The sequence below is a fragment of the Hevea brasiliensis genome, chromosome 11, assembly GCF_030052815.1.
Source record: "Hevea brasiliensis isolate MT/VB/25A 57/8 chromosome 11, ASM3005281v1, whole genome shotgun sequence".
Classification (NCBI taxonomy): Eukaryota; Viridiplantae; Streptophyta; class Magnoliopsida; order Malpighiales; family Euphorbiaceae; genus Hevea; species Hevea brasiliensis.
The window spans coordinates 14,986,000-15,058,088 of NC_079503.1; the positions used below are offsets into that span (position 1 = coordinate 14,986,000).

A 72,089-nucleotide genomic window follows, 5' to 3' on the forward strand; every position below is an offset into this window, starting at 1 on the left:
AGGAAGTATGTATCAGATCCATTTCATATTTTACAACCTTAGACCATACAATTTAGGGATGATATGTCATATGAGGAGCAATTAGTAAAGATTTTAGATCGACAAATTAGGAAACTCTAGCCTAAGGAAGTGGCTTTGGTCAAAGTCTTGTGGCATAATCATTCAAATAGTGAGGCCACATGGGAGGTAAAATCTGAAATGCAAGCCAAATATCCTCACTTATTTGATTCTTCAGGTTAGAATTTTGTTTACTTAAATTCAGAGACCGAATTTCTTTTAAGGGGGGAAGTATGTGGAAACCCAATATTTTATTTATTTATTATTTATTTATTTTAATTAGCTAACAATAATTTAATATATTTATCTAAAAAAAAGAGAAATATTAACCTGCTTATATATATATATATATATATATATATATATATATATATATATATATATATATATTTAAAATTAAATATATATCTGTAATCTGAACAACCCAGTTCAATAATAACTCTTATCCCATTTTATACCTAATAGAACTCTTGAAATATATATACCATAATCATCTCTTTCTGTTAAACTTTGCTCTCAAAGTCTATTTATCACCTCATTTTCCTACCAAATATTCTCAACAGGTATTTTCATTATCTTTCATTATTGTTATATGTGTGTGTATGTATATATATATATATATATATATATATATATTTACGATTTATACTCTGATGTGCGCAGAGAATCCATAAATTCTTACTTCTCTATTCATCACCTTGGATTTTATTTTTAAGGAGATTCGAATATTCAATCTATCAGCTAAAATTGTCTCTCTTTCATTGAATATAAATATTATCTTGGAGGTTTCAGGTGACTGGTAATTATAGTACATGGCACATTTTTAGTCCCTTTTAAAATTTTTAGCATTAAATTTATTATTAAATGAAATTTTAAATCAGTATTTTAACAATTATTTTATATGTGATTTTCTAGAGTTTTATTTTATTATTGAATTTTATTCCGATTTTGATTAAATAATTAATTTTGTCAATTATTTCTGCATTAGAGCCATCAGGATTCTGGGAACAGGCTCTTAGTGTCTTTATATTGATTAATATCTGACTATAAAATTTACTGATATGTTACACTAAATTTATTTTAGATTGATTTGATCTTATTGATTCTCTGAAATTATTGAAATAAACTATTGGAATTGCACTATCAGTTATTATTTGCTATCTGAAATTTTTTATTGATTCTGATTGATTCGTATAAATTAATTTTCTGTTTTGAATTGGTACCTGTGCACTCTCTTTCTGTTATCTGGCCCTACCGTGTGGACTATCACGTTATTAGGTTGCATTTTTGAGTTATGCATTATTGCAATTTATGGTTTGCATTAGTATCATATGCATTGATATCTGTGAAGGAGGAGAAATGTATCTAATATCTGGTAGTGTGCTTACCATCTGGCCTTTGGTGATATGGGGTATCATCATCCTGGTGCACTGTACTATAAAATTTTTATTGAATGAATTTCTTTTATATATATGTTTTATGAAATTATTTTATTAATGATTTTGACAGTATGAGCATGATTTTATTGAATATAAAATTTATTGTGAAATTAATCGAGCGTCTGTCTATTCCTATTCCGTTGTGTGCTATAATTATCATTCACTGAGCATTTAGCTTAAACCACGTTTTTTCTATCTGTTATCTGTTTCAGATAATTCTGCAGCTGATCCAAATATTCAGTCTATTTTCTGGAGAGGGACAATCTTTGATTTGTTCTCATGGTATGCCCGAATTCATGTTTCCTTGGGCTAATAATTAGTTTAGTTTATTGAATAGTTTAAATTTTTATTTGAAATTTGTAGAGACTCCGTAGTTTACTTATTTGATATTTATGATGTTTATTCAGTATTTTGTTTATTTAGATTTTGTCTATTTTTTGGGATTAGTAAGTGACAATATATTCATTCAAGATACTCTGATAAGGCTTGCATGATTTAAGAATACTTAAATTATGCGCCGGTCACGGTTCAGAATTTTGAGTCGTGACAGCTGTATTCAACAATTAAACTAAACAGGCCCTCAATTTCTTTTTGATTTGTTCTTCCCTCAATCTTTTTCCTCTCTTCTTTGATTACAGCGTCTTAGTCAAAGATTATTTGTATATTTTAGTTTTTTTTTTGTTAATAATCCAAATTTCTCATGTTAATTTTCAATTTCTTTGATGTCAATACTCTTTTAGCTTAAGCGATTTCTAGTTTTCTAATAGTTGTATAATCTAAATTCTTCCTATTTCAATGGCCATTTAGCAAGTCTACTAAGACTAAGAGGGTGATTGGAGTTGAGTTGAATATGAAAGCCAAAATCAAAGAGCAAAGAAAAAAAAAAAAGGAAGTAGAAGCCAATAAGAAAGAAGAGCTTTAGAAAGAAATTGATTTATAAGATGGCGATAGTTGTTCAAGTAAGATTTATTTGAGCAAAGAATGTGTTATTACTGTTGTATGTTTCTCCCTCCTTGATGTAGCTTGCCAAATATCATTAAGGAGGTAGTTAAAGGAGATGAGGAGAAGCATAAAGACATATCAGGCATTTAATAGCTAAAGCAATAAAGACTTAAAACATGTCCACCATGCTTAGGAAAAGCTTAAAGCATGCACACAAATGCAGATTTATATTTTGTGTCATGCAAATTGAATATAAAAGGCCAAACATTTATGGTGATTTATAATTATAGCCAAATGTATAGCCCATATTTATGATTAAAAATTATTTTTAATTAGATATTAAATGATACATCAGCTATAGTTAACAATGTTAATAGAAAAATCTTATTTTACTAATGGCATTGAATTACACATCTCGTCTTGTCACAAACTTGTATCTTAGACCTAATTTGAGAATACGCAAAATTAGTGGATTTTTTTTATATAATTTCCTTAATTAATAAACAAAATTGAACTAGAAAAATCAAATAAAACGATATAGTTTTTCAGTTATAACCGAAGTTTACTTATTCTTATCAAAATCTAAAAAAAATAAGGATTAAATAATATATTTTTAAAAAATATGACCAAATAATTAGTTTTGTTAAAATATAAGAATTAAATAATAAAATTTTCTTAATAATATATAAAATTTAGCATAAATGTATATAGCATATAAAAATATATCTTTTAATTATTACAAAGATTTAAAAATTAAAATAGCAAATCCTCTTTTTTTTTTCTTTCCCATTCATTTCCTCTCAGGATTTCGCGAGCATGCTCTTTGGTGGGCTTCCCTTATTTGGGACAGGAGGAAGATGGTGTATCTAGCTTGATTGTGGTTTCCCCTTTCCACCTTGGGTTGGTTGTGCATAGTTTTGGGTTTGTTTTATAGGTTGCAGACCTTGGATTTTCATGATGTTAGTTGTCTACCGAAGCTATGTTTGTAGTTATGTTTGCATGTGTCAATTCCTCTTAGGTCTAGTTGTTGTACTCTATTTAAAGGGAGGAGTTAATCTTGGTCGGGACATTTGCATCTTCGAGGTTTAATGCCTCTTTATCTCAGTTGGAATCTCACCCTTAAGGCTAAATGAGACTAAGAGGCTCTAGAGCTCTATTGCCCAAAGATGTAGAGTTATGCTTTGGGTTGAGCTCCCGTAATTCTATAGGTGCCTTTTGGTATATCTTTTGGAACCTCAGTTATGGTTGTTGACATTTTTCTTTCCATCTTCCCAATCGTTGATCAAGCTAGGAGATATGTAGGATTTTTAAGTGTTTTTTAAGTTTTTTGGGATGAGGGTATATAGGAGATATGTAGGAGAGATGTTTTTTGGTGGTTATTTTGGGGCTTGAAAATCCCCAAATCCTTCCATTTTTCAACCTGATTTGGTAGGTTGAGGGGTTAAGGTTTTTATATTCCTATATTATCCTTATTTAATTTCTAAAAACTCAAAATTTATTATTTTATAAAAAGGGTATATTTATAATATTTATATTTAGTTTTACTTTTCAATATTTTTCTTTTAAACAAAACAATGCTATTAAATTTCATTTATCTTATTTTACTTTATCTTTCTCTTAAATATAAAATAAATTATTATTTTACTTTATCTTACCCTACTTTATTTTACTAAATCTTACTTCACCCTATCTAAACAAAGTGTAAGGTTTCTAGATTAGGGGTGGGTTGATATTTTGTGTACCGTACATGTCTTGTTACGGGGCTTGATCTATGAGTTGCAAAGTTTTCTTCCTTATGTAATTCTAGGCCCAAGTTTATGTTGGAATGTAATAGTTACTATAGGCAAATTAGAAAAAAAAAAGGTGGGATTGGAAATGTAAAATCCATTCATATTCGTATTAAGATTTATTGAAAATAAATAAATTAATTAAAATGTATGTAAAGTTAGCAAATCAAAATTTTAAAAAAAATTCTTTATGAATTGCAATACGTCGCCGTTCAACAAAGCGGTTACAAATAACCGCATTGCTAAGCCGAAGGTCATTGGTTCCAAGTTCCAACCTCCATGTAAAAGGGAGAGTCTTCTTTCTTTTTTTTTTTGTTATATTAATTAATCCATCAATAATTAGCTCTCAATTCCATTATCTTTCTTTTTTTTCTTTCTCAATCATTCTCTTTCCTTCGATCTCTAGGAAAGGATAAAGGAATTTAGGGTTTCATATCTTCATAGAAATTTCCCATTTAGCCTGTCATTATCCTTGCACCAGGTACTTCTTGATTTACATATAGATTCTATGTATTCGTCTCTGTAACTATGTTCTTCAATTGTTGTCTTTGCTTTGATTATTTCGATGAAATGAAGATCGACATTGATATTGATATTACTTGAATTTAGTATGATCTAGGTTTTTCTTTTCTTTTTTTTTTTTTTTTTTTTGACTGTTGATCGTCTCTTATAAGCATCAATTCCGCGTTTATGGCCCATCATGATTATTGTTTTGGGTCATTTTACCGGATTATTTTTTTATTTTAGTAGACTTTTGGAAATTCGTTGATGAGAGAAAGATTTGAGAATGCTGCGCTTTTGGAGGAGGTACCAAAGGAAGAATAACTCGTTGTTAATTGAAACTGGAAATACTCTTATTTCGATTATGATCTTTGTTTATTGTTATATTCCTTTCCTGAGGAAATGTTCAAAAGTACAAAGGAAGAAAAGGTTGAAAGCTTTTTTGCTTTTTTACCTCTTCTGAAATTCGGTTCTTTTGTTTCATTGTGTTGATGGATCTAATAAGGTCTTAACCTATTGAATTTTCTTTTTTTTTTTTTTGGCTTTTAGTTTAAATTTCAAAGCTGGTGATTATGAGTATTTAATGATTTTCCGATGTGCTTATTGAAGCAGTCAAGTGATTGGCCTGGACCAACAGTAACTTATCTTAATATGCTTTTACTATGTATATTTTGCCTTGTTTTGTTTTGCTCCCTATACAGCTCAATTTAGGAAACCTTAGGCTTTAAAAGTATAAATTGGACGTTTCTAAAGATTTTTTTGGAACACGTTTCTAATAATTGTTTCATGATGTGAATAATAGTATTTCCTTTTTTTTTTTTTGAGTCAAACAGTGATCTGATTTCTTAATTAAGATTTAAGGCAATGAAGCCAGGAGTTTCTACATTGAACCCTAATGCAGCATCATACATACCATTGTCTAAAAGAGAAGCAGCTAAAAATATTGAAGTTCCTGGAGTGACCACCAAAGTTAGTCAGAGTGGCAATGAAACTGTCTGGAATGGGCCTGCAGAGCATACTACACAGGGCAGGCAGCACAAACAAGCTTCTTCCACTCCTCAAACATCTGCACTGAAAAGTCACTATGCCCATGGCTTCTATGGTTCGTCATCACAAAGTTTATATGACTTGACAGACAAGCAGATGATGGATGAGGAATTTGACATGGATTTGGAATATCTTCAGATGACATTTCCTGGCATATCTGATGAGTCTCTTAATGATGTCTATATGGCAAACAAGGGCGACTTGGAGGCCACTATTGATATGTTAAACCAACTTGAGGTAAATTATGTATTTTCTTTTTTTTTTTTTCCTTTTTCTTTTTCCTTGTTTTGAATTTTAATTTTTAAATTAGGAGGCATGTAAATGAGTCCTTGGCCCCTCCCCTTATTTTTTTTTTTAAATTAGATATACAGATTTAATGATTTATTTATTTATTTAATAATTAAAAATCTTAATTTTAATGATTAATTCCATTTTTTTAAACAAATGATTAATTTCATTAATTTGTCCATAAAAATTTTCCTTCAAATTAGGAAATAATAAATTTTATCAAATTTAATATTTAAAATAAATGCTACCACCAATTATGAAAATATATTAAATATTGAAGCCAAAAAATTTTATTTTTTATGGCCAAAAAAATGATCTCTATTTATTTTGTCACTATAAAGTCAAAATATTTAATTACTATATATTATAATAATTATAAATTATTATTTTAAAATATTAATTAATTTAAAAATATTGCTACACTCTTAAACTCTTACAACCTAAATTTAGTTTTTATATGACACTTTCAACCATAAACTCTAAACCTAAATCAAATTCTCTAAAAGTTTATCTCCAACTGACTAGTCTACTAAACTGCTAAAAGAAGCAGAAAAAACCATAGAAAGCAAAGAGGTGAAAAAATCAAGCAGCTCTCACTCATCTCATATCCTATAAAAAAAAATAATAATAATAGCTATGTTTAGGTTTTTTTAAATTTATTTTTTTATTATTATGAAAATCCTTAAGAAACAATATTAGTTTCTACTTTTTAGTCCTAATATTTAATGTATTTTGCAAGATTTGCTGCAGCTTAATGGACTTTGTTATGGTTCTATTACTCTGTCCGTCCCTATTCATGTATCTCTTTTTTTAATTTTTATGATTTTAATAGTTGTTGTCTTTTATGGTTCTAGAAGATGTTTCCCACAAGACTAATTCACTTTATATAATTTACATATGAGAAGGCAACCCACTACTACTTTATATATATATATATATACACACACACACACACACATATAACACTTACATGTATGATTTATCAAAAAACTATGAATATTGATTATTGTTTGATAAAAGTGTAATTTATAATTTTTTTATTAATTATATTAATTATTTTACTATTTAAATTTCAGCCTCCCTTGGGGGGTTGGGAGGGTATGTTTGGGTGGTGGTGATGGCTTAGTGATAATTCCCAATTTTGGCTACAAATGATGACACAAAATTATGTATACTGCCGAATAGTGAAATGATTAACTCGTTACTATGGTAATCCATGCAAATATGTTTTGAATTTTGATTAGTGGGATTAAACCAATGCATAGCAAGTCCAATTTGAAATGTTAATTCTGTATATGTCCATTTCTCTTTTTTGTCCCCATTCTTTCACCTATTCTTCTTATTTACTCAAATTGCATATGCTTTGCTCACACCATCAATGCTTTTCTTGCTTCTTCAATGTCTTGGTTGATTCTCGCGGAACTGTTTGGTCTGTTACAATTATTTTTTGTTCAATATGCTAGATTGCTTTATTTTCTATTCCCTTTCCATTTCCTAAAATATCAGAGTTGACACAAGTGAAATGTCCATTTAGTACAGTGAAAAATTCCAATCGACAATTATATGAAAAGCTCCTTGCTTGGAGTTATGTTGTTTGCTATCCTCTTCTGGCCAAAAGCTAATATGCCTGTGTTCCCACACATATGCACATAAACATATCTCTTCTAAATCGATATTTTGTTTTGGTCAGATCTGTTGTTATGATGTTCAGATAATTGCTAGGTTCGACTGCTTTTAACCATACCATGCTACTGGCAAACTGATGTCTTGAAAACCCTGCATCATGGGACTTAGATTTATTGTGGAATTGCAATTTAAAATTGCATCGACTTTGATTTATTGTAGAATTACATTTTAAAATCGCATTCTCATTAACTTAATTTTGTAAATCTGAGCCTGATGTTATTTCTACGTTTTGGATCATACTAATGGGTTGTTTTTCATCTATAGTTTGACTCTTTCGAGTCTACTGAAAATCTTCCTGACACCTTGGACATTGGGGATGTCTCTGAATCTGGATCTTCAGCTGAGTGTTCATCTGTTAAACTAAAGAATGTTGTGGGTGAAGCCAGCGCCTCTTCATCCAGTTCCGCCCCCTCAGAGTCAGTCACTGTCACCTGATAGACTTGGTGATTGTTCAGTTCTTCTTCTTTGGTTTTCTTAAATTTGTGGATAACAAGTATATAAGTAGGAAATATTTCATTTGAGATGGGAGAGATTTGCATATATTGCTTGGATATGGTTGTATAGTTCTGAGGTGCTTGTTCCCACTATACCCTTTTACTTCTTCTGGGTTCTGTCTACTATGGGTGAAAAGCCCCTTTGAGCGATAACCATGTAGGTTATAAATATAATTCTGAAATGGAGGTGATATTTGGCTTCATGACAATGTTTTTGATTTTGACACGCTTTGCTTTGTTTTAGATAAAATTTGACGTCAAAATGGTTCGCTAGGTTGAAGGCTTTTGCTCCAAAGCTTTTTCTGGAGCCTATATTTTTCCAATATCTGAATGAAATTATGCAACGAGGGCCCATCATCTTCTGTGGTCATTATTAGCATTCATATTGAGGCCCATAAAAAATTTGAACAAATAGAATTCCATTATTAAAAATCCGGGTATGAGTATGAGGTCTCTGTTTGAAATAGTATGAGGTCTCTGAAGTGGAGATGAAATGTAGGCTAGATATATATATATATATGGCTTCCTCAATAGTTGTCGCGTAATCTAATTTTAGTGCTTAAAAAAAATTACCACGTATCATATAATTTTAAAGATATTTATTAATCAAATTCTTTTAAAATTTAAAATAAATAATTTTTATCTTTTTAAAAAATATATGTCTAACCCTTAAATTAAAGAACAAACATTTAACTTTTTATCACATTGAATAAATTCAGCTCAATAATAAGCGCGCTTATCAATATAAAAAATTAATTTGATTTTTAAAAAGTTAAATATATTTTTTTTATAAAATAATTTAATTATTTATCCTTAAATTGATATGTAGCAAGATTATAGCATTGTCAAAACTAAAAATCAATAAATTGACAAAGATAAAAATTTTTTGACAATACCCAAATTGGGTGATAATATGTTTGATGTCAATCTATATAAAACTTTAAGAAAAATAAATAAAATTCACCATTATTTTTCTAGAATATTGCTTTACGAATTATACAAGGAATTATAATGTGCAAATATATGTATCACACTCTCAAAAAATAATTAAACATAGATAAATTTCAAATAAAAGTTTGTATATTTTATATGAAATATAAACAAACAACAATATTTAATGAGAAATTAAACAAAATAAAAAAATTACTAAAAATAAAACTATCATCTCTCAATTTTAAGAAATAATAGAAGAGAAAAAAAGAAGCGCCTCTCTAATTTCTCTTTCTCCTTCTCCTCTCTCCTTTTTTTTTCCTTGTGAGCTCCTTAGAATGGCCACCGGTGAGTATTGTGGTTGGTGGTTACCTTTTCCTCTTTTCTTTTTTGTGTTTTTTATATTTATTTTGTGATTTTCTCAATAATCTTTAGATTTATATCCTTTTGAAATATATATATTTTGCTTACAGGTCTATTTCTGTCGATAAATCTAATTTTGTCTCCTCCTTTGAAAGAATTTGTTATCTCCTATTCTATGAGGATTTCGTATTTTCTCCATTGCAAGGATTTATTGTTTCGTCCATCATGAGGATTTTTTTTTCCTCTTTTTTTTTTTTATCATGAAGTTATTGGGTGTCATGACCCAATGCTATAGGCCAGACCGATACTAAGACTTGTGCTAGCATAAAGACTCTAAAATCTATAATAAGCTTTACTGCTTCCAAATTCATGACCAGATCCAATTTCAAAGCCCCACAAGAAAAACAAAATGAAATAAAGTATTATAAAATAATTTGGGCTAACTCAACCCAAAACTATCAAAAATCTACAACTAGGGGAGCCCAGCTTCAATCCTGAAACCCAGTATGCATGAATCATTTAATTCCATTAATTTTCATTAATTAATATAATATATTTATACACAGTTGTCACAACAAAGTCCTAATAATTAAACAAATAAATAAATAAATATATATATATATATATATATATATATATATATATATATATATATATATATATATATATATATATATATATATATATATATATATATAACTACTAACTAAGAAGTACCACAACCTGCAGAGAAAAATGCAAGTTAGACCCTAAAAAAAATAAACTTGCTCCTTCTGTAACGTGAAAAAAAAATATTTGAATAGGAATGAGCGTTTGACTCAGAGAGTTTAGATATTAATTATAGATATAATTTCTATAAAATACCTAAAACTAGTACAAACCTATCATGAAATGCACATCCATCACATGTGACAAATAATCCATTCAATAATCGCATAAGAAAATAATTTAGAGCTACTCATGAACTATTGTATCACATTAATGCATAAAATATGAGAGCTCCTCACTTATATAACTCTCTCAATCCAAATCCCGCTAGCGAGCTCAAATCAAGCCGGATTTTCACTTAAATTCAAGAACGAGGGCCAGCGAGATTAAATCAAAGTCGTACCTCACCCCAACTTTCCATATCCATAAGGATCGGGATCCAGCGAGACTAGCTCAAGCAGCAACTACCCGTTCAATCCATATATATATATATATATATATATATATATATATATAACACAACTCCAAATTATCCCTAGGGTGGCAAATACAAGTAATTATCAATAAATAAATATACAACAATAAGAGTGCTCCTAATTTAATTAACTAAACATGTAAATATATTTATAAAATATATGAAAATATAAAAAATATATAAATAACATTGAAGTTACAAAATATAATCAATATCCAACTTACACATTAGTTAACTTGATTGCAGTTGGTCTGGCTATAAAGAAAAGATGGTGGGCCTGATCACCTATTCAGACACACTGTCCTCTATCAATTTATTAACAGAATTAATCAATTAATTTAATTTATAGAAGCAAAAATAAATCTTAAAATTTTACCCAAATTTTGGTGGAATCTCCTTTATAGTTAGACCTAACCCTCTGCAAAAAAATCCAGCAAAAAGTAACACACAGGGCCTCAGGCCTACAACAACAATATCACATGCCCATCCAGCGCCTACAAGAACCTAATTTAAGTCCAATCATCTAAATTTTAGCTCAGGTCCCTAACTTCTTTACAATCCAAATAATTATTTTCAGCACTTTAAAAATTTTAAAAATATTCCTAGAGGTCCTTTACATCATTCTTGTATTAATTAAATTCATTTTACTTACTTTTTCAAAGTAAGGAATATTTTACATACTAAACAACTAGCTCAAAGTAAGGCATAAACTACACAACTTGAACTACTTTTACAAATTCTGCCATGTGAAATGCATTCGGAATACTTGAAAACCTTAAGATTAACTGTAAGCATGCCCCTTTCTGGGACAGCTCGTGGGGCACTTGCACTAGGCTAAAAAATCAGTCCTGAGTCTGGTGAGCCATTACAGATCCGATCGCACCTAAAAGAAGCCCATAAATAGTTAATAATTATCATATAGTTATATTTAATTTACGGATATTGAAAAAGCTCAAAAATCTCACCAAGCAATTTAGACTATCCAACAATTACCTTTTTCAAACGATGTCCAATCGGAGTGGGTTTGTCCCATTTTGAAGGTTTCATCTCTTTGAGTTCAACGATGGTTTCAGATCGTTGATCCAATGGTTTGATCCTCCGGAATCTCATTGGAAAGCTCGCTGCCATAACTTTCTCTCTCCTCTTTCTCTCTCTTCATTTGTCGTCGAAAACTTTATAGATTATGGTGCTTCTGGTTTATAAAGCTTCCTTGGCACGAGGGGAGTCAATATGAACCAATGGGGTGGCCAGCCATTGGTTGGAACAGCCGGAATTGTTGCCCTCTCTCTCTCTCCCACTTCTCTTGTTCTTTCTTTTTCTCCCTCTCTTCTCATAGCATTCTACCACCCTTTGCTATTGACAGTCACCTGGAGGTGATCTGGAGGTATAGGAAGCTCATTGGTCTGTCGCCAACACTAGAGATGGCTGGTCGGAAGAGAAAACTTGAAGGGAAAGTGGGGGAGAGGATAGAGAATCGAGGTGGGGGGGAGAGGAAAGGGACGTTGTCAAGTTTTCAAAAATTTGATTTTTTATTTTTTTTTTTAAAAGTCAAATCCTGCCACTGCCACTACCATGCTATTTCCACAGTAGCAATGATCTTGTCATTTCATCTACCTTTATCAAACCTCTAATCAATATAATATAAGAAAATTACTAGTTTTTTAAAATAACTTCTTACTTAATAAATTAATTAAACATAATAATATTACTAATAATAATAGTAATTATATAAAATTTAAAAAAGGTCAAAACATAAAATTATAATCAAAATTTAATATTCCAAAAGATTAAATCCAAGACTTTAAAATAATCTTATAAAATATATTAAAATAAATAAATAATATTAAAGCAATCAAATGCATAAATTATTTACTCCTTAGCTAATAATAAGATTAAGTACAACTTAATATTATGCAATATAATTTATTTAACTATAAACTAAATAAACTTATTAATAAATCATCTTACTTGTAATGAAGTGTTTAAATGAATTATACAATATTAAAATAATATCAATATTTATAAAAAAAATGTAAGGTATTACAATCTTTCCCCCTTAAGAAGATTCATTCTCGAATGTTTGAACAAATAGGGATATTAAAAAGAATATGATTGGAACAAGTGTGAGTACTTGTTCCTCAAACTCTACTTTGTGTTATAACTGAGGTTCCTGTACCAGCTCCTATCCATAATAGGTAGCCAATTGTGTAAAGCTCCATTATTTCTGGAATTTTTAACTTGACGATTAACTCTTACTGGCACATCCTTCATATTATATAATTAACTTGCTATTCACATTATGCAACACCTGTCATTCACCACGGAAGATTCTTCTTATGCCTCCTTCCCTAACTTGACCATCATAACATTATCGTTCTCTATTACTCCCCGTAGAAATTAATCATCATGGTTAGGTAGGGGCCTTTGAAACCATAAGTTCCACTCAAACTAACCATGGTAGAGGTAAAGGTGCATTTTGCCACCATCCCTAATAAGATACTTTACGCATTCATTCTCGTTGATATAGCCACATCTACTATCCATAGCTTTCTAATCTTTAGCCTCAAATTTTCCCATATCTCTTGATTATCTCCTTCAAATTTCATCATCTTTATGCTAATATGGTGCAATTTTTATACGATATCAGCTGCACCAACCCTCGATTGTATCACTGTCATGCTTGACATTTCATTTTATAATTTATTATCTCTACTTATACTCTATTTGTCTTCCATACCTATCATCAATGTTCTCATGTCACTATTTTTTATTGTACTTTGGAAAATACCTCTCACTAACATATTCTTTTACAACAAGCTCTAATCCTACCTATCATCATTTCTCTGATCCTTGTACTTCCCAGTGAATTGTAACTACCACCCATACATATCTTTTCCTGTTCTATCCCTATTGTTATCCTGTCATTGATGCTTCTGTACAAGTGAATCTATTAGTCACAGTGAAGTCATCCGCCTAACACTCATCATAGACCCTTAGCTGCCTTCTCACTATCTCTGTAGCCTAACCTAAAGCCTTAATGTCATTATCCCTCATTCTTTTCTCTCATCATGCCTATATGATCCATTAGATTGACTTTTTATTTAGCTTACTACTTATTAACTTCATTTCTTTGTTTGATGAGATAGTTTAAAATACTATTGTATACCCTTTAACTGCTATTCGCTTTAGTTGCATTCCTTGCTTAAGCTTCATCATACTAACAATGGATAAAGGGATTGTGTCCTTGTACCACCTGCTCTACCTCAAAAATAGGGAATAGATAGAGTTAGATCTAATTCCTGTAACTTATGACTTTTTGTTTTAACTCCTGACACTAACCAAACTATAACTTGCTCTGAGTTTTACACTTCTGGGTTCTATACCTTGACAAATATTCTCACTAATGTGGTCATGTTCCAAGCTCTCTATCCTTACTTTTAAGTTTGTTATTTAACCAACTCCTTTTATCTTACCCCAAAATCGAACTGTGACTATTTTATTCTTTAGCTCTATTTTCCTTATTAACTTGATTGCTATGCTAGATAAATGTACTTTGTAATGTCTCTGTCAAGTCATCTACAACTTTGTACTTCCCTCCTACTGCCACTTGGGCTATCCCTCCTACTGCCTCTGAACCAATTGTCTTAACTTTCCTTTCTACACTTCTTCTATCGACTAATAGTCGGTGATTTATCTCCACTGACTTAATGTCCTTATCCTTTTCTTTGCTTAGAATATTCTCTTATCTTGGGCAATAAGAAGTGAAGAAAGAATTCAAGGAATAGTAGCCATGCATTCACTGTGTGATCTCAGTTCCTATCCTTTAGACTAGATACCACCCCTACTACCTTCAGGAGGGGATCTGCAGAGATTTTATTTTCCCATTTTCACTCAATTAGCTAAAACTTAAGATACTGGGTACCCAAACACATTATTCAATTTAAAGGCTTTACATCTATCATGATCTAATCACTTATGATTCCTACAGTGAAACTTATACTCCCTCTAGGGCATCTATGCTAATAAATCTCTATCACACACTACACTCCCATTTGGGATGTTGCTCCATAGGTTATCGTCACTAGTAATAACCTTCTATCTTACCTAAAGGATAAGACCATAACTCTGTAACACAACTGACTATAAGAGAGGTACTACATTTACCACATTACCATAACATTTAAGGCTATCCATTATCTTATCATACTGCAAACTTTCTTAAATTGAATTCATAGCCTCTAGTCTCCTTTAGGGAGCAAAGTTGTACTCTGCATCTCGCTGCCACATAAAAGAGATATTATACTCATTAAAATTTATGTAAAATGTCCATCGTAAAGCCAAAATTGTCCAAGATCCCATGTTGAAGACCAAAAGATCTCACTTAGCAAGTGTTATCCTTACACTGCAACCATACTAAACCCCTAATCCCATGATAACTCATGGTATAACTTTAGCTCATGTGAGGGTGATTGAGTCACTAACTCTAGTTACTACCCAATTATGGTATTTAATACTCTAGCTCAAAGGTTTAGACCCTTAACTAAGAGTTCCAAACTCCTTCATGGAAATAAAACTATGTTCTAACATAACTGTACCAAAATAAAAGCTGGCTGTAAATATTTGCGTAAAAACACATAAAGGATGCACATAGTTTTGCATAATAATCCTATGTTGGTACTGTAATCTACAGCTTACAACACAAACAATGAGAGCATTACATAGATTACTGCAATACATCCAAACAACCTATGTTTCCCAACCTCTTATCTCTCTTTAACCCACTGATACCATAAATTTGCCCTGGCTTGTCCACTGATAACTGCCAGTAGTGGTACCCTTACCCACATTTAAGGCAGCTACTGTCATAACTCATCTTTATGTACTCATGCCTTGCACTAGATAGGCATGCCACTTAGCCCTATTCTGATAGAAACATAATATTTCTTAGAGTACATATCCCTATGGCAGACCTCAAAACGTTTGCTAGCTCAAGTTCACACCACCATGTATTCTACGAAAATCGAGACACTAAACTGAAGCACTCTTACACTACTTAATGAATAATGCAGAATCTAGAAATAAGGGATTACAGAAGAACACGAAACAAGATCCTATACTCTGCATGTGATAACTCTAGATACACACTTTCTTATGAATCTAGAACCAAAGCTCTGAGACCAACTTTGTCATGATCCAACTCTATGGGCTGAACTAGCACTAGGACTTGGGCTAGCATAAAGCCCTCGAAGCTCCTAGTAAGTCTTACTGCTCTCGAACCCATGACTAGATCCAATTTCAAAGCCCCAAAAGAAAAACAAATTGAAATAAAGTATTATAAAATAATTTGGGCTAACTCAACCTAAAACTATTAGAAATCCACAACTAGGGAGCCCAGCTCAACCTTGAAACCCAGCATGTGTGAATCATTTAATACCATTAATTTTCATTATTTAATATAGTATATTTATACACTGATGTCACAGTGGAGTCCTAATAATTAAACAAATAAATAAATAAATAAATAAAACTATAAAAAAATTACTAACTAAGAAGCACCACAACCTACAGAGAAAAATACAGGTTAGACTAAAAAAAAAAAAAGAAACTTGCTCCTCCTATAACCTAGGAAAAAAATATTTGAACAAGAATAAGCATTCAACTCAAAGAATTTAGATATTGATTATAGATGTAATTTCTATAACTATCTAAAACTAGTGCAAACCCACCATGAAATGCACATCCATCACATATAACAAATAATCCATCTAATATTTGCATGAGAAAATAATTTGAAACTACTCACACACCCAGTGTATCACATTAATGCATAAAATATGAGAGTTGATCATTTGTACAACTCTCTCAATCCAAATCTTGCCAACGAGCTCAACTCAAGTAGGACTTTCACTTAAATCCAAGAGCGGGAGCCATCGAGATTAACTCAAAGTTATATCTCATCCCGACTTTCTACATCCATAAGGACCGGGATCCAGCGAGACTAGCTCAAGCTGTAACTACCCATCCTAATTTAATTAACTAAGCATGTAAATATATTTATAAAATGCATGAGTATACCAAAAATATATAAATTGTCACGACCCAACTTATGGGCCGGACCGGCACTAGGATCTGGGCCAGCATAAAGGCCTCGAAGCCCGTAGTAAGCCTTACTGTTCTCAAACCTATGACCAGATCTATAATTTAGGCTCAATATGCATATAAAATAATTTAAATTAAACTGTTATAATTTTATTTCGAGCCAACTTCACCTAGTAATTATCAGAAACTAAAATTAGGGGAGCCTAGCTCAACCCTGTTACATCATTTACAAACCATTTAAAACTCATAAAAAATTTTCATTTGTTAATACAAAAACTTAAATGCATGCAGTCCTTGACAGGATTAATGCTACTACTAGTACAAGCGGAGTTCTAAATTACAAATTTAGATAATAATAATACAGTTAAGTAATTTTTTTTTTCATAACCTGCAAGGAAAGGAACAAGTTATTCTGAAAAAGGTCTCCTCCTGTAGCCTAGAAAAATATGATGAACAGGAGTGAGCGTTCGACTCATAGAGTAAAATATCAAACCATAAAACTATAATTTAAATTCAATAATCCAAAAGATTAAATCTAACTTCATAATAATCTTATATTATTTATTAAAATAAATAAATAATGTTAGGATAATATTTAAATATCATATAAAAATATAAAATTTATATTTTTTTAAAAAATTCTGGTTATTACAATCTTCCCCCCTTAAGAAAAATTCGTCTTCGAATTTTTGAATAAATAGGGAATAAGAAAAGAAGAATATTGGGATAGAAGCGGGCATTTACTCCTTCAGCTATGCAAAGATGGTTGAAACATTTTATTCTTCAAACTCTTCGTATATTATATATGACATTCTACTGCTTTCTGATTCTACTATAGTGTCCTATTTGTCATCATCTCTTTCTAGAGAGCTCTTATCTTATAACTATTCATTGACCATTTTTCTGACATTTCAAGTATTCACTATACCTCACAGCTCTTGACTTGATGTCTCATAACTTCAATCAACTTGGTGGTTATCTCTCTTATGTTGCATCCTAACACGCCTCTTAGCGATTTTTGTCTTTATTCTTCCTTTTTCAATAATTCTGTTTCCTAAGGACATGACTTATGTTCCTTATCCTAAAACATCCTACGAGAAACTTTCCTGTAGCACCTAACTTACGCATTTTGTTTGAGATCTCTCCTCATCCTATGACCTTAATGGTTAACAGCTATACATATTCTCACTCCCATGATACCTTGAATTTCCAAATTACATTTGTCATTACTAAGGTCCTTAGATCAACTTCTGTGCATCTTATGTAACTAGTTATGTAGAGCTTCATCCAAGTGTCAAACGTATCCTACACTATTTATCAATATTGGAAAGTGAACTGGGTCTTTTCTTTTATAGGATAAATGTATTTGTATTCCCTGACAACCCAGTTAATGCAACTTTATCGTTTCTCACTCCTTCTCTGGAATGAAAATATCTAGACTTCTTCCTAAAGTTTCTTAGTATGTGGCCTACTTCTGACACATTGGCCCTTAGATCGAGGCTCCACTACTCCTTTAATCTATCATCTCATAATAACTTATTTCAAACATCTCTTAGTGTGTTCCTAACATACCTATTCCTTCTTATCCTCATCATTATAACTAGCTCTACCGAGCTTTCTTCCTGTCCTTCGGATCTTATCCACTTCCTTTTCCTATTTCTGCTATTGTTGATATCTTTTCAACCTGCTGTACTTATTCCTTAATCTTAGTCCTGTCTCACCCTTACACCTTTTCCTTCAAGAATGTCCATCCCATCATCAACTTTAACTTTCTTTTTATTTCTTAGTCATATCTTTATTACTGGTTCCATTACTTCGAAAATTTTAACCTAACGATTGACTCCTATCAGCACATTCTTCACATTATGTAACACTTGCAATTAGCCATAGAAAATTCTTTTTGTATCCCCTTTCTCAACTTAATTATCAGAATATTATCATTCCCTAACAGCCTTAGTAGGAAATTGCTCATCCTAGATGGATAGGAGCCCCAGAAACTATAAGTTCCATTTGAACTAACACAGCTATGGAAAATGTGTGCCATGCCTTAATTCCAAACAAGATACTTCACGTGTTCATTCTCCTTAATATAATCACATATACTGCCCATAGTTTTCCAAACTTAAGCCTCAACTTTTCCCATTAGCAATAATTCCATTCACTGTAACTCATTAGTAAATAGCACTTCCTCCAGCCTATAGTTCAAAAGGGTTGTAAGCCCTAGTAACTTGCTTGATTTAACTCCTATCACCTCTCTGATCATTCTTTCATATTTAACATTAGGTATACCATTATCGTCATTTTCACCTCAAAAGATTGGATATGTGCTAAAGCCCATCAAATTTCAATTAATTGGGTCACTTTGACATGACCTCTCTTCTTAACATAATCTCCTAAAATCGAAACATGAGCTAATTTGGAAAGAAGGACAAATGTTCTCCCACCATTTATGGTATACCATTGTTTGATAAACAAGATTAGCTCATACCCATTAGTCTCCCTTTTTAGTTTCATTATTTCTTTGTAGTTATTGTGATTTATTACAATATATCAGTTGTATCTACCATTTGTTATACTGTAGTCTTGCCTGACATATTATCTTAGAATTTACTATTTCCTTTTTACTCTCTTTTTATCTTCCATACTTATAATTATTTGTCCAATACTCCTTATACTTGGTTATATTCTAGAAGATAAAAGCACTCATAGATTCTTTCAGATCTACTCCAATCTTACCAACAATCACTCTTCTAATCCATGTACTTCTCAATATCTTATAATTACACCTATACCTATCTTATCCTATTTTGACCTTTACTAGCGTTCTGCTACATATTATCATACTATTATTTATTTATTTTTTTTTATTACTCTTTATTTTATTTTTATTTTTTTACATACTTATCCTATCGATCGCACCGAAAAATATCTGTCTAACTCCAATTTTAGACTCTAGGTCTCACCATTCTAAATTTTAACATCAAGCCTCTATGACATTATCCCTCATCTTGCATATTTATATCCCTTATGTTGACTTTTGTCCAACTTACTCCTACTGATCTTGCTTCTTTATCTGCCAATATAATTCAAGTTACCATAGCACGCTCAACAGCTACTACCTACTTTGGTCGCACACCTCACCTAATTTCCATTATACTGTTAACAACCAAAAGGGTTCTTATGTCATTGCCCCATTATTCTACCTTGGGGGTAGAAAACAGATAAGTTCTAATCCATATCCTATAACTCTAAGCTTTAGGTTCAGGCTCCTAACACTACATCAATTATGACCTGCTCTAAGTCCTGTACTTCTGGGTTCCATAACTTGACAATATCCTTCCTAATGCCATCCTTTTCTATACTCTCTATCCTTACTTTTTTGTTTATCTCGTTTACCCTTCCTAGAACAGCATTCACCTCCTCGGTATCTTGGCTATATTCTTTCTAATCTTATCCTAATCTGTTTTTCTAGTTTATTCTTTAGCTAACTCTTTTTTTTTTTTTACCCAAATCCAAACTTTCATCCTCCATTCTCTAGCTCTATTTTCTTTTTGAACCTGATTGTCATGTCAGAAATTTATACCTTTACACTATCCCTACCATGTCATATATACCTCAATGTTACTCAGAATTGATCCTCTAACTACCCTAGCTAAACTTCTACTGGCATTCAGGCTATCTCTCCTACTGCATTTGAACCGCACTCCATATATATATATATATATATATATATATATATATATATTCTATGATTTATCGATGCTAACTTTTGTCCTTTTTCTTTTACTTTATTTGGAGTGTACTTTTGTCTTAAGCATTAAGAAGCTAAGGATGAACTTAGGGAATAGCAGTCATACTTCTCCTTCGTGATCTCAGTTCTTACCCTTTTTGGATCACATACTACCCCCTACTACCTTAGGGAGGGTATCTGTAACAACTCTAATTTTTTTCATATCCATTTTATTAGCTGAAACTTAAAATACTAGGTATCCAAACCCATCATTCAATTTAAAGGCTTACATACATCTTGATCTTACATCTTATGATTCCTACATGGAACTTGTACCCTCTCCAGAACACCTGAGCTAACAACTCTCTATCTCACACTACAGTCCCATCTGGGACACTATTCTATAAGTCATCATTATCAGTAATAACCTTCTATCCCTTCTGAAAAGATAGGACTATACCTTAACTTACTATAACAAAGGTACTACATTTACCACCTTACCAAAACCATGTCAAATTAATGACTCTCTTATCATGTCATAGCTCTGTAAATAATCAATTCACGATTTCGACCTTCTCTAGGTAGTAGGGTTGTACCTTACACCTTGTTGATACATACCGGGTATACTATTCTCACTAAGCTCTAAGCAAAACGTCTGTCATATTGCAAAAACCATCCAAAATTCCATGACGAAGACCAGATGGTCTCACTCTATAGATGTCACCTTTACTTTGCAACTAATCCGCAACCTCTGGTCTGATGGCAACTCTTGATGTAACTCTAGCTCATGCTAGGGTAACCAAGTCACTAACTCTAGTTATCACCCAACTGTGACCTTTCAATATTCTAACTCTAAACCCCTAACCAAGAGTTCTCAACTCCTCTGGAGATATAGAACTCTGTTCTGGCATAACTGCACCAAAATAGAGGCCATCCACAAACACCCTCATTATGAAGCACCACGGGGATGCACGTAGCTCTACACAATAATCTCTTGTTAGTACTGTAATTTGTAGCTTACAGAGCAGACATCGAGAACATTGTATAGTTACTATAGTACGTCCCACATACTAGATTTCCTGAATATCATATCTCTCTTGAACTCACTAATACTATACACTTACTTTGACGAGGTTATCCACTAATGACTACTAGCAGTGGTATCCTCGCTCTCATCTGAAGCAACTATATTTCCAAAAATCACCTTTATGTGCTCGTGTCTTACACCATATAGGCACGACACTTAAACCCATACTGACAGAAACATAGCATTTCTTAGAGTACGTATCCTCATGACAAACCACAACATGTCTGCTAACTCTATTTCACATTTCTATGTACTCCACGAAAATCAAGACACAAACTGAGGCACTTTTATATTTCCCGAGGTATAATGCAGAATCTAGAAATAAAGAATTATAGAAAAAGACAAAACAGAATCTTATACTTCGTATTTAACATCCTAACAAGGCTCCTTTTACACTCCAAAGTATATTCTTCCCCATGAATCTGGAGCCTAAGCTCTGATATCACATTTGTCATGACCCAACCTATGGGCTGGACCGGTACTAGGACCTGAGCCGGCATAAAGCCCCCCAGGCCCGTAGTAAGCCTTACTGTTCTCAAACCCATGACCAAGCCCACAATTTAGGCCCAATATGCATCTAAAATAATTTAAATTAAACTGTTATAATTTTATTTTGGGCCAACTTCACCCAGTAATTATCAGAAACTAAAATTAGGGGAGCCCAGCTCAACCCTTTTACATCATTTACAAACTATTTAAAACTCATAAAAATTTTTCATTTGTTGATACAAAAACTTAAATGCATGCAGTCTCTGACAGGATTAATGCTGCTACTAGTACATGCGGAGTTCTAAATTACAAATTTAGATAATAATAATACAGTTAAGTAATTTTTTTTTCATAACCTGCAAGGAAAGGAACAAGTTATTCTGAAAAAGGTCTCCTCCTGTAGCCTAAAAAAATATGGTGAACAAGAGTGAGGGTTCGACTTAGAGAGTAAAATATCAAAACATAAAACTATAATTTAAATTCAATAATCCAAAAGATTAAATCTAACTTCATAATAATCTTATATTATTTATTAAAATAACAAAATAATGTTAGGATAATATTTAAATATCATATAAAAATATAAAATTTATATTTTTTAAAAATTCGGGTTATTTCATAAATAATATTGAAGTTACAAAATATAATCAATATCCAACCCACAGACTGGTTGACTCAATTGCAGTTGGTCTGACTAGAAGGAGAAGATGATCTGCCTAATCACCTATACAGAAACACTATTCTCTATCAATTTATTGACAAAATCAATCAATTAATTTAATTTACAGAAATAAGAACAAATCCTAAAATTTTGCCAAAAGTTTGGCAGAATCTCCCCTATAACTGGACTTAACCTCCTCCAAAAAATTCAGCAAAAAGCAACGTACAGGGCCTCAGGCCCACAATAATAACATCACATGCCCATTCGGGGCCTACAAGAACCTAATTTAAGTCTAATAATCCAAATTTCAGCTCAGGTTTCTAACTCTTTTACAGTCCAAATAATTATTTTTAACACTTCAAAAATTTTAAAAATATTCCTAGAGGTCCTTTACATCGTCTTTGTATTAATTAAATTCATTTTACTTAATTTTTCAAAGCCAAGAATATTATACAGACTAAACAACTAGCTCAAAACAAGGCAAAAACTGCACAATTTGAGTTAGGGATTACCTTTGCAAATTTTGCTACCTATAATACATTTGAAATATTTGAAAACCTTAAGATTGACTGTAAGCATGACCCATTTATGGGATAGCTCGCCGAACACCTGGACCGAGCTGAAAACTCAGTCTCGAGTCTAGTGAGCCATTACCAATCCAATCGCACCTAAAAGAAGCCCATAAATAGTTAATAATTATCATATAATTATATTTAATTTATGGACATAAAAAAACTCGAAAATTTCACTGAGCGATTTAGACCATTTGATGATCGTCTTTTCCAAATGATGTCGGATCAGAGCTTCTAGTCGAAAAAAGCTTCCTTAGTAAAAGGGGAGTTGATCTGAACCGGTAGGATGGCTGGCCATTGGCCTGAACAACTGGAATCGCTGCCCTCTCTCTCTCTCTCTCTCTCTCTTCTCTTTTTCTTACTCTCTCTCTCTCTCTCTCTCTCTCTCTCTCCTTATTGCGTTGTACTACCCTTTGCCGCTGCTGGCCGCCGCTTAAAGGTCCTTTGGAGGTGGAGGAAGCTCGTCGGTGCGTCACCGATGCTAGAGATGGCTGGTCGAAGGAGAAACTTGAAGGGAAAGTGGGGGAGAGGAGAGAGAATTAGAAGGAAGGGAGGGGGGGGGGGAGAAGGGGAGAAGGGAGGTGGCTGTCACGTTTTCAAAATTTTGATTTTTAATTTTTTTTTTAAATGTCAAATCTCGTCACTGACACTGCCATGCTACTTTCACAATAGTCATATTATATATATATATATATATATATATATATATATATATATATATATATATATATATATAAATTTTAAATTTTAAATACATACTATTTTATTAAAAATACCTTTATCAAATCTCTAATCAATATAATACAAGAATATTCTTAATATTTTAAAATAAATTCTTACTAAAAAAATTAATTAAACATAATAATATTACTAATAATAATAGTAATTATATTAAATTTAAAAATGTGAAAACATAAAATTAAAATCAAAATTCAATATTATAAAAGATTAAATCTGAGACTTCAAAATAATCTTATAAAATATATTAAAATAAATAAATAATATTAAAGTAATCAAATATATAAATCATTTAATCGTTAGCTAATAATAAGATTAAGTACAACTTAATATTATGTAATATAATTTATTTAACTATAAACTAAATAAATTTATTAATAAATCATCTTACTTGTAATGAAGTGTTTAAATGAATTATACAATATTAAAAAATATATCAATATTTATAAAAGAAAACAGGGTATTACATTGGGTGTTTTATTTTGTTATTTAGGTTAGGAAGTAAATATTTTTATATTTATGATGATATTAAAATTTGATAATTTACAAATGAGATTTGTAGAAAAATTACGGAGTTGAATAATGATAGATTACTATCGAGTGGAGTGTGCTTTCCGTCGAATGGCCTACTCAAATGTTTTATTAATGCGATCAGGTTCTTCAAATCAAAATAATTACTATTATATTTTATATAAGTGATTTATCTTAAATTTTCTTATATAAATTATAGTAGTATGAAATTTTATATTTTAAAATTTTAATATATATGTTTAATGAAAATTTCATCTTTTATTTTTTAAAAAAATATAATAAAAAAGGGAAAAATATATATTATCTATGAAAGAATGGAATATTGTTGAAACTCTTTGGAGCTGTCCATATAGGATAGAATTAATGGATGTTGAGGTTGCCGATGAATTGATTTGAAGAACAATAGTTGATGCCACATCTCATCCACTCATCCATATAATTTCTGATATTAATAATAATAAAAAATAAATAAAATTTACCTTTTAGAGAATTTGTGATAAAAAAATGCGATTTCATAAAATTTATATTAAAAGAGGCATGTCATTATAACTATTCAATAAGTTATATTTAATGTTGTTTTAAAAAATTATTAAATATTATATAAAAAATAATAAAAATTTATAATTGTTGAGAAGTATAAAAAATTTAATTTTAAAAGAATAAATTGAAGATTAAAAAAAGAATAGGAGAAAAAATAAAAATCACAAATCAAGAAATTATTTTGACTTTTAATTTTATTATTATTATTATTATTATTATTATTATTATTATTATTATTATTATTATTATTATTATTTCTTCAATACTAACATAATATTTAAGGTTTTATCTTTAAGCATATTTATTATTATATTTTCTATTATGGACAAAATTCTTTGTATTTTTTAAATGCAATATGATTGTTATATGCTTATAAATAAATATTTAAACAAAAATAATTAATAAATTTTTAAAAAATAAAAATTTAATTTAAGTTTGATATTTAAAATTTTAATATAAATGTAAATTGTATTTAACATAATTAATTAAAATTTTTGCCAAAAAAACTAAGATTTTTAACATCAACAAAATTTTATAATATAATTTTATAATATGATTCTAAAATATAAAATATAAAAAATTAAATATTAAATTTTGACATTAAAATAAAAGGTGAATGAGCTAAGCAACTTTTGGCTTTAAACACTAATGTAAGTTGAAAGTTGTGGTGCACTGCATTAGCTGTCCCTAAATTTAGAGATTATTTCATTTGTATTCTTAAATTTATTATAATAAAATTTCTCGACTTTAATTGTATTTTATACAAAAATTCTCAATAATTTAATAAATAAAAAAAATATAAAATCATTATTTTACCAATTTTTTAAAAAGAAAATTATTATTTTATTCACTTTTTCTCTATTTTATAACTAAGTTAACTAATAATTAATTATCAATAAAATTATTTTATCTTATTTATTAACATAATTATTTTAATAAAATATTATTATAATAATAATACCCTTTCCCTGTCCAACTGGATACCTGACCCAACACCCTCTGATTTTCTTAGATATAATCCATTCTCTCTCATCGTTCTTGTTTTAGGCCCTTTTTCCATCATCTTCATATTTTTTAGCGAGCATCCTCAGACAAAGCATGTATTTTAATTTTCCAATTCATCATTAACATAGTTGAATTCTAAAACTACAACTGCATGTCTCACTTTAGCAACTTTAAGTTGTGTCTTTGCTTCAATGCTAAACTCATTAGCAATCCCTTATTCCAATTTTGAAATATTATTTTGTCTGATTCTTTTTCATTTGTGCCTTTTCCATATTGAAATTCAAGTCATGAAGGGGGTCTTTTGAATCTCTTTCGTTTGGCTGCTAAATATTAGACTGTTAGCATCGCTGTGTTCGCTGGGAGATGGGGACGAGTTAGGCAATGGGTCTTCCTAGTTTTGGCATACCCAACGAGAAGGAGAGGAAGAAGCTTCCAAAGCCAAAATCAAAGGGGGTGCACAAGAGAGAGAGAGAGAGAGAGAGAGAACTTGGGAAACTATTAATGAGCTTGATGAATTGAGATTTAAAATTTAATATAATTTAAATTAATAATAAAAATAAAATATAAAATGTAAATTAATGAATAAATTTATTAATAAGTTTAACAAATATTAATTTAATAAAAATAAATTTTTTTAAAAAAATTTATTTATAATTAATTAAATAAAAAAGTGAGAAAAATAATTATTTTTAATTATTCTTTTTCGATAATAGTAATTATATATATATATTTAGCGCATTCTAACCTTTCAACCTGAAAAAAATAAATAAAAAGCCTCTTTATTCTATGTGACGCCGTTTCCATGAATAAAATCTCCAGGTTTCCGGTAGTCCGGCTTCGATGGTTGTGTTCTTGCTCTTGTAAGCTCCAAAATTGCTTTCTTTTTCTCTTCAATGGTTGTGCAACTTTTCCGTTTGGTTCCCAAGAAAAGACAGCGGTCCAACAGATTTTCGTACTCCATAGACTAATACAACTATTTATTGGAAATTCGTAAGTTGGTTGAAGCCTACTCCCATTATCTTATTCTCTTCCTCCCTTTCCTTTCCTTTCCTTTCCTTTCCCCCGTTTTCTCAGCAATATTGTTCTTTAAATGCATCTATACTTGTATCATTCGATTTGTAGTACTTTTTGGCTTCCTATTTTGGGTCGAAGCTTCTAACTTCTTCTTTACATTTCAATGCGTTTTTGTTTAATTCCTGCTACTAGTTACTCACATCGAATTCGCAGAAGGTTTCGTTTCTGTGTAAAACTTTCTTCCTCTTGTGCTCTTAGAAGAGTTGATATTGCCGAGGAAAACAGTGGCAATATCCATCATTTTAATTATGCGGAATTGCAGCGCAGAATCCAGGATTATGCCACTTCCGGTGACTTCACACAAGCTCTCTACACTTTGAATTTCATGAGGAACATGCCTGGAAAGCCTACTGTGTACGATTTTAATGCTTTGATGTATTGTTATTTCAAGTCTGGGAATGTTTCGTTTCATTTATTGATAGAACTTTACCTTGGAATGAAGAGTTTTGGACCTGCCCCAAATGCTTCAACTTTCAATACGCTTTGTAATGGTATGCTAACATTTGGGAATCTGAAAGATTCACTTTTTATTATTGAAGAGATGTGTGGAAGTGGGTTTGTGCCATCGTTTAAAATTTTGTCCAAGTTGTTGAAAAAATCACTTCAATTCGGGAGTCTGATGGATTCGCTTTGTACTTTGGAGATTATGTTGAAGTTTGGCTATGTTCCTACTGAACCGACTTTTAATATGATGATTTGTATGCTAGGCAAAGCTGGGATGATACATGAAGCATACTTCGTCTTTTCTGTTCTTTTTAACAAGGGTTATTTTTTTGGTGTACACACTTTCAATCCAATTCTATGGGCGTTCTGTAAGTCTAATCAGAGTTACACTGCTTTGCAATTATTTTACTCAATGAAGAAGAGAGGTATTCTGTATAATGTGTGCTCCTATACAGCTTTGGTTTATGGATTTTGTAGAGAAGGTTTTCAGGAAGTTGCTCTGCAGTGTTTAGATGAAATGCAAGGTAATGGTTGTAAGCCCAATGTTATAACATACACTGTGCTTATTAAATTTTTTTGTGATAATGGGAGGATTGAGCAGGCAATGAAAATTTTGACTGAGATGGAAAGAGAAGGATGCAACCCTGACTTGCTTACATACAATGTAATTATCCGTAAACTTTGTCATCAAGGCAGAATGTCAGACATTTTGGAGTTCATTCAGATCATAGATCAAAAGGGATTTTCTCCTGATTCATATACACATGCTGCCTTGGCTGGAGGCCTGTTAAAGGCTGGCAACATTGGGTTCGCTTATGAATTGTTGTCTGATGCAGTTTCTAAAAGCTGTAGTATGGATGTTGCTCTTTATAACATATATCTCCATTGTTTATGTCGCCTGAACAGATTGAAAGAAGCATTAACTATGTTGGACAGAATGATAGAAGAAGGTTTTATGCCTACTAATGTGTCATATAACATAATTTTGGATGGTGTTTGTAGAGAAAATGGTGTTGATGAGGCTTTAGATCTCTTGGACCATTTTAAGTGGGAAGCAAACTGGCCTGATGTGGTTTCTTTCAATACAGTTTTATGTATGGCATGCAAACAGGGAAACTCCCTAATGATACCGAAGATTTTAAATCGAATGGAGCATGAAGGTATTAAGTGTGATGTTGTTAGTTTGACTTGTCTGGTCCAATATTTCTGCACAGTTAGGAAATTTTCAATGTGTGTAAAGCTATTGGAAACTATGATACAAAGTGGGCCTAGTCCAACTATAATCACTTTTAACATGGTATTGGACAGACTTGGCAAGAATGGGTTAACAGGAGATGCGCTCCAAATTTTTAATCTTTTTAGGAACTTTTGATTTCTTCCTAGTGCATCATGGCATTACAGTACACAATAATTCCCTGATAAGTCAATTGCCTGGGGATATGTATAACAAGAGACTGAAACCAGATAGTTTTACCTATGGATCCTTGATTACTGACCTTTGTAGGTAAGTAAAGATATCAGTTGCACTCAAGCTGAGAGATGAGATGCTAGAAAATGGGCTTACTTCAGAAAAGTAGATATTTGGATTTGTCTCATTACTGAGGTTCATGATAATGAAAGGGTGTAAATGTAATGTGTAGCTCTGGAGATCCTAGATCAAGTGCAATCAAAAGGATGGATGAAGATTTTGTCAAAGGCTCAGCAGAAGTTTAAGAGCCTTTCATATCCACATTTGGTCAAAAAAGAAACACATATTTCTAATTGACAAATTTTGGAGTATGTGAAACCTGCACATCATATAAATATATCTGGTTTCATATTCAGTGAGGACTGTTGCCTTAAAGATTCAAGTCCTGAATCAGGTATGAGAAATGCACATTCCAAGCTTGCTTTTTACACACTTTGAATATTTTGAGAGTTAAAGCAATCACTTGCTGAGTGTTTCTTTCCCCTTTCCCCTTTAAAAGTACCATTTGTACATGGGAATGAGCCTTCACAAGACTAGTACCAAGTTTGCTGTAAATTGCTGTAAAGTTCATCATTTAAAAGTATGAACATCATTTGGAACTGCTCCTTTCTTTTGTAATTTTCTTTTGTTCACACTGTGCATATCATGGCGCCAAAGTGGTCAAATGTCATGAGGGTGCATTTATGTAAGATCTTTTAGGTTTGAATTGGTCATGAATGAGCATGAGTTATGTTAAAATCTTTGGATATTATAGTAGATATCATTGAAGGTTTGGGTCCCTATACCATAGTACCATGGGCAACAATTATACAGCTTCAATTTGTGATATCTAGTTAATAGATTTATTTATTTATTTATTCATGAATTTTAATTACAAGGGATTTGTTTAGTGTGGTGGGTAGGAATGGGAGGGACAGGACAAAATGTGTAAACATTTCTCAAAGTTTGCAAAAACATGCCTATGGTGGACTTCTTTCTTTGGCCTTTGTTACACCTCTGTGAGTTTATTGCAATCCAGAAAATGATTTTTGGTCCCTTTACCATGTGGAGTTTTTTATTTGTATCTGCAACCAAATTTTTGTTGTTAGGTTCTGAATTAAGCAATAACAATGAGGAGCTTTTGAATTGTGCTCCTTGCGCAAATGCTCAAATCAGATGTTTGACTGATAAGATCACTTCTAAAAGTTTTGCGGAAGAATCACTTTCTTTTTTCTAGTTTGGACTAAGGGATTTTTTGTGCTTGTCAATATTGCTTGTTGCAGTATTAGAAGATGATTAAACTTGGGGAATTTTATTCGATGTAAAATTAGGAAGTTTAAATCTGGGAATTCTATTATTATTATTATTATTATTATACTTTTTTTTTGTTTAAATTTGTTTAGGATTCTTAATTAGAGATTAATTTGTAATTCATAATTAGAATTGAATTAGGGTTCCTAATCCTAATGTGATTAGGGCTGTAAAAACTATATAAATAGGCCTAGGTTTTCTATTATTTAGTAGATTTGATTATTATGATTATTATTAAGAGTAAATAAGAGTTTTTGAGAATTTATTTCCCTTTTGTCTTGAGAAGTTGTTTCTCTTGATTCTTGTGTTCTTGTTCTACATCAGCTTATGTCTATTACATATAGGCAGATATTATTGGGGAGCTAAATTCTGTAGCATTGGAAATTTACTTCCTACATTCATGCATTCTGGATATTGGCATTTGACCTTTCATTTTTCCTATGTAGATAACTGCATGAATGCCTCAGAGTCCTCTTCACCCTCCATAGGTTTTAGTTCTCTCAAGATGCTAGAGTTATGGCCGGAACATATATTGTTAATCTTGGCTTGGAGATCTATAAAACAGGCTTGAAGAGAACTTTGAGATAATGCCACAAAATTCTAGATCTCTAGAGACCATCTACTGACCCAAATATTCTCCCTCTCTCATTCTGCCTTTGCATCCCATGTGGAAAAGAAATTATTTAATTTTATGCTACCTCTTGTTTTGTTATCAAGCAATTTAATGATTTTTTTTTAATTGTTTTAACTCTTCAACTCAGCATATGACTAAGGACTGTTGGCTTGGAGATAAGAGGGCAAAGCACTTGTGCATTGAAATAAGGTTATTCTAAGGTATGGTTTTTGTCTATAAATCTGGTTGAATAGGAATTCTGATTGGCCCACAGGCAGACTAGAAGTCTGCAGATTTTCCTTGAATCTGAATTTTATAACACGACTTTTGTGTTAAGGTTGAAGGACTTGCTACACATGGACTGGGTGAGCTGGAACAATCACCCCTGTGCCACATGGGTCTCCAAAACAGGGATCAATTCTCCAGCTTCCTTACTAAGATAACAAATAATCGATAGTCAGCGTTGTCAAGTGTGTTTTGCTAGCCTCAGAATCATTCTCCAGTCCTTGTCTGCCTTGGATTTTCATCCAGACGAGAATTCAGTTAGTCCCTGGTAACCAGCCTTTCATAATCAAAATTATCAAATTACTTGTAAGCTACTAAAACTCATCAGGTTCTTGCACATGATTGTTCATTTTGGCTTTGATTTTCTTTTATGATCTATAGAAAATTGTTATTTTATTGATTTCCCATGACAATTGTAACCCCATAAATATAGACTCCCGTAGAAGTTTGGTGTTGATAAACTCCCAGTCCGTGACACAATTCATCATCAGTAAAAGTTCATAAAAGGGTTTACTTGGAAGTGATTGAAAAGCGAAATTTAGAACCTTCAACACTGACCAATGCTCACTGTACAGTCGTGGAAGGAAAGAAGGAATGCTGGGAAAAAGGAAAAGGATTTTCCCATTCTTTGCACCAGCAAATGGCAAATCAGTTCAATGTCCTTTGGCAAAACTTAGCTGCTGGTGGAAAGCTGAACCTGCTCTTACATGGAAGCTTCCCATTGTGGAAGAGCGTCCAGTCTCATTGTCTTCTTTTTTCGCCAGTAGGTTTGGGGAATTGAGGGATAATCTGACTGCCATATTGAGTGTTATGCCTTTGGTTGTTGAATCAAGCCAATTTAGGCTTAGTCTTATTGTCTATTATTTCCTTCGCATATGACCGTAGTTGAAACAGGGTTGTCTCCTTGTGATGTAGCTATTTGTAGGGTTGAGTATTCGATTTAAATTGAACTAAATTGAATTGAACCGTTAAAATCGAATTAGTCAAATTATTATATTTTAAAAATCAATCCAAACTGAAATGCATGAAAAAGAATCAAACCGAATTACCTTAAAAATTAAATTGAAATAATTAAAATTTTTAAAAATTTAAAATCGAATTGTCTTAAAAAATTGAATTGAATTATTGAATTAAAATAATTCAATTCTTTTTATTCAATTTCAATTAAACAGCGTTCAGTCCTAACTATTAGTAAAAATTATAAAATGAATAGTTTGATATAATAAGTCTGGCCGGCTTTTTTGTTTTTAATAAAGTTAGATTCTTATTAGGATTTTCTTTTTGGATTGATTTAATTTTAATATTTTAATTCAGAATTTTATACATATTTATTTAGATTATTGACTCAAATTTCATTAATAATATATATATATATATATATATATATATATATATATATATATAAAATTATGGTAATCATCGTGTACCATACAAAGGAGGGAAAACAGACAAAACAACTGAAAAGGAAACAAATTTTTTAGGACCAAACGCTGAAAGAGTCATTTAATGCTTCTTCCGTTTGTTTCGGTTATTAATCCTTAATCCAATATTTCCATCTGACGTGGTCTTAAAAAATCAAAAAACATACCCTTTCTAACATTCAATTTCCTTTCAGACGAACTCTTGAAGGAGAAAGGACCCAGATCAATGTGTTTTCCAACTTGATTTTTCATTCCTACGTCAACGTCTAAAAATTGAGAATCTGTACTTCATAGAAAGATCTCATTTCTTTTTGATCTTATTGTCTGAGTGAGAAAGAGAAAGTGTTTTATCTAGAGATCTTGTTTTAATGATTTAGGTGGATATATGATAAGGAATGGCTTTGATGATCTGGGTTTTGGTGGAAATGTTGTAATTTGACTGATGTACAGTATTTGGATCTGATAGGTGATAGGTAGATTGTTGGGTCCTTGAATAGAGAGAGAAAAGAATGGGGGTTGATTACTACAATATATTGAAAGTGAACAAGAATGCCACAGATGATGATCTAAAGAAGTCGTATAAGAGATTGGCAATGAAATGGCATCCTGACAAGAATCCCACCAACAAGAAAGAGGCTGAAGCCAAATTCAAGCAGATCTCTGAGGCCTATGAGGCATGTTTTTCTTCTCCCCTAATTTAATTTGCCCTCCTTTTCTTCCATCCATTATCTGGAATATTAATGTAAGATTTCATTTGCCTGGTTGGCTCCTCAGAAATGGGGAAGAATCATATCTATATAAACATGAACTTTGAGCTTTATACAATATCCAGTCTTCCCTGTATTTCATGTGGGAAATATGCTAACGATTAAAATAATTGATGTAGAAAACTCAATGATTCTATGCATTTGAAAATTTTAACATGAAGGGGGGAAAAATCCTCTTCTTCCTTCATTTCATTATTGACCAAGTGAATGTTAAAAGCTTTGTTTTTGTTTAATGCCAATTTACACCGAATTCCCTCTGGCAATTATCCAATGTTTGCTTGTGTATGAAGGCAGCTGATTTTCATCGGTGGTTATATCGTTTGATGTGTCGATGTGATATGAATTCAGGTGCTGTGTGACCCACAAAAGAGAGCAATTTATGATCAATATGGTGAAGAAGGATTGAAAGACATGCCACCCCCTTGCAGTGGCGGCTTCCCATTTGGAAATGGCAATGGCGGTGGTGGTTCGAGTGGTTTCAATCCTAGAAATGCAGAGGATATATTTGCAGAATTCTTTGGTAGCAGTCCTTTTGGATTTGGATCATCAGGACCTGGAAGGTCCACGAGGTTCCATTCAGATGGAGGGATGTTTGGGGGATTTGGTGGGAATGAGAATCTTTTTCGGACATACAGTGAGGGGACTGCGCCAAGGAAACCACCACCAGTAGAAAGTAAATTGCCGTGCAGTCTTGAGGAACTATACTCTGGATCAACAAGGAAAATGAAGATTTCTAGAGCTGTAGTCGATGGCCATGGGTATGCTGCTCCCCCTCTGTTTCTTTCCTTGTATTATCTTTGATCTCTTGAAAATACTTTGATCTTTCAACAAAAAGCCAGGTCGACCAAACTGTTCATCATATGCTAGATAGATATAGATGCTCTTGCGAATATGTGATTGATCCTAAATAACTAGAATGTAGTGCTTTTACTATTGTTTTACATGATAGGTATCTGTATAATTCTTAATGCAAGATCTAAAATTTCTTCCGTGATTTTGTTAAAATTTATAATGATATCTAAGTAGGAGAAAACAACAAGAGAAGGATTTACGTGGTTTGAGAATAAGTTCATGGACACGAACTTCAAAAAGACTATATTTTATTAACTTGTGTTGTGTTTAACATAATACATAGAACTCCATATTTATAATGGAAGATACATTATATATATATATATAGAATGCTATCACTAAATTATAAATGACTCTTTTAAGATTTTGCAAATCAATCTCATAATTTTCTCGTAATCATGAGATTCTTCACTGAGACGTACCTCATATATTAAGAAAAAATCTCATCAATTCCAGCACTTCCCAACTTCCTGATTGATGAAGCATTCTTTCCACTCTTCCCACATTGTCCTTGCACATATTGCTGATATTGCATTCTGTTTATTGAAGCATTTAATGCATTTTGACACTAATATTTCATGAATTCTTCTTTTTGCTTATGATCTTATGTCACATAAATTGAAGTCCAATTTCTTATGTTTATTTCATTTAATATGAAACTGAAATAAACAGGCAGCAAGTGCAAGAAACAGAGATTCTAACCATTGATGTGAAGCCAGGGTGGAAGAAGGGAACAAAGATTACTTTCCCAGATAAAGGGAATGAGCAGCTGAATCAGCTTCCAGCAGACCTCGTGTTCATCATTGATGAGAAACCCCACAATACCTACAAGAGAGATGGCAACGACCTCATCATAAACCAAAGGGTGGCATTAGCAGAAGCAATAGGAGGGACTACAGTAAATCTCACTACACTTGATGGTCGTAGCCTGTCTATTCCAGTACAGGATATAGTTAGCCCTGGTTATGAGCTCGTCATTACCAGTGAAGGTATGCCAATCGCTAAGGAGCCAGGCAATAGGGGCGATTTAAGGATAAAATTTGAAGTGAAGTTCCCAACAAGATTGACACCAGAGCAACGAGCAGGACTCAAGAGAGCCTTGGGGGGTTGAAGATTGACGGAACCATTATATGTATTAGCCACTAGTATGTGATAGACTTGGAGGCCAAATCTGTCTTTTGACCTCACCAATCTTATAGATACAAGTCTTTTAATCTGGGAGGAGATGGCATATTAAAAATGGGGCATGGCTAATTGTCTTCCTTACATTTGTATGCACCATTTTAGTTCAACAATAGCAAATACAATACTAGACTACAATTATATTATGATTTTTGTGAGGCATTTTTGGCCAGTTTGTGTAATTAATTTGATGTTGATAAATTATATATTAATTCATTTTAATTTGAACTTATATAAAAGATTTATTTTACACATTAAAATTGATTAGCTAATTTAATATTATAACTCAGCCATTTATATTTATCTTTTCTTTTTTATATTTTCCTAATGTGAGATATTCTCCGCATATATAGTATCACCTCAAAATACCCGAATACCAAACGTATAATTCAATCAATCAAACAATAAGTCGAAAAGTGTCCTAATACGTGTTAATGTTTAATGTATCATGTTGATATTCCTTATTTCTCGGCTGTGAAGACTGCCAAATACTGCACCATTAGCAATGTTGAACAATAACTCCAAGACAATTCTTTATGAAAGAGTCTTTACCCTTTGTATTTACTTCCCATTCACTTCGACAGCCCTTTTCATACACAATTTTGCAAACTAAAAACCAAGACAACAGAACTAACTTAAATACGCCGATAAAAAAATTACAAAAAAAACAAAGACCTAACTTTTCCAGCACAAGAAAAGGATTTCAAAACCCCCAACTTTTGGGAGCATCTCCACGCCGAGCCATGCCTTGCAGCCCTGCTTCAAGTCCGGGTGATGCCCTGTAGTTGGACTGATAGGCACCAAAGTTATGGGAGCCAGGGGTGGGAACCGTCCGAGGGCCCTGCTGCCATGAAGGGGCAGTATGCTGCGGGCCATGAATCACATTCATTTGGGGTGGTCGCAAGGACACGGGTTGTGAAGCCATTTGAGGGGTTGTGATCTGCTGCATCATATGGGCACGTAAAATTGGCGGCTGTACGTCATGCATATGTACTGGCTGAAGCTGTGGTTTATTTTCTTCTGGATGCCATTCAGGCATGTCATCATCGTCATCATTCCATGGCCGCACTGCAACCCCTATTGTTCTATTATCCTGCCAATTCCCTGAAGGGGCACTAGATTTAGGAAGTCCATATCTTTGTACAAGCTCCCTCATTTGATCTACAGGGCGAGATGGTGTTTGTAAGTGTGGTTGAAAGGGGGGCATCCCTTGCCCCCGAGTAACACTATAGGTAGTTGACTGTGGCCCTGATGTAACAGAACCACTTGAAAAGTTAAACTCAGGCAGGTCATCCTCATCCCGAGCAGCCGGCGGGCCAAACCCAGGAGGCACATCATCATCGTCATCGTCATCAGGTTCAACTCTAGTGTAGGTAGTAGGTCCATTACTGGGTAAGGTCTGTTTAGGCGTGAGATTCACATTTACATTAGCATCCTTTTCTTGGCGTCTCCTAGAAAAGGAGTGTTGCTTTTTTGAATTGTGTTTATGGGGTGATGCGGAGTTGGGTGACATTGTTGACGTTATTTGAGGTTTTCTCCATACAATAACACCAATTAGACCATTATCAATAGCATTAAGGGCATCAATTTGGTCCTTTGGAAGGACCTTTGCAAGCAATTCGCTAGTCTTTGACAGAGGTGGGCAGAAATAGAGTTCCACTCCAGAAGCAGGCTCCGCAAAACCCACCCTCCCATCCATGACGTACGAATCAGACACCTGCAGAAGTAGGTATTTCAAATACCACTAACAGTTTCAAGGAAAATTACAGGCCAGTAAAAAGTGATCACAAGTGATATGTATAAATGTATATATAAATAAAAGTCACCTCACTAAAACCTGCACGCTCACTATCTGCTGACCCCTCCTTGCAAACAAAGTGTAGAACCTGCAAAACAAACATAAAAAATTAGAAAAGATTAAATCGAAATTTGTATCTTAATAGAAGAGAATACTAGTACTTATCTGACAAATAAGACTTCACTTACAACCAGCGTTCTAATTGACCAATGAATTCTATTAATTCCCTAAACAATAGAAACTTGCCAGAAAAAAATATGCTGTATATTCAAAAAAGTCTCTGATTATCTTTGTTTCTCGAGGAAACATCTCCCATTTTAGAAGGGTATCAGTGGGAATAACCCATTTTCAGATTAACTGGCATCTTTAGACATCAATTTTCATCATCTAATTTCAGTTAACAGTGACAATTAGTTCCTGTTCATTTCCATCCAGCAGAAACGATATTGCAATCAACCTTGGATGGTTAAATACGTGTTTTATCCGCAATATTGTTATTAAATAGCCTCAAGCACAGCCTACTTTTTGTGCGAACTACTGTTAACCAGGTAAAGTTTTTTGCTTGGTAATTTCGGATCACATATCCAGCAGATAACTTCTGATATTTATGGCACAGTAACGAACTTCCTTCAAACTTAAAACCAGGTTTTATTTCTCTTAAAAAAATAAATATCATTTTCCTTTGTTGTAACCACTGATTTACACTTCTCTCTTGCAAAATATTCGTACAAACTCTCGTTCGCCCAACACAAATGTCACTGACCATGGTTGGAAACAATAATCCATACATCAACTGCACTGATAGCAAACTGAGATCAACACAAAGGGATGGAATATCCCTCTTTTCTGGACAGTAACATAACCAAAATTTAGTACGATGAAAAGAAACTTGAGATACCATAACAGCACGACTTCGGGACATTGGAAGCTCTTGAAGGAACTTCTCAAATGCATTCAGTCTGACCCTCCCCTTTATCTCAATAAAGCCAGACCAATCTTTTGCAGATGTTTTTTCACCACTACAATAAAAAATAAATGAATAAATAAATAAAATAATAAAAAAATCCACATAATTCAATGATAACTACACAAGACAGCATCACTTCAAACACTGGTCAATTTAACCAGCATAATGTATAATTAAAGATTTATTTTCACAGCTTAAAATGCAACAAAAGTCAGATAATTGACAAAATTATTTCAAAACACTTCACTTCAATCTTATACCTGGATTTCAAAGAAAATTTTTTTTCCAACAGCCACAATCCTCCCCCCCCACCCCCCACCCCCCCCCCCAAAAAAAAAAAAAGGACAACTATTTGCAGCTTGGAACAAATTTATCATATGATTTTGGTTTTATGATAATTACCTTTTAAAGATGCCAATAACTGATGCAGTTAACGAAATATTCAGCTGAAGTAAGCCTTCCCAAACATGCTCACCCTTAGGCATGGCAAGGGAAGGTGCTGCCTCTGATTTTACAAGACAGCCGGTGGATTGTCCATCAGCATCCAATTTTGTATTCTTCACATCCGTAAGATCAGGTTTACCAGAGGTAATATCATCAAGATCTCTTAGAGTTGCATCGGGAGACTTGGATTTCGAGACAACTTGTGAATCATCCTTTTCAGAGGCAGGTGTAGTTTTTCCAGTATCCACTGGTAAATTTTCAAATGGTGGCTCTGAATTAAGGGATTCCATGAACTCGTCAAGGGAGACAATTGGAGGAAGAAATTCTGCATCTTTCAGTTCATCATCCACCATGAGCCTTTGCATCAAATCAGTACCTTCGCTAGAAGCGATCATGAGAACATTCTGGTCCTCTGAACAACTCTTTTCACTAACAGCATTTCCTTTAGCTTGCATTTGATCAGGTTTGGAGGGTAAAGAGATGTCCTGCTTTGGTTTGGGTTGCATACGAGTGAGTGAACTTGCCCCAACAGCAACCTCCACAGAGACACTATCCTCAGGTTCAACTTCTACTTGGAACTCACCCTTGTGTGTTTTCTTCACCAATCTTCTCATATCAATATCAGAATTACGCAATACCACCATTTGAGCAAGCTCCTCAGCTTTTGCCATCCGCCATTGAGAAAGCTCCTTAGATGCAAGCTCCTCTGCAGTCATAGAGCAGAGTTTCTCAGGGGGGATTTCTCCTGACATAACTCTTTCTCTCAATTCAGGATTATTATGATCCTTCAAATTGAATAACAGAGACCTGCCCTTCTCCTTATATTTCTTGTTTACTCCACCAAATAATTTGTAGAGTTCGGCTTCAATTTTAGATGCCAAAACTTGGGGGGACAGAGCCACTTGATCTCCACTGTTCCTGCAGAAAACCTCTGGATCTGGCTGTTTTTGGGCAGTTCCAACATCCTTTTTTTCTTCCACTCTCATATCGGGTTCCAATACCCAGGATAGCCCATTTCCCTGCAAAAGTTCATCTTTAACCAAAAAGTTGTCACTAAACGAAGCATCCTCATCATGCAGACCAATAGTTGACTGAAAGGTCTGGCCATCATTTTTTGAGGTCTCTGTAGAATCACCAGTACTAGAAGAAATTTCTTGAGATGTATGTTCACCATCATTAGACTTCTGAGCTAAAGGATCCATCTTGGTGGGCAAAGATCCTTTGTGCTCCTCAGACACATCAGCAGTCCCAGAAGCATTTTCAGAAGGTTGAGAATTTTCCAGTATTGGTCCTGCAGTACTAGCATCCTCATTATTAGAGTTCTTACTGCTGCTTGAAGCTTTATCCTGCCGCCGAGAAACCAATGCTAGAGCTGCTGCTAATGACTCCCTTAGCTTGGACCTTACAGAATTGGAAGACACATTTTGAAGCATTGGAGATCGTTGTCCACTTTGGTTTTTCTGAACTGGTAACTGCTGCAGACCAGCTTTGGTAGATGTTGATCTCTTAGATGGTGCTTGTGAACGCTGCAAACCTGAATTGTTAGAAATGGACTGGGATTGCATCTGCACTGGTAATTTATTTGGTGCAGACATTTTCTGCAGCCATGGCCTATTCTCTATCTGTGCAACCCGCTTGTTAGGCATTGATAACTTCTGCAACCCAGGATTACTGAATGTGGGTTCTACAGGTGCCTTTCGCTTGCTCAACATTGATGGCTGCTGGGATCCCACACTGCTCAACATGGCTTCCATCTCCCCTAGTTGCTTGCTAGGTGACAAGAACAGTTTTGACACTAGACTGTATGCCTGTGGATCCATCTGTCCCATTTGCATGTTTGATACTGAGAATTTCTGCAAGACACAGTTATCAGCCATATTTACATTTTCCAGTGGCTGTGCCTGGTTGCTTGATACTGAGATCTGAAGTGATTGTGTATCAGTGGAACCCAGCCCCATCATTGCCATCTCCTGCAATGCAGGATCATTGATCCCCGGTCCCATTATTCCCATTTGTACTGATGAGTGTAATTTATTTTGAATGTGTTCCAGCTGACCCATTTTGATGCCCTGCATTGGCAACTGCTGTAACACAAGATTGTTGAACATGCTAGAATAACAACATAAAACTTGTGCATGTCCCATTGCAAAAAAAAAAAGAAATATATATATATATATATATATATATATATATATATATATATATATATATATATTAGTATGATAAAAACAAGATGAATGTACTCAAGTTTCTGAAGAACTACACAAATAATCAATCGAGTAGGCTTTCAAAAAACCATGAACAGAATCTCCTAAAAGACATTATTAACTATCGCGGTATCACCTACATCAATGTTTTTTGCCAGGTTAAATTTAAGGTAGGATAGTGCTTAAATAAAACATCTAATGAAACTATTGAAAGCAAAATTTTTATTTCCTAACTCAGAAGAGTACAACCAAGAGAATAATAACAGATGCTAGTATTTGGGGTAGTTGGTATGCCATTTCTAGAGTCAGTGTGTCCTGTAGCATGGCTTCGTACAATAAAGATAGGCACATAAGTTTTTTTAACATTTTTCTTGAATTTCACTTGCAAAAGGCAACCAATCAAGATTCTGGTGCTAACCCAATCCTGACAGTGTTTGGACTCTCAAGACCGATTAGATGTGCACTATCCATCAACAATCATTTTTCACTTCCAACCATATCTTAAGATCAACTTAGGTAGTAAATGTGTTGCAATTAAATGAGTGCCAATATCATGGTTTCAAATAACGGCCGTTATGTAGCGTATCAACCGTTATTTACAGGTTTTGAAGGGTGCCGTTACCCGTGAGGCCATTATTTACAGGCAAACAGGGAGTTGCAGTTGTAATGGACGTTATACCGTTGCGTGGTAACGGCCGTTAAATAACAGTAACGGCCCTTATTTGGAATATTCTTATGCCACTCTTTCACATGTGCACGGTGTTTAGGTGCCTTTTTCTCATCTCTACACGCAGCACTTCAGCAGCTGCATTTTGGCTTTAATTTCTCTCAAATTTTCACTCAAAGTTTCCTCCTTTATTCATACAACATCTCTCCTTTCATTGTTTTTTAAGAATCTTAACTAGAATTACTAGATTATTCTATTTTCCAAAGCTAATTCTTGGAAAAAGACTAAAAGAGGTTAGTTATCAGAGCAAATTTCTCCTCAAATCCATATCCATATAATTATCCATCTATGTATTCAAATGTACCCTCATCAGAGCAACAACCATACTCTCAGCAACCCAATTTGAGTAATCCCTTTGGTATGGGTTCCTTATTTAACTTCAATCCATCATAATACTACCAATATAGTCATGTTGATGATCAAAGCTCTCAAAGTTACCAACAAGATCCTCCAAGACACTCATTTTAGTGGTTGTAAAGTTAGTTTTTTTTACTATATGTCGATATCTAGTATTCTAAATTCTAGTTCTACACTATCTACATAATTATTTTAGCCTATAAATTATTTAAAACTAATGATGCCTAAAAATGATAGATTTAATGTTTTTATTTGATGTATTTATGCTTACTATATAGTTTTGTATTTTAATTTTACTTATATCTACCAATATATAGTCATTTTACAAACTTTGCAAAATTTTCAAAAATATTTGCGTAGCGCCAGCCATTCTCGTTACGTTATAGCCGTTATAAGCCTGTTTCCGCTACCCACGGCCGCGACCGCAACGGCGATTTTATACCATGGCCAATATTCAACAGATTTATTTTACTACAAGAATTATGTTGATCTCAGCATTTTTTGAACACACAGCATTTTCTTTAAGTATTTTGTTTGTATCATTACAATCCCTCAAGAAATTGCTAAAGAATGTTGCCATTCCAGTGCATCTTCTACCATCACAATGGAGACATTTTTCTTCCTTTTGACGGGTCAATTATTTGACTAAAGCAAACAAATTTTGATAAATCAAAAGGCAATTTTTTATCCAGCGCACTGCCCAACAAAGGAGCTAGTTTTAGAGTAAAATTCATAATACAACCTCTTACACACTATTGTATATGCTAACTTTACAGAAGACAAATTTTCTTTGTAGGATTATTTCTCAGCTTTACAGATCTCATGTTCTTCTATTTGTAACAATTTAACTACAGCCTAACTGCAAGACATAACATTGCAGATAAAGATGGCAGCATAGAAGCATGGATCCATAGTTTTCAGATAGGAATTACGTAAATTGCTAAAGTTCCTTGAACTGATTTTAGATGACAGTCACTAGGGTGAAGACACAAACCGGAACTCTCTAGCATCTGTATCTTTACCTATTAGTATCCCCTTGTTCTCAAATCACATATTAAAATTAGACATCTAATGATAGCACATCTGCTTTCTTGCGATACTTCTACCATATTTCTGTCTGTGGTGTCATACAGTCAGTACACAACTTAATACATTGCAAAATGAACTTACATTTCCATTATTTATATGTCCGGCTTCGCACATGTCGATGATGCCTAGGTAGGGGAATACTATGAAAATTATAGAATATAAAGAGACATTCACCAATAAAACCCTTCAAATAAATGTTAATACAAAATTGAAAGCCACCAATTATGCATGTTCCAGCTAAGCAGGGGTTCCAGTAGGTTCTTCTTGATACAGTCCTAACCTTACAGCAGTTTGCATGAAGTGGCTGCTTTCAAGACTTCACCCACACACTTAGATTTGGCATCTCAAATCTCAATGCTTCACCAATGCACCAGAAAATGGCTCCAAGACTCAAAAATGAATAAAAGAAAAATAGTTTATACAAATGGGGACATAAACTTAAGCAAATGATGACATTTTTAGAGTAACCTTGCTAGGTGGAAATAGCACCAAGTCTTCTAAGATGGTTGCAATTCATTCTGTTTCTATAAATAACTCTGAGAATACCAAATAAATACCAACGTGCCTCTCAAGCATCATCTCACATGAGCATGGCACAAGCATAACCTCACAACACTATAACCAAAATTTTATAAAACTTTCTACCTTATAAATTTAGGAAATTGTTCCTCCCCACATCGCATTCATCATTATAATCTCATTGTTATTAAAGACTCAAGGCGCACTAAGACGCTAAGGGGTCCTAGAGCCTAGGCGCAAGGTTCAGGTGTATGCCTAAGCAAGGCATGGCGCAAAAATTAAAAAAAAAAATCCATTAAAAATAAATTATAAAATAAATTAATTAAAAATAAACACCAAAAATTTAATTAATAATTATATATAAAAATATATGTAATATGTTATTCATTTTATTAATTATTTTTACTTTATTGCATTGTTAATTAAACTAAATATATTAGTGAAAATTATCATTAAAATGCATTATATTAATTTTAATTATTAATCAAATATAATATTAACATAATTATTTTTATTTTTATTTTCATTATATATTTAATTTAATAATACCTTACTAAACATAACCTGTAGTAATTTAAACTGTATTCCATAAATTTATTATGCATAATTATTTATTGAATATAAAGATAATATACATAATATTCAATTTATGAAAAATAGAATTAAAAAAAACTACACACAAATAAAATAATAAAGTAAATTAGCTCTAAATTAAGTTTAGCCCAATAACCATCAGCCCATCACCATCATAAGCCTTAGCATGATTTCAAATTGCAGTCGAGGTCGCGTTCGCATTCGCGGTCACGGGTAACGAAAACAGGCTTATAATGGTTATAACGTAACAGTAACGGCTTAGCGCCACACAAATTTTTTAAAAAATTTGCAAAATTCGTAAAATAACTATATATTGATAGATATAAGTAAAACTGAAATACACAACTATATAGTAAACATAAATACATCAAATAAAGATATTAAATCTATCATTTTTAGACATCATTAGTTTTAAACAATTATAAGCTAAAATAATTATGCAGATAGTACAAAACTAGAATCTAGAATACTAGATATCGACATATAGTAAAAAAAACTAACCCTACTACCACCAAAATGAGTGTCTTAGAGGTTCTTGTTGGTGACTTTGAGAGTTTTGATCATCAACTTGACTATATTGGTAGTATTATGATGGATTAAAGCTAAATAAGGAATTCATACCTAATGGATCACTCAAAATGGGTTGCTGATAATATGATGATTGCTCTGATGACTCTGATGAGGAGACATTTGAATACATAGAAGGATAATTATATGGATATAGATTTGGAGAGAAATTTGCTCTGATAACTCACCTTTTTTAGTATTTTTCTAAGAATTAGCTTTAGAAAATAGAGTAATCTAGTAATTCTATCCAAGATTCTTAAAATACAATGAATGGAGAGATGTTGTATGAAGAAAAGAGGAAACTTTAAGTGAAAATTTGAGAGAAATTGAAGCCAAAATACAGCTGTTGAAGTGCTACATGCAGAGACAAGAAAAAGACACCAAAACACTATGCACATGTGAAAGAGTGGCATTAGAATATTCTAAGTAACGGCCGTTATCGTTATTTAATGGTCATTACCGTTACCATTACCATTAAGCAATGGCATAACGCCCGTTACAGCTGTAACTCCCTGCTTACCGGTACAAAACGGCCTCATGGGTAATGGAACCCTTCAAAACCTGTAAATAACGGCCGTTACATTATATAATGGCCGTTATTTGAAACCATGAGCTTTAGCACATATTACATTTCTAACCAATAAAAGACCAACACTTCATTGAGAGCAGCAGAGGCAATTTTAATGATCTCTTTAATAATAGTCAAAATGGTAATAGCGTGAATATAGATTACAGAACAATAGAAAAGAATGTGAATTATACTAGAAGGATTAGATCTTTAGAAGTAAAGGAAGCACTTAAGAGAATGAAAGTGGGTAAAGCCTGTGGATCCAATGAAATACCAATTAAAGTGTGGAAGTGTTTGGGAGATATGGGAGTGGCATGGTTAACTAAATTATTTAATAAGATTTTAAATTCAAAGAAAATGCCTTATGAATGGAGGAAGAGTATTTTAGTACCTATTTTTAAAAATAAATGAGACATACAGAGTTGCTCAAACTATAGGGGAATTAAACTCATGAGCCATACTATGAAGTTGTGGGAGAGAGTTGTGGAGCATCGACTACGTCATGATACTTCTATCTCTCTCAATCAATTTGGTTTCATGCCTGGTCGTTCAACTATAGAAGCGATCTTTCTCATTAGAATCTTGATAGAGAAATATAGAGATGTGAAGAAAGATCTACACATGGTTTTTATTGATTTGGAAAAGGTTTATGATAATGTTCCAAGAGATGTCTTATGAAATGTGTTAGAACAAAAGAGGATATCTATTAGGTACATACAGGTGTTGAAAGATATGTATGAAGGAGCAACTACTATTGTGCGCACAGTAGGAGAGGACACGAGATTTTTCAATCTCAATTGGATTACACCAAGGATCAGCCATAAACCTTTACCTTTTTATATTAGTTTTAGATGAATTGACGACATATATACAAGAGAGTATTTCTTGGTGCATGATGTTTGCGGATGATATTGTTCTGATAGATGAGACACGAGAAGGAGCCAATAGAAAGCTAGAACTGTGGAGAAGTACTCTAGAGTCAAAGGGTTTTAAGTTAAGTAGAACGAAGACAGAATACATGCATTGTAAGTTCAGTGAAGGCCAAATTGGTGATAGGGAAGGAGTTAGTTTGAATGGAGTGGTACTGTCCCAAAGTAATCACTTTAAATATCTAGTCTCAATCCTTCAAGTAAATGGGGGATGTGAGGAAGATGTTAGTCATAGGATTAAAGCCGGATGGTTGAAGTAGAGACGTGCCATGGGAGTTTTATGTGATCGTAAGATCCCCAATAAGTTGAAAGGAAAATTTTACCGTACAGCCATACGACCGGCTATGTTATATGGTAGTGAGTGTTGGGCACTGACTAAGATAAGAGTTGCAGAGATGAAAATGTTAAGGTGGATGAGTGGCCATACTAGACTAGATAAAGTCCGTAATGAGAATATTAGAGAAAAGGTAGGAGTGGTGCCAATTGAAGATAAGTTGAGAGAAGGAAGATTGAGGTGGTTTGGTCATATGAAGCGTAGAAATACGGAGGCTCCAGTTAGACAAGTAGAGCATATTAGGTTAGAGGATAGAAAGAAAAAAATGGATAGACCTAAATTGACTTGGAGGAGAGTAGTACAACATGACCTAGAAGTATTACACATTTCTGAGGATTTAACCCAAAATCGTTTAGAGTGGAGAAAGTGAATCCATACACTCGACCTCAAATTTTGAGATAAAGGCTTAGTTGAGTTGAGTTGAGTTGAGTTGAGTTTTTATCAGGAATTGGTGGGCTGACCTCACTGGGGCCCCCTGAGTGTGCCTCAGTGAGGTCGTGAGCCTATTCTGCTTTGAGGCATTACCCTTTGCGCCCAGCACCTCAAGTGTGCCTTTAACAGCATTGTATGCACCAATGCAATTCATAGAATTTATAAGATGATCCTATGAATTACTAATAATATATTTATGCATCTCTTTCTTTGAATTAAGCATATGAAGCAAAATTATAAAATGACAACAATTTTAACATTCAAAAGTACTTCAACTCATAATCATATAACGATCAAGAGAAGACATGATATAGATCTTACTAGTGGTATATTGAGCATAAAAAAAAAGTGGGTTCATATTGCTACAACATATCACCAGGATAATAAGAAATGGTAAAGAGCAACAGTTACTAAAAAGTCCTCTATTATGTCACAAATAGAATATGCATCTTTCACCCGATAAACTTTGAAAAATTGCATCTCATCTACCGAAATCAAATGAGATTAAAGGCAAAAGTTCTTTTCAGAGGAGATAATACAATAGAACTAGGTAAAACATGATAAAAAATCAATAGAAAAATATTAACAATCGGTACCCTGAACTGCACTACAAATAAAAATTCAATTTCAGCTAGAAGATCCCAAAGCATACTTCCATTTCATGCAGTCAAAAAATAATTACAAGAACACAACTAAAAAATAAGCAAACAGAAATATCAATTAATAATCAATAACCAACTAACAATACCAGCCTTAAAAATCACAAAATTCCAGGATTCAGCTATGTAGGCAGCTTAATTACCCCCTCATACGTGAAAACGTATATTCAAGTCTCACCAATCTAATCGACTTCACCGATAAATACACAAACCTAAGTTTCAGAATCATCATAACAGTATCAGCAAATGAACTAGTAACACACCCGAATTAAGGAGCACTGATTCGCATCTGAGAAGCACAAATTCCAAATAAACTATCACGGAGATACCAAAATTAAAAAACATACACTACAGAAAAATCGATTTAACAACAAACCTAGGATTCCGCTAACAGTAAGGCGGTGGAGATGTGTACCTGACCAGAGATTCACCGAAGAGGTCGACAGCTAATCGCCGGAGATAGAGTTGAATAGCAAGAGAGTCGGTAACGGAGATTTGTAAGCTCTTTTGGTTTGTAAATGACAAACCCTAGAAATCTCACGCGATTTATATAATATAGATTTAAATAACTATATTTATTATCTTTATAATATAACAAATACCATCTCTGTCCTATAATAAATATTATAAATATTTTAATTTATTTATAAAAATTTTACAGAAAATTATATATAAAAAATTAAATTTTAAAAGTATATACAACAAAAAAAAAACTAGTTTGCATACTAAGAAATTTTTACAATATTAAGAGTTATTTTTAAAATATTATTTTTTAAACGTGAATTGTATATTTTTTTAATAATTTTTTATTTGTAATTTAATATTTTATATAATATAATATATTAATTATTATTATGATGATATAATAATTTTATATTTTTTATAATATTTATGTTATATATGCACTTATTATTTTTAGATTAAATTAATAAAAATTAAAATATAACAATAAAAATAAAGAATTATAGTGATAAAATTTATAATGAAAATTTTATTATTATTATAATATAATTTTATAATTATAAGTATTTTATAAATATATAAATTTAATTATTATTATTTTATTAGTTCACAAGTATTTAGTTTATCAAGATTAATTAATTTTTTATCATTTTATAATTTTTATACAATATATGTAATTAATGTGAAAAATTTAAACTTTTTTTAACACTATTTAAGAGTTTATATAAATAATAATAAAATAAATTTAATTTAGTATAATTTTATATAATGTTGATTTTTTTATTTATAATTATTCTTAATTTGAATATTTTTTTTATTTTGTTCAATAAAATTAATTGTGCACAACTATATTAATAAATATCAAAAATTTAAATTTTTATTTAATATATAATATTTTATATGATTTTATATTTTTATGATATGAAGAAAAACTTTTAAAATAAGATTGAAAAAATATTAATACTAATAAATTATTTATAAATAATAAATTAATAATTAAAATATTTTTTAGGTAAAAAATTAAAAAATCGATACTGAATAAAAAATCCTAATGTTAATATATTATTATTATTATTATTATTATTATTATTAATTGAAATAATTACAATAAAAAAATATAGATAATTATTTGATTTACAATAAAATATTTTATTAAATTAACTTATAACATATTTTTAAATTAAATTTTTTATAATTATTTTTCTAAAAATAAACGTCAAATTTCAATAAAAAAGTTATTGAATTTAAATAAATAAAAATTTTATTAAATGATGTAATGCTTGTATTTATATGAAAATTATAATTTTTAAATTAAATTATTAATTTATATTTATATTTAAATATAAATTTATTAAATTAAATAATAATTTTATATTAAAAATATATTTCTAATTCTTTTTATACATATTTACTATTTATAAAATTATGATAATATTATAATATTAAAAAATAAAAAAATATTATCTTTTTATATAAATAGACATTAATATTTTTAAACTTTTAATAATATATCATTTTAAAATAAAAAATAATATTATAAAATATAATTATCATATTAATTATATTAATTTTATAATTAAATTATAACTTAATATATTCTATTAATTATTAAATTTTTAAATAATATATATATCTATTTAAATATTTTCCTCATATATATAATTTTTTATGCTTTATACAAAATTATGTGTTATTTAAAACTTTTAGATTCATATAATTTTAATATATATTATATATTAATTAAATATTTTTATAAATTAATGAATATTAATTTTTTTGTCCGTCGTTGAATTATATATATATATATATATATATATATATATATATATATATAATTAAAAGTATTTATATAAAATTTATAAATTTAATTTTAATTAAAACTAATTTATATTTTAATGTAGTAATTAAAAATTTTAGAAATATATCTATAATTGAGAAAATATAAATTTACTTTATATGGAATATTTTTTTAATAAACTCATAAGAAATTAAATTAAATAAAATTTTCAAAAATGTTAATAAAAAATTTCATATATTTGGTTAATAAAAATTAATTTTTTTTAATTATTATACATGAATTTGAATATAATTATATTAAAATAATTTTACGTAAATAATTATAAGATAAATATAAAAATTTATTAAGATTCATTAAAAAATTATTTAGACAATATATTATGATAAAAATTTAAAATTATTTAAAAATTATATTATAATAAAAATATAATTAAGTAAATTTTAAATATAAGTAGAACTAAAATTTTTAGATTTATATAAACTTTGAAATTGTATAAATAATTAAATTTTAAATTCTAAAAATTTTAAATTTATATAAATTATAAAATTAAATTGAATATTAAAAAATATAATTATAAATACTATAAATAATATATGGTAATTTGGTCAAAACTAATATTCCCTCCCCATCACATATTTATATATTATATAGATATAGATGTAGGGAAAAACTTTAAAAATAAGATTGATAAATATATTAATATTAATAAATTATTTATTAATAATAAGTTAATAACTAAATTTTTTATATATTAAAAAATTAACACTAATAGAATAAAAAAAATACTAATGTTAGTGTTTATTATTTTTTATTGGAATGATTATGTTAAAAAATGTATAGATAATTTATCAAACTAGCTTATAATGTATTTTTAAATTAAATTTTTCATAATTATTTTTCTAAAAATAAACATTAAATTTCAATAAAAAAATTATTGAACCCAAACAAATAAAAATTCTATTAAATGATATAATGCTTATATTCTTATAAAAATTAGACTATTTTTAAATCAAAATATTAATTTAATATTATATTTAAATATAAATTTATTTAATTAAAATAATAATTTTATATTCAAATTATGATTCTTGATTCTTAATTCTTTGTATACAAATTCACTATTTACCATGCTAGAATAAGATAGTATTTTGGGATCCCACATCGGTTGTGGACAGTATGTGTGTGGCTTATATAGAAATAAGAACCTTATTAAAATTGTCATGGTTTTAACAAAACGTTCGTTACCGTCACTAAGCCATGTGTGTGTGTCTATATACCAACAAAAAAAAAAATGCCCTTGAGTGAAAAATAAAAGGTGAGGCCGAATGTCCCGATGTGCCTCTGGTTGAGGTCCGCGAGTGAGTCAAGTGTGCTCAAGGATTGATCCTTCGGGATCCACATCGATTGTGGATAGTATGCATATGTGACTTATATAGAAACAAATACCTTATTAAAAATGTCGTAGTTTTAACAAGCGCCCATTCCCGTCATTGAGCCGTGGACCAACTTCAATCTTCAGAAGACTTAGAGTCTGACTCTGAAGCCCAGTATCCCTTTTACCTAGTTCAAAACATCCAATTCAACTATTTCACTTATAGCTCAAACACTGTTCGTATGCCTTTGATTCCCTTGCATATCCTGGCCAATAAATATGAGCGGCTCATTAATATCATTGGGTTTATTATATTAATTTTATAATTAAACTCAAGTTTAATATATAATTTTAATTATTAATATTTAAATAGCATATTTACCTGTTTAATTTTTTATTATGTATATAATTTATTTTATATGCTTTTTATGTAATTATACATTATTTAAAATTTATATTCATATAATTTTATTATATATTATGTACTAATTAAATATTTTTTTATAAATATATCTATAATTAGAAATATATCTATAATTAAAAAATATATCTATAATTAAGAATTTTAGAAATATATCTATAATTAAAAAATATAAATTTATTTTACATGAAATATTTTTGAAATGAACTTATAAGAAATTCAATTAAAAGAAAACTTTAAAAACATTGATAAAAGTATTCATATATTTGGCTTGTAAAAATTAATTTATTTTCTTGTTCATTTATGTAAATTTAAATATAATTATATTAAAATATTTTTGTATAAATAATTATAAAATAGAGATAAAAATATATTAAAATTCATTGAAAAAGTGATTTATATAAATAAAATACCTTCCTATTTTTGTAAATAATATATATCGTGAAGGTATTTTTATAAAATTTTATTTCAAATTATATTATAATAAAAATTCAATTAAGTAAAATTTAAATATAAATAAAATTAAAAATTTTAAATTTATATAATTTTTAAAATTATATAGGCAATTAAAAGAATTATAAATTTATATAAATTATAAAATTAAATTAAATAAAAAATATAATTGTGAGTATTATAAATAATGAAGGACCATTTGGATAAAGCTAATATTTTCTCCTCCCTTCACATATTTATATATTATTACTTTTTTTAACGTGCATTATACTTTATACTCACTGCTAATATTTGTAATTTAATTTTTTTATATGTAATTTTATAAAATTTTCATACTAATAAACTAACAAATTTTAAAATATTTTGAAATTTTGTTTTTTCATTTTCTTAAGAATATATATTATATAAAAAATTAAAATACCTCTTATAAATTAGTGAAGACTATTAAGACTATAAAATTATGCAATTATAATCACTTCATGTTCTAATGATATATATTATTTATTAATATTTTCTTATAAATATTCTTTTATAAATCAATGAATTCGAATTTTTTATAATATATTAAATTTAATTGATTATTAAAAATTAAAATTAATTTTAAAATAAATAGAATTCTCTTTATATTATTTATAATATTAAAAGATTAAAAAAACAAATAGTTATAAAATCATTAAAAAAATTTTAATTAAATTAAGTTTAGAAGTACAAAATCATTGAAAAAGGCCGAATTCTTTATAATTTCACTTCTATTGAATTCAAAAAGTCACGATAGGTAAAGTCTTAAATTTAGGACATGGTTAAAATGTTAATTTTTTTTTAATAATTTGGCGCATGTAAGAATAATTTTATTCATAAAATTTAGAGAATTAAAAAAAATATATAAAATAATAGTAAATATGTACCTAAATAGCCATATTAGATATTATCAATTCTCTCATCTTATAAGATCTCTTTCTCTAACAAATAAAAATAAATATTAATTTTTTATTTTTAATGTGACATCATTACTTGGAATATATATAAATATGAATACACTTACAATTTATCTTGTAGTGCAATTCTTTTTCTCTTATCTTTTTAGTATTTCACTTTTTAAGAATTTTATTGTTTATTGCATTTAAGTAAATAGTGATGAAATTAATATATATTTTTTTGTCATTATATGTTCATAAATTCAAATAAAGTAATAAACTTAAGATAAATTATTCTTTATAAATAATACAAATAAAAAAATATTTCTAATTAAATTAATAAAATAAAGACGACCTTTATGTAAATTAAAGTATGGTTAGTAAAAAAAAAATTATTTTTTTATAAATAAATGTCACGACCCAACCTATGGGCCGGACCGGCACTAGGACCTGGGCCAGCCTAAAGCCCCCGAGGCCCGTAGTAAGCCTAACTGTTCATTAACCCAACTCTAAGGCCCATTGGGCCCAAATTCAAGAAAACAAACGGACAGAGTCCGGCCATAAAATGGACTTACCAACGGGGAGTTTTCGACTCACCCGACTTGTAAACACAATAAACCATCCATTGGGGAGCTCAGCTCACCCTCCACATACTCATCAACATAATAATAAATGGGAGCTCAGCTCCCTCATCCAATCCATCAAAACAGACTTAAAATATTAAGTTTACAGGTCCAACATGAATATAATATTACAGACCAAATTCAAATAATTACTGCTAACACATGCGGAAATTCTAGGAGTAAATAAAATTACACAAATATCGATAAACAACCTGCGAAGTATAAAAGCGAGTTAACCTGAATAAATATCCTCTGTGGCTGTAAAAATTTTTGAACAGGTGGCGTTCGACTCGAGAGAGTAAAATATCAATCTTAACTATAATCTCTATAACTATCTGAACTAATGCACCCTGTAGAGTGAAATGCAACATAAACAACATTTTCACATCATAACATCAAAAAGGTAATTTGGAGCACTCACACACCCTGTAGTATCAATCATAACATATGGGGTGATCCCTATCTGACTCTCTTAAATCCAACTGGTGCCGGTAATTACTCAAGCTCGGACTTCCACTTAATAACCAAATCGAGGGTCCCAATAATTACTCAAGCGTGACTACCCCGTCCTATCCATAGTCCACACCACATCACACGCACGCCAACGCACGCACACTGCTCCAAATTACCACAACAACATTCATGGCACATTAACAGTTATGAATGCAACATAATTCGTGCCTAGAATTTAACTACATAAATATATGCATATAAGTGATGCATGGGCATGTTGAACATATAATAATATCGAAATTACAATTAAAATTAATATTTTACTCACAGACTTGACGGTGGTCACCGAGGTGAGGCGGAGGAAGAAAGGTCGGCTCACCTGACAATTTTATTACAATCATTTAATAAATTTGACTCCATACAAACAAGGAAAAAGACCAAATACGTCCTAATTCGTGCCGAAAATTCGGCAGAGTCTCCCCTATACCTAGGACCTACCCAACCTGCAAAAGGGCTTAAAACACACTTCTATATCCACATATCCACAACTCAATCACGTCACACAGCCCCCGCCCATTAAATCAATCATTCATCACAATATATAAAATTTCAATTTAGTCCTTATAATTGATCATTTTTGCAAAAAGGCTCAAATAAGCTCTAAAAATTATAAAACTACGCTTGCGGTCCTTAGAAATATTACTAAGCTATTGCAAAAGAATCGTAATTTTCTAAGCTACCACGAATATTTTATGGATTTTTAATCCTATTTAAGCACTAGAAAATTACGAAAAAGCAAGGTTGGGTTTACCTTTGCCGATTCCGATTTGAGAACGCTCGGGATGCTGACAATGGTGGGGTAGCCAAAACCTCGATCCAATTCGGAGACTTTTCCGGTAATTGGTGCATGCGTAGGAAATTCACGATCCAGGACAACCGCCGAATTCCGCGAATTGAGGATACCTACACGAAGCCCAATAATAATATATAAAAAATCAGGGGTGTTACATTCTCCCCCCCTTACAGAAAATTCGTCCTCGAATTTTACACAAGGCAGAATAAAGTACATGATTATACATTGAACAGATAAGGGTACTTGCTACGCATGTCCCGTTCTAACTCCCAGGTGCACTCTTCCACTGACTGACTCCTCCACAAAACCTTAACCATAAGGATCTGTTTTGATCTCAGCTGTCTCACTTGGTAGTCCACTATGGCTCTGTCGCTCCTCAAATGTCAAGTTCTCTTTTAGCTCTATCACATCATTGCGATTACATGAGAAGGATCGGGAATGTATTTCCTGAGCATGGAGATGTGAAACACGGGATGAACGTGAGAGAGGTTGGGTGGTAGCTCCAACCGGTAGGCAACTGCTCCAACTCTATCAGTAACCTCAAAAGGTCCAATATACCGAGGTGCTAACTTGCCCTTCTTTCCAAATCTCATGACTCCCTTCATTGGAGAAACCTTCAGGAATACATAGTCGCCCACTGCAAACTCCACATCCTCCGTCTGCATAACTTTTCTCGCCATCTTAAAGTTGTTTTGACTGCTCGATTAAAGGAACTATCTCTGAAGTGTACTGCACTAGGTTTACATCATGCACCTTCGCTTCCCCCATTTCTGTCCAACACAGAGGAGACCTACACTTTCTTCCATATAGTGCCTCATAGGCGCCATTCCTATCTTGGAGTGATAACTGTTGTTGTAGGCAAACTCCACCAAAGCTAGCTGCTCATCCCATTGACCTCCAAAATCCAAGACACTCATGCGAAGCATGTCTTCCAGTGTTTGGATTGTCCTTTCGGACTGTCTGTCTGTCTGAGGGTGGAAAGCCGTACTGAAGTTCAATCAGGTGCCAAGTGCCTCCTGCAACTTTCTCCAAAACAGAAGTGAATCGGGGCCTCTATCGATATTATGGGCGGAACTCCATGCAATCTGACTATTTCTCGAATGTAGAGCCGAACATACTGTGCCACAGAGTATGTAGTCTTTACAGGTAAGAAGTGAGCTGATTTGGTCAAGCGGTCTACAATTACCCATATCGAATCATATCCTCGCGTGGTACGAGGTAACCCAGTCACAAAATCCATAGTAATCATTTTCCACTTCCATTCTGGGATAGGGAGCTCTTGAAACTTCCCTGACGGTCTCTAGTGTTCAAACTTCACCTTCTGACAAGTCAAGCACTTGGACACAAAGTCTGCTATGTCTCTCTTCATGCCATTCCACCAATAGCTATCTTTCACATCATGGTACATCTTGGTGGAACCTGGGTGGACACTGTACAGTGTGTAGTGTGCCTCTCGCATGATTTCATTCCTGAGGTTGTCCACATCGGGCACACATATCCTAGAACCTTGCACTAGGGCGCCATCATTGGCAAATCCGAACTCACCACCTTCACCTTGCTGTACTCTTTCTATAATCTTCATCAATTGTTGGTCTCGTGGCCGGGAAACTCTAACTCTGTCCCTCAAGTATAGCCTCACTGAAAAGTGAGCCAACAATACACCCTCATCTGAAAGATCTAGGATTAAACCTTGATCCATCAACTCATGTACCTCTCCCGAATCAACGATCTCTTCTCTCACAAATGTGCGCCAAACCGCGGAAGATTTTCTCGCTTAAAGCATCTGCTACTACATTGGCCTTCCTGTGGTGGTACCGATGGGGCAATCATAGTCTTCCGTAAGCTCCATCCATCTCCTCTGTCTCAAGTTTAAATCCTTCATTGGAAGATGTACTTCAAACTCTTATGGTCGGTGTATATCTCGCACACTTCACCATACGTAGTGTCTCCATTTTTAGTGCAAAGACTACACCGCCATTTCCAAATCATGGGTGGGATAGTTCGCTCATGCCTCTTCACCGCCTTGAAGCATAAGCCACTACTTTTCCATTCCGCATCAAAACACACCCTAGGCCAACTCTAGAGGCATCACAAGACACCTGTATCCTTCACCGCTCATAGGTAGTGTTAACACAGGGGCAATGGTTAGACACTCCTTATCCTCATCATTATAACTGACTCTATCGAGCTCTCTTCCTGTCCTTTGCATCTTATCCACTTCCCTTTTCCTATTTTTGGTATTGTTGGTATCATTTCAACTCATTGTACTTATTCTTTAATTTTAGTCCTATCTCATCCTTACACCTTTTCCTTCAAAGATGTCTATCCCATCATCAACTTTAACTTTCTTTTTATTTCTTAGTCTTATCTTGAATACTAGTTTCATTACTTCAAGAATTCTAACCCTATGATTTACTCCTACCAAAGACATTCTTCACCTTATGTAACACTTATAATTACCCATAGAAAAATTTTTTTTTTGTACCTCCTTTTTTCCAACTTAACTATCAGAACATTATCATTCCCTACCAGCCTTAGTAGGAAATTGCTTATCTTGGATGAATATGAGCCCCATAAACTATAAGTTCCATCCGAACTAACACTGTAGGAAATATGTGTCATGCCTTAATTCCAAACAAGATACTTCACGTGTTCATTCTCCTTAATATAATCATATATACGCCCATAGCTTTCTAAACTTCAACCTCAAATTACCCATCAAAGAACAATTTCATCTATTGAATCTCAACCATAAATAGTACTTCCTCCACTCATAGTTTAAAACAGTTGCAAGCCTTAGTAGCTAACTCAATTTAACTCCTGTCATTACTCTGTTCGTCCTTTCATACTTAATACTAGGTATGCACTTACTGTCATTCTCATATCAGGAAATTATGTATGAATTTGTGCCTACTAAACTCTCAATAACTAGGTCTCATTGACTCAGTTTTTGTTCCTTATATAACCTTCTAGAACCAAAAGCACAAGCTAAACTTGAAAAGAAAGAAAATATCCTCTTATATTCAACTACACCCGATTGTCATATTATAACGTTTCACCTAAGTTTCTTGGTCTTTATCTCCAAATTTCATCATCTCCTAGCACAATTATGCTCTACCTATAAGTTATCATCTGCATAAACCCTTTACCGTACCATTTTCCTTCTTGACATAATATTTTATAATTTATTAACTTTACTTATACTCGACCTATGATTCATATCTATCATCGTTTTTATTGTGCCCTTAACTTTTGTTGATTCCTGAAAGATTTCTCTCACTAATAAATTCTTCCAACACTAATTCCACCCTTATCTAGGGTCATTAATTTAATCCCTTAGACTGACTTTTATTCAACTTACTGCTTACTAACTTCTCTTTCTCTACCTATTTAGGTAGTCCGCAATACCATCGCACACCTTCTAACATTTACTCATTATTATTGTATTCCATACCTCCATCACTTTTCTCACTAATGTGATCCCATTTTGGGTTTTCCATCCTTGTCATTCTCCTTGCCAAGAATAACACTTAGCCTATCCTATATCTTAACTTTGTTCCTTTTATTATGCGCTCTTTAGGTTGTCCTTTCATTTATTTCCTTTGTCTTACCCAAAATAGAACTTGACTATTCTATCCCTGGTTCCATTCTTCTTCCTAACATAATAGTTGTACTTGCTAACTATATCTTTCAGAGTCTCTATCGCGTTATCATATGTCTGTGCTACTCAGATTTGGTCCTTTGACCACTCTAGCTAGTACTTCCACTAGCATTTAGATTATATTGCATCTGCAATCAATTGCCCAAACTTTCATTCTGCACTTTCTTTATCCATTGGCCTTCTGTGATTTATCTTCGCTAATTTATTACTCTTAACACTATTATAATTAGATTATACTATTGTTTTGAATAATTTGAAATTAGAAAGGAACTCAGCAAATTACAGTCATACTTTTATTGTATGATCTCTATTCTTATCCTTTAACTTACATAATACCCTTACTACCTCGAGAACTGATTCTGCAGTAATTTTATTTATTATTATTTTTATTATCATTATTATTATTATTATTATTATTATTTTCCATGTTTACTCAATTCCAAAACTTAAGATTTCGGGCACCCAAACCCGTCATCCAATCCAAAGGATTTACATCCATCATGATCTGATTATATATGATTCCTATAATGGAACTTGTATCCTCTCCAGGATACCCGAGCCAACTACTCTCTACCACACTCTACAGTCCCATCTGGGACACTATTCCATAAGTCATCATTATCAGTAATAACCTTCGATCCATTCTGAAAAGATAGGACTATATCCTAACTTGCTGCAACAAAGGTACTACATCTACCACCTTGCCTGAACCATGTCAAGTTAATGACTCTTTTATCATATCATAGCTCTATAAATCATCAATTCATAGTTTCGACCTTCTCTAGGTAGTAGAGTTGTACTTTATTCCATACTGATACACACAAGGTATACTATTCTCACTCTATAAGTGTCACCTTTACTTTGCAACTAGTCCAAACCTGCAGTCTGATGGCAACTCTTGATGAAACTCTAGCTCATGCTGGGGTAACTGAGTCACTGACTCTAGTTATCACCCAACTGTGACCTTTCAATATTCTAACTCTAAACTCTTAGCCAGGAGTTTCCAACTACTCTGCAAATATAGAACTCTGTTCTGGCATAACTGTACCAAAACAGAAGCCATCTCAAACACCCTCATTATGGAGCACCATGGGGATGCACGCAGCTCTACACAATAATCTCATGTCGGTACTGTAATCTGCAGCTTACAGAGCAGACATCGAGAACATTGTATAGTTACTACGATACGTCCTGACAGACTAGGTCTCCTAATTTCTTATCTCTCATGAATCTTCTATTATCACAAACTTATTCTGACTGGGTCATCTACTGATGACTGCCAGTAGTGGTATCCTCATCCTTATCTAGGGCAACTGTACTTTTAAGACTCACTTTTATGTACTCGTGCCTTATACGAAATGGGCACACCATTTAAACCCATACTGACAAAAATATAACATTTCTTGGAGTACGTATCCTCATGATAGACCTCACACGTCTACTAACTCTATTTCACATTTCTATGTACTCCACGAAAATCAAGACACTAACTGAGGTAATCTTATATTTCCCGAGGTATAACGTAGAATCTAGAAACAAAGAATTACAGGAAAAGACGAAACAGAATCCTATACTCCGCATGTGACTCCTAGTAGACTCTTCTCAACACTTAGATGATTTTTCCCAATGAATCTGGAGCCTAAGCTCTGATACCACATTTGTCACGACCCAACCTATGGGCCGGACCGGCACTAGGACCTGGGCCAGCCTAAAGCCCCCGAGGCCCGTAGTAAGCCTAACTGTTCATTAACCCAACTCTAAGGCCCATTGGGCCCAAATTCAAGAAAACAAACGGACAGAGTCCGGCCATAAAATGGACTTACCAACGGGGAGTTTTCGACTCACCCGACCTGTAAACACAATAAACCATCCATTGGGGAGCTCAGCTCACCCTCCACATACTCATCAACATAATAATAAATGGGAGCTCAGCTCCCTCATCCAATCCATCAAAACAGACTTAAAATATTAAGTTTACAGGTCCAACATGAATATAATATTACAGACCAAATTCAAATAATTACTGCTAACACATGCGGAAATTCTAGGAGTAAATAAAATTACACAAATATCGATAAACAACCTGCGAAGTATAAAAGCAGGTTAACCCAGAATAAATATCCTCCTGTGGCCTGTAAAAATTTTTGAACAGGAGTGAGCGTTCGACTCAGAGAGTAAAATATCAATCTTAACTATAATCTCTATAACTATCTGAACTAATGCACCCTGGAGAGTGAAATGCAACATAAACAACATTTTCACATCATAACATCAAAAAGGTAATTTGGAGCACTCACACACCCTGTAGTATCAATCATAACATATGGGAGCTGATCCCCTATACAGCTCTCTTAAATTCAACCTGGTGCCAGCGAATTACTCAAGCTCGGACTTCCACTTAATAACCAAATCGAGGGTCCCAGCGAATTACTCAAGCCGTGACTACCCCTCGAAGGATCGGGTCCCACAATTACTCAAGCCGTGGATCGCCTGGCCCTATCCATAGTCCACACCACATCACACGCACGCCAACGCACGCACACTGCTCCAAATTACCACAACAACATTCATGGCACATTAACAGTTATGAATGCAACATAATTCGTGCCTAGAGTTTAACTACATAAATATATGCATATAAGTGATGCATGGGCATGTTGAACATATAATAATATCGAAATTACAATTAAAATTAATATTTTACTCACAGACTTGACTTGTGGTGGTCACCGGTAGTGGCGGAGGAAGAAGGTCATCTGCTCACGACAATTTTATTACAATAATTTAATAAATTTGACTCCATACAAACAATGAAAAAGACCAAATACTTCCTAATTAGTGCAGAAAATCCGGCAGAGTCTCCACTATACCAAGGACCTAACCAACATGAAAAAGGGCTTAAAACACACATCTATATCAACATATCAACAACTCAATCACGTCCACACAGCCTCCTCTGGGCCCATTAAATCAATCATTCATCACAATATGTAAAATTTCAATTTAGTCCTTATAATTGATCATTTTTGCAAAAAGCGCTCAAATAAGCTCTAAAAATTATAAAACTACGCCATGGTCCTTAGAAATATTACTAAGCTATTGCAAAAAGAATCGTAATTTTCTAAGCTACCACGAATATTTTATGGATTTTTAATCCTATTTAAGCACTAGAAAATTACGAAAAAGCAAGGATCGGGTTTACCTTTGCCGATTCCGATTTCGGGAACGCGCTCGGGATGCCTGACAATGGTGGGGTAGCCAAAACCTCGATCCAATTCGGAGACTTTTTAGGTAGGCTGATGTGCAGTAGGAAATTCACAGATCCGGACAACTGTCGAATTTCCGCGAATTGAGGATACCTACACGAAGCCCAATAATAATATATAAAAAATCAGGGGTGTTACAATAAATAACAAAATATGATGATTGTATTAGACAAATAAATTTCATATATTTTTAAAATGATATTATATTTCTTTGAAGCTAAAAAGATTTATATTGTTCATTTAAAATATAAAATAAAAAGTTTATATTTTTTAAACTATCATTACATCTTCTTGATGAGTTGAGAAAAAAAAAGATAAATTATTAGTTAGTATTCATATTTTAAGAAAATTAATTATTTGATTTTTATATTTTAATTTATTTTACTTATATATTTTGTTTCTGTTAAATTATTTAGTCTTTTGTTAATTTTTTGCTAATAATATTATTTAAATTTTTATTTAGTTATTTTATTTTAGTGAAACTAATTAGTAAACTATTATATTTTTAAAAAATATATTAATTAATTTATGTAATTTAACTTTGCTAACTATTTAGTCTCATAATTATTTTTTATATATAAATTATTTTAATCTTTATCATTTATTTCTCTTTATCATTTCTTATTCTTCTCTCCATATTTCTTATTCTTTACACCCATACCATTTTCTCCATCGTCCTCTTTTTATTTTCATTTATTAATAAAAATCATATAACACAAAAAAAAAATTAATTTCTTTAAATTTTTAAATAATTATAAAAAATTATTTCCCCATAGAAAAAATATAAAGTAATATCTAAGAAATTAAAAAATTTTAAAAAATAGAAAAATTTCTATTTGTATTAAGAATATATATTTTTAAATATTATATTTTTCAAAATTCATAAATTAATTAATTTTTTATTTTATTAAAATAAAAAAATTAAATATCAGTATTTTTTAAAATATATGACTCAATTAATTATTTTTTTTAAAATAAAGAGATTAATTAATAATTTAAATATAAATATAAAATATAAAGAATATATAATATATTTTTAAAATATAAAAAAATAATTATTTTTATTAAATTATAAAAATTAAATAATAATTTTCAAAAATATTGCAAGCAACGCATCAGCTGTTGCTTTTTATTAAAAATAAATTATTGAAGGGATATTTTCTTGAACCTTGTAACAAGTGTCCAAAACCACTGTTAGTTTATACACGTAATCATTCAATTGAAGCAAGAGAAAGGGCAAAACGGACTTTACGCTCTTAATATATATATATATATATCAAGGTGTGAGGTAATTTGCATTGACTAAAATATCAACGATGGTTTATTATCACATTATTTGATTTGAATTGATAAAAAAATAATTTAATTTAATTTGATTTGGTTTAATTTTATATTTTAAATATTTTAATTAATTTAATTTAATTTAATTTTAAAAAGAAAAAAATTAATTGGATTAAATTGAATTTAATTACTTTATTAATTTTTAAATTAATTTATTTTTATAAAAAATTTATAAATTTTATGTAATTATATATATATAAATTATTTAATTTTATTGATTAATGATTATTTTATTCAAATAATGTCAAAATTAAATGAAATAATTTAAAAATAAAATTTAAATTAAAAAATTTTTTCAAACTTAAAAATTGATTATTCAAACTTAATCGAACTGAAATAGAGCGATTCAGTTTTGTCACGACCCAACCTATGGGCCGGACCGGCACTAGGACCTGGGCCAGCCTAAAGCCCCCGAGGCCCGTAGTAAGCCTAACTGTTCATTAACCCAACTCTAAGGCCCATTTGGGCCCAATTTCAAGAAACCAAACGGACAGAATCCGACCATAAAATGGACTTTCCAACGGGGAGTTTTCGACTCACCCGACCTGTAAACATAATAAATACTCAATTGGGGAGCTCAGCTCACTCTCCACATACTCATATCCTCATAAAAATAAATGGGAGCTCAGCTCCCTCATCCAATCCATCAAACATACATATCATTATACGTTTACAGGTCCAACATGATAATAATATTACAGACCATAATCAATAAATACTTCTAACACATGCGGAAATTCTAGGAGTAAATAAAATTACACAAATATTGATAAACAACCTGCGAAGTAGAAAAGTAGGTTAACCCAGAATAAAATATCCTCCTGTGGCCTGTAAAAATTTTGAACAGGAGTGAGCGTTCGACTCAGAGAGTAAAATATCAATTTTAACCATAATCTCTATAACTATCTAAAACTAATGCACCCTGTAGAGTGAAATGCAACATCAACAATATTTTCACATCATAACATCAAAAAGGTAAATTTGGAGCACTCACGCACCCTGTAACATCAATCATAATATATGGGGTGATCCCTATACGACTCTCTTAAATCCAACTTTGGTGCCAATAAGAACTCAGCTCGGACTTCCACTTAATAACCAAATCGAGGGTCCCAGCGAAGAACTCAAGCCGTGACTACCCCTCGAAGGATCGGGTCCCAGCGAAGAACTCAAGCCGTGACTACCCGTCCTATCCATAATCCATACCACATCACACGCACGCCAACGCACGCACACTGCTCCAAATTACCGCAACAACATTCATGGCACTTTAACAGTTATCAATGCAACATAAATCGTGCCTAGAGTTTAACTACATAATTATATGCATATAAGTGATGCATGGGCATGCTGACATATAATAATATCGAAATTACAATTAAAATTAATATTTTACTCACAGACTTGACGGCAATCACTGTGGCGGCTGGGCGGAGGAAGAAGGCTGTCCCGGCTCACCTGACAATTATATTACAATTATTTAATACAAATGACTCAATACAAATCAAGAAAAGAACCAATACGTCCTAAGTCTTGCCGAAAATCCGGCAGAGTCTCCCCTATACCTAGGACCTACCCAACCTGCAAAAGGGCTCAAAACACACTTCTATATCCACAATCCATATATCCACAACTCAATCACATCACACAGCCCCTCATGGGCCCATCAAATCAATCATTCATCACAATATGTAAAATTTCAATTTAGTCCTTATAATTGATCATTTTTGCAAAAACTGCTCAAATAAGCTCTAAAAATTATAAAACTCTGCCCCGCGGTCCTTAGAAATATTACTAAGCTATTGCAAAAGGAATTATAATTTTTAGATCATCCACGAATATTTTATGAATTTTATTCTAAATCGATATTAGTCGAAAATGAGCAACTTGGAGTTCGGGTTTACCTATGCCAATTCTAACACCTGGAACGCGTCCAGAACATCTGAAAATGCTAGATTGACTGTAATATTGACCACGTTCTGAGACTGGCCGTCGGGCAGCCGGATCTGGCTGAAATGCAGTCCCGACGCCGGTGAGCTATCCTCGATCCGATCGCACCTAAATTAAGTCCAAATTTTGTTAATAATTATCATAAAATTATTTTTAAATTTTAGAAATCGAAAAAAGTTCAAAAATCTCACCAAGCGATCTGGACCGTTCGATTATCGCCTTTTTCAAACGGTGTCCGATCGGAGCGGGACCAGTCCTATCTCGAAGATCTCGTCGTCCTGAGTCCATCGGTGGCCTCGGATTTCCGATCCGACGGTCTGATCGCCGGAAAAGTGGCCGGAAAGCCACTGCCGTCACTTTCTCTCTCCTATTTCTCTCTCTTCGAAACTCGCCGGAAACTCCACCATTGCGGGCATGGCTGGTCGGAAAATGGAGCTGGGTTCGTGGGGTGTTGGTGGCACCTTGGATCGCCGGCGTTGGTGGCCGGAATCGGCCGGAAAACGGCCCGCTTCTCTCTCTCTCTCTCTTCTTTCTTTCCTTCCTTCCCTTTCTTCTCTCTCTTTCTCTTCCTCCCTGCCGCGTGGCTGTCGCCGCCCGACACTATCCCGAGGTGGGGAGTGCCACGGTGCCTCGCCACAGCCGTGCCGGCCTGCGAGAGGGAGAAGGTGAGGGGGAGAAGGTGACGCGGGGGAGAGGGTGAGGGGCTGTTGCGTTTTAAGTTTTGCAGTTTTTTTTTTTTTTTTTTTTTTCTGGGTTGTTACATTCTTCCCCCCAAAAAAAAAAATTCGTCCTCGAATTTTCGAATAAACAAAGAAATAAGGAAAAGAAGATTATTAGGACAAGCACAATCATTACTCCTCCAGCTATGCAGAGATTGATAAAACATTTATTCTTCAAACTCTTCGTATATTATATATGACATTCTACCGCTCGCTGATTCTACAACAGTGTCCTATTTGTCATCATCTCTTTCTAGAGGGCTTTTATCTTGTAACTATTTATTGATCATTTTTCTGACATTTCAAGTATTCGCTATACCTCACTATTCTAGACTTGATGTCTCATAACTTCAATCAACTTTGGTGCTTTCCTCACTTTTATTATGCCCCAACATGTCTCTTGGTGACTTCAGTCATCATTCCTTTATTTTAATAATCTCTGTTTCCCCAATGACATAACTTATGTTCCTTATTCCATGGTATCCTATGAGTAGCTTTCCTGTAGCACCTAATCTAGGCATCTTGTTCGAGATCTTCACTCTTCTAATGACCTCAGTGGTCAATACCTATAAATCTTCTCACTCCTATGATACTTCAAATTTTTAATCTCTTTTGTGTCATTACTAAGGTACTTAGACCAACCTCTATCCATCTTATGTAACTAGTCAGGTAGAGTCCCCACCAAGAGCCAAGTGTATCATTTATCAATATTAGAAAGTGGACTGGGTCTCTCCTTCTAGGTAACAAAAGTGCTTATATTCTCTCACAACTCAATCCATGCGACTTTATCAATTCTCACTCCTCCTCTGGAATGAGAATATCTAGACTTCTTCCTAAAACTTCTTAGTATGTGGCCTACTTCTGACACATTGGCACTCAGATCGAGGCTCTACTACTCCTTTAATCTATCATCTCATAATAACTTGTTTTTAAATATCTCTTAGTGTGTTCCTAGCATACCTATTCCTCCTTATCCTTATCATTATAACTAGCTATACCGAGCTTTCTTCCTATCCTTTGGATCTTATCCATTTCCTTTTCCTATTTCTGCTATTGTTGATATCTTTTCAACCTGCTGCACTTATTCCTTAATCTTAATCCTATTTCACCCTTACACCTTTTTCCTTCAAGAATGTCCATCTCATCATCAACTTTAACTTTCATTTTATTTCTTAGTCTTATCTTGATTACTAGTTCTATTACTTCGGGAATTCTAATCTTACGATTGACCCCTACCAGCACATTCTTCACATTATGTAACACTTGTAATTAACCCTAGAAAATTCTTTTTATATCCCCCTTTTTCCAACTTAACTATCAGAACATTATCATTCCCTACCAGCCTTAGTAGGAAATTGCTTATCCTGGATGGATATGAGCCCCAGAAACTATAAGTTCCATCTGAACTAACACGGCTATGGAAACTGTGTGCCATGCCTTATTTCTAAACAAGATACTTCACATGTTCATTCTCCTTAATATAATCACATATACTGCTCATAGCTTTCCAAACTTCAACCTCATCTTTTCCTATTAGCAACAATCTCATTCGTTGTAACTCATTCACAATTAGTATTCTCTCCAGCTCATAATTTAAAATAGTCACAAGCCTTAGTAGCTAACTCAATTTGACTCCTGTTATTACTCTGATCGTCCTTTCATACTTAACACTAGGTATGCACTTACAGTCATTCTCATATCACGAAATTGTATATGAATTGGTGCCTACTAAACTCTCAAATAACTAGGTCTCCTTGATTCAGTCTCTGTTCCTTATATAACCCTCTAGAACCAAAAGCACAAGCTAAACTTGAAAAGAAAGAAAAATATCCTCTTATATTCAACTACACCCGATTGTCATATTATAACGTTTCACCTAAGTTTCTTGGTCTTTCTCTCCAAATTTCATCATCTCCTAGCACAATTATGCTCTACCTATAAGGTATCATCTGCATGAACCCTTTACCGTACCATTTTCCTTCTTGACATAATATTTTATAATTTATTAACTTTACTTATACTCGACCTATGATTCATATCTATCATCGTTTTTATTGTGCCCTTAACTTTTGTTGATTCCTGAAAGATTTCTCTCACTAATAAATTCTTCCAACACTAATTCCACCCTTATCTAGGGTCATTAATTTGATCCTTGAACTTTCTAGTGATTTATAACCATCCAGACTTGTCACTTTTCGTTCTACCCCTACTATTGTCCTGTCGTTATTGCTTCACTACAAAGTGATTCTGTTGATCACACTAAAAATGTTTGCCTGACATTCATAACGAACCTCTAACTACCTTTTCACTATCTCAAAAGTCTAACCTAAAACCTATGTGTCATTATCTATCATTCTTTTCCTCTCATCATACCTATTTGATCCCTTAGACTGACTTTTATTCAACTTACTGCTTACTAACTTCTCTTTCTCTACCTATTTAGGTAGTCCGCAATACCATCGCACACCTTCTAACATTTACTCATTATTATTGTATTCCATACCTCCATCACTTTTCTCACTAATGTGGTCCCATTTTGGGTTTTCCATCATTGTCATTCTCCTTGCCAAGAATAACACTTAGCCTATCCTATATCTTAACTTTGTTCCTTTTATTATGCGCTCTTTAGGTTGTCCTTTCATTTATTTCCTTTGTCTTACCCAAAATAGAACTTGACTATTCTATCCCTGGTTCCATTCTTCTTCCTAACATAATAGCTGTACTTGCTAACTATATCTTTCAGAGTCTCTATCGCGTTATCATATGTCTGTGCTGCTCAGATTTGGTCCTTTGACCACTCTAGCTAGTACTTCCACTGGCATTTAGATTATATTGCATCTGCAATCAATTGCCCAAACTTTCATTCTGCACTTTCTTTATCCATTGGCCTTCTGTGATTTATCTTCGCTAATTTATTACTCTTAACACTATTATAATTAGATTATACTATTGTTTTGAACAATATGAAGTTAGAAAGGAACTCAGGAAATTGCAGTCATACCTTTATCGTATGATTTCTATTCTTATCCTTTAGCTTACATAATACCCTTACTACCTCGAGAACTGATTCTGTAGCAATTTTTATTTATTTGTTATTATTATTATTATTATTATTATTATTATTATTATTATTATTTTCCATGTTTACTCAATTAGCCACAACTTAAGATTCCGGGCACCCAAATCCGTCATCCAATTCAAAGAATTTACATCCATCGTGATCTGATTATATATGATTCCTATAATGGAACTTGTATCCTCTCCAGGATACCCGAGCCAACTACTCTCTACCACACTCTACAGTCCCATCTGGGACACTATTCCATAAGTCATCATTATCAGTAATAACCTTCGATCCATTCTGAAAAGATAGGACTATATCCTAACTTGCTGCAACAAAGGTACTACATTTACCACCTTGCCCAAAACCATGTCAAACTAATGTCTCTCTTATCATATCATAGCTCTGTAAATCATATATTCATAGTTTCGACCTTCTCTAGGTAGTAGGGTTGTACTTTTATTCCATACTGATACACACAAGGTATACTATTCTCACTAAGCTCTAAGCAAAATGTTTGTCATACTGCAAAAACCATCCAAAATTCCCTACCGAAGACTAGATGGTCTCACTCTATAGGTGTCACCTTTACTTTGCAACTAGTCCGAAACCTCTGGTCTGATAGCAACTCTTACTGTAACTCTAGCTCATGCTAGGTAATCTGGTCACTGACTCTAGTTACCACCCAACTGTGACCTTCGATATTCTAGCTCTAGATCCCTAACCAAGAGTTCCCAACTCCTTTGCAGATATAGAACTCTGTTCTGGCATTACTGTACCAAAACAGAGACTGTCTGCAACATCCTCATCATAAGCACTACAGGGAAGTACGCAGCTCTACACAATAATCTCATGTCGGTACTGTAATCTGCAGCTTACAGAACAGACATCGAGAATATTGTATAGTTACTACGATACGTCCTGGCAGACTAGGTCTCTTAATCTCTTATCTCTCTTGAATCTTCTATTATCATAAACTTATTCTGTCTGGGTCATCCACTGATGACTGCCAGCAATGGTATCCTCATCCTTATCTAGGGCAACTGTACTTTCAAGACTCACTTTTATGTACTCGTGCCTTGCACGAAATGGGCACACCATTTAACCCATACTGACGAAAATATAGTATTTATTGGAGTACGTGTTTCCAAGGTAGATCTCAATAAGTTTGCTAAATCTATTTCATGTTTCTATGTACTCCACGAAAATCAAGACACTAACTGAGGTAATCTTATATTTCCCGAGGTATAACGTAGAATCTAGAAACAAAGAATTACAGGAAAAGACGAAACAGAATCCTATACTCCGCATGTGACTCCTAGTAGACTCTTCCCAACACTTTAGATGAACATTCCCTAAGAATCTGGAGCCTAAGCTCTGATACCACATTTGTCACGACCCAACCTATGGGCCGGACCAAGACTAGGACCTCGGCCTAAAGACCCCGAGGCCCGTAGTAAGCCTAACTGTTCATTAACCCAACTCTAAGGCCCATTTGGGCCCAATTTCAAGAAACCAAACGGACAGAATCCGACCATAAAATGGACTTTCCAACGGGGAGTTTTCGACTCACCCGACCTGTAAACATAATAAATACTCAATTGGGGAGCTCAGCTCACTCTCCACATACTCATATCCTCATAAAAATAAATGGGAGCTCAGCTCCCTCATCCAATCCATCAAACATACATATCATTATACGTTTACAGGTCCAACATGATAATAATATTACAGACCATAATCAATAAATACTTCTAACACATGCGGAAATTCTAGGAGTAAATAAAATTACACAAATATTGATAAACAACCTGCGAAGTAGAAAAGCAGGTTAACCCAGAATAAAATATCCTCCTGTGGCTCAGAAAATTTTGAACAGAGTGAGCGTTCGACTCGGAGAGTAAAATATCAATTTTAACCATAATCTCTATAACTATCTAAAACTAATGCACTCGTAGAGTGAAATGCAACATCAACAACATTTTCACATCATAACATCAAAAAGGTAAATTTGGAGCACTCACGCACCCTGTAACATCAATCATAATATATGGGAGCTGATCCCCTATACAGCTCTCTTAAATCCAACCTGGTGCCAGCGAAGAACTCAGCTCGGACTTCCACTTAATAACCAAATCGAGGGTCCCAGCGAAGAACTCAAGCCGTGACTACCCCTCGAAGGATCGGGTCCCAACGCACTCAAGCCGTGACTACCCGTCCTATCCATAGTCCATACCACATCACACGCACGCCAACGCACGCACACTGCTCCAAATTACCGCAACAACATTCATGGCACTTTAACAGTTATCAATGCAACATAAATCGTGCCTAGAGTTTAACTACATAATTATATGCATATAAGTGATGCATGGGCATGCTGACATATAATAATATCGAAATTACAATTAAAATTAATATTTTACTCACAGACTTGACGGCAATCATCGTGGCGGGCGGAGGAAGAAGGTCATCTGCTCACGACAATTATATTACAATTATTTAATACAAATGACTCAATACAAATCAAGAAAAGACCCAATACGTCCTAAGTCTTGCCGAAAATCCGGCAGAGTCTCCCCTATACCTAGGACCTACCCAACCTGCAAAAGGGCTCAAAACACACTTCTATATCCACAATCCATATATCCACAACTCAATCACATCACACAGCCCCTCATGGGCCCATCAAATCAATCATTCATCACAATATGTAAAATTTCAATTTAGTCCTTATAATTGATCATTTTTGCAAAAACTGCTCAAATAAGCTCTAAAAATTATAAAACTCTGCCCCGCGGTCCTTAGAAATATTACTAAGCTATTGCAAAAGGAATTATAATTTTTAGATCATCCACGAATATTTTATGAATTTTATTCTAAATCGATATTAGTCGAAAATGAGCAACTTGGAGTTCGGGTTTACCTATGCCAATTCTAACACCGAACGCAGCCCGAACATCCGAAAATGCTAGATTGATCGTAA

At 32.6% G+C, this 72,089-nt stretch overlaps 5 protein-coding genes and 1 long non-coding RNA gene across 16 annotated transcripts; 4 read left to right on the forward strand and 2 right to left on the reverse strand.

Moving 5' to 3' along the window:
• The first annotated feature begins 4,512 nt into the window (after positions 1-4,512).
• LOC131170583 (polyadenylate-binding protein-interacting protein 5) lies at positions 4,513-8,444 on the forward strand. 3 transcript variants are annotated; one of them, XM_058129956.1, is made up of 3 exons: positions 4,513-4,706; positions 5,581-6,010; positions 8,012-8,444. In XM_058129956.1, the coding sequence occupies exons 2-3, from the start codon at positions 5,591-5,593 to the stop codon at positions 8,180-8,182; spliced, it is 591 nt and encodes a 196-aa protein (XP_057985939.1). In that variant the 5' UTR covers positions 4,513-4,706; positions 5,581-5,590; the 3' UTR covers positions 8,183-8,444. The 3 variants fall into 3 exon arrangements, with proteins under 3 accessions (XP_057985939.1, XP_057985940.1, XP_057985938.1); XM_058129957.1 differs by having other exon boundaries at positions 5,588-6,010; XM_058129955.1 differs by having other exon boundaries at positions 4,514-4,706; positions 5,560-6,010.
• An 18,487-nt stretch (positions 8,445-26,931) lies between these two features.
• Positions 26,932-27,826, forward strand: LOC131170584 (uncharacterized). The gene is made up of 3 exons (XM_058129960.1): positions 26,932-27,159; positions 27,376-27,597; positions 27,686-27,826. The coding sequence occupies exons 1-3, from the start codon at positions 26,972-26,974 to the stop codon at positions 27,741-27,743; spliced, it is 468 nt and encodes a 155-aa protein (XP_057985943.1). The 5' UTR covers positions 26,932-26,971; the 3' UTR covers positions 27,744-27,826.
• A 273-nt stretch (positions 27,827-28,099) lies between these two features.
• Positions 28,100-30,434, forward strand: LOC131170219 (pentatricopeptide repeat-containing protein At1g09900-like). Its single transcript, XM_058129290.1, has 5 exons — positions 28,100-28,847; positions 29,512-29,549; positions 29,655-29,715; positions 30,244-30,312; positions 30,418-30,434. Exons 1-5 carry the CDS (start codon positions 28,100-28,102, stop codon positions 30,432-30,434), a joined length of 933 nt encoding a protein of 310 aa, XP_057985273.1.
• LOC110651268 (uncharacterized) lies at positions 29,056-36,237 on the forward strand. The gene is given in 6 exon segments (XM_058129961.1): positions 29,056-29,549; positions 31,207-31,279; positions 31,396-31,611; positions 33,231-33,445; positions 33,863-34,289; positions 35,056-36,237. Coding segments are annotated over 3 exon segments (1,038 nt in total). The 5' UTR covers positions 29,056-29,549; positions 31,207-31,279; positions 31,396-31,611; positions 33,231-33,273; the 3' UTR covers positions 35,495-36,237.
• On the reverse strand, positions 34,452-35,486 carry LOC110651269 (uncharacterized). 3 transcript variants are annotated; one of them, XR_009141378.1, is made up of 3 exons: positions 35,365-35,486; positions 35,086-35,208; positions 34,452-34,919 (listed from the first exon to the last, which is right to left on the reverse strand). It is a non-coding gene; the product is annotated as an uncharacterized LOC110651269 (long non-coding RNA). The 3 variants fall into 3 exon arrangements; XR_009141377.1 differs by having other exon boundaries at positions 35,296-35,432; XR_009141376.1 differs by having other exon boundaries at positions 35,293-35,429.
• On the reverse strand, positions 35,997-48,316 carry LOC110651270 (uncharacterized). 7 transcript variants are annotated; one of them, XM_021806546.2, is made up of 6 exons: positions 48,172-48,309; positions 47,900-48,045; positions 38,733-40,843; positions 38,262-38,382; positions 37,392-37,451; positions 35,997-37,282 (listed from the first exon to the last, which is right to left on the reverse strand). In XM_021806546.2, exons 3-6 carry the CDS (start codon positions 40,832-40,834, stop codon positions 36,269-36,271), a joined length of 3,297 nt encoding a protein of 1,098 aa, XP_021662238.2. In that variant the 5' UTR covers positions 40,835-40,843; positions 47,900-48,045; positions 48,172-48,309; the 3' UTR covers positions 35,997-36,268. The 7 variants fall into 7 exon arrangements, with proteins under 7 accessions (XP_021662238.2, XP_021662242.2, XP_021662236.2 ...); XM_021806550.2 differs by having other exon boundaries at positions 48,020-48,045; positions 48,172-48,299; XM_021806544.2 differs by lacking the exon at positions 47,900-48,045 and having other exon boundaries at positions 38,733-40,855; positions 48,172-48,316.
• Positions 48,317-72,089: the final 23,773 nt, after the last annotated feature.

Coding starts and splice junctions, on each gene's coding strand:
- LOC131170219 (XM_058129290.1), top strand. CDS start 28,100: ATGAAGAAGAGAGGTATTCTGTATAATGTGTGCTCCTATACAGCTTTG. Junction 28,848..29,511: donor AAATCGAATGGAGCATGAAG/GTATTAAGTGTG, acceptor TTTCATATTCAG/TGAGGACTGTTGCCTTAAAG. Junction 29,716..30,243: donor CAAGTTTGCTGTAAATTGCT/GTAAAGTTCATC, acceptor TTTTGTTGTTAG/GTTCTGAATTAAGCAATAAC.
- LOC110651270 (XM_058129958.1), bottom strand. CDS start 40,918: ATGGGACATGCACAAGTTTTATGTTGTTATTCTAGCATGTTCAACAAT. Junction 37,452..38,261: donor CCCGAAGTCGTGCTGTTATG/GTATCTCAAGTT, acceptor TTTGTTTTGCAG/GTTCTACACTTTGTTTGCAA. Junction 37,283..37,391: donor AGCGTGCAGGTTTTAGTGAG/GTGACTTTTATT, acceptor CTACTTCTGCAG/GTGTCTGATTCGTACGTCAT.
- LOC131170584 (XM_058129960.1), top strand. CDS start 26,972: ATGAATAAAATCTCCAGGTTTCCGGTAGTCCGGCTTCGATGGTTGTGT. Junction 27,160..27,375: donor CAACTATTTATTGGAAATTC/GTAAGTTGGTTG, acceptor TCCTGCTACTAG/TTACTCACATCGAATTCGCA. Junction 27,598..27,685: donor ATGCCTGGAAAGCCTACTGT/GTACGATTTTAA, acceptor CTTGGAATGAAG/AGTTTTGGACCTGCCCCAAA.
- LOC131170583 (XM_058129956.1), top strand. CDS start 5,591: ATGAAGCCAGGAGTTTCTACATTGAACCCTAATGCAGCATCATACATA. Junction 6,011..8,011: donor ATATGTTAAACCAACTTGAG/GTAAATTATGTA, acceptor TTTCATCTATAG/TTTGACTCTTTCGAGTCTAC.